Consider the following 72089-nt stretch of genomic DNA (forward strand, 5'->3'; position numbering starts at 1 on the left):
ATTAAAAAAAAAAAATTAACTGGTTTTCATCAGTGTGCTGGATTTATCCATTTTTGTTTTTTGACCATTTTTACCATCGGTGTGGTCTCTGTATTTCAGTTTTTCAAAGTTTCTTATTTCCAAAGTTATACTACCCATTAAGCAGTAACAAAAAGGGACAGTACTCGTATGACACACAGATGGACTCCATGTTCTGTCCATTTCTATTAGAATGGTTTTGGTGGCTTGGATTAAAAATGGACACGTCTCGATTTTACTTTCATGTCAGATGCCTGTTCCGCAAAACAATACAGACATGTATAGACTTTAACAGATAAATGTTCCATCCATTGCATCATGTATAAAAACATGGACATTTGAATGAGGCCTAACACAGAGTACACCATGTTCCAAATTATTATGCAAATTGGATTTAAAGGGTGCTTTACACGTTGCGACATCGCTAGCGATCTCGTTAGCGATGTGACACGCCAGATCGCAGATAAGTTTTGCTAAGATCGCACATAGGTCATTTTTTTTTTAATAGCACCGGTCACATGTGCGATCTCGGCAAATCGTATGTGCGATCTGGCGTGTTACATCGCTAACGAGATTGCTAGCGATGTCGCAGCGTGTAAAGCACCCTTAAGCGTCATAGCGATTGGGTTTTTTTTTCCCAATTAAACTCATTGATGGTATTGTGTCTCACAGTTCTTTGGATCACTGAAATCAATCTCAGATACCTGTGATAATTAGTTTGCCAGGTAAGCCCAATAAAATGAAAACTGGATGTTCCATAATATTATGCAGGCCACAGTTTTCAAGTAACATAGAAAAGAAAAAGGGTCTCTCTGCTGCCGAAAAGCATCAAATAGTGCAATGCCTTGGACAAAGGATGAAAACATTAGATATTTCACGAAAACGTAAGCGTGATCATGGTACTGTGAAGAGATTTGTGGCTGATTCAGAGCACATACGTGTTCGTGCTGATAAAGGCAGAATGAGGAAGGTTTCTGCCAGGCAAGTTCATCGGATTAAGAGAGCAGCTGATCAAAAACAATTACAAACCAGCAAACAGATATTTGAAGCTGCTGGTGTCTCTGGAGTCCCTCAAACCTCAAGGTGTAGGATCCTTCAAAGGCTTGCTGTGGTGCATAAACCTACTATTCGGACACCCCTAACCAGTGCTCATAAGCAGAAACAGTTGCAGTGGGCCCAGACATACCTGAAGACTAATTTTCAAACAGTCTTGTTTACTGATGAGTGTCAAGCAACCCTGGATGGTCCAGATGGATGGAGTAGTGGATGGTTCGTAGATGACCACCATGTCCCAACAAGGCTACGACGTCAGCAAGGAGGTGGAGGAGTCATTGTTTTGGGCCGGAATCATGGGGAGACATCTGATAGGCCCCTTTAGGGTTCCTGAAGATGTGAAAATGACCACTACAACTTTCTTCCATGGTACAAAAAGCAGAAACGTGCCTTCAGGAGCAAAATCATCTTCATGCATGACAATGCACCATCTCATGCTGCAAAGAATACCTCTGTGTCATTGGCTGCTATTGGCATAAAAGAAAATAAACTCATGGTGTGGCCACCATCTTCCCCTGACCTCAACCCTATAGAGAACCTTTGGAGTATCATCAAGCAAAAGATCTATGAGGGGGGAGGCAGTTCACATCAAAATAGCAGCTCAACTATCGTGGGTATTTTAGTGTTGGAATGTTCATTTGGGCCAAAGGGGTCTTTTTTCCCAGTAGGCCTCAGAGTGTGGGAACCACTGCAGCCTCAGCACCCACTATAGTTACACCCCTAGTCTCGTGAATAAAATTATAAGTAGGACTATATCATGAGATATGCTAATACAACACTGCTCCAAGTTAAGCACTTGGGCATCCTTCCGAAAGCTACGCGGACCTCAGTACAGCCCCATATACAAGAGAGCAGATCAGAAAGCTCACCTCACCAAGTATCCTCAGTAGAGATGAGCAGACTCGTGGAAGTTCGGTTCGGCAGGTTTAGCCAGACTTTAGATAAAGTTCAGTTTGGGACCTGGACTTGACCTGAACCTCATTTGAAGTCGCTAATTCGGCAGTTCAGGTATCCGCCATTAAGAGAGCACTTTTTGGGGTGCGTGGGAGAGGTTTTTCCATTTTGTTTGTTTGGTACACACTAAATCCGATCACGCTGTTGTTACACCCAGTGCAAGCCAATCAAACACTGCAAGCGGCTTGCACTCGGCTGAGCACCGAGTGTACCCGAGGACAGCGATGCTCACGCGAGTGGTTTGCATACACAAGGCTAAGTTCACACTTCCGTTGTTTTGCATCAGTCACAATCCGTCGCCTAGAGGAATTACGGTATCCTGCAAAATATTTTGCAGGAATCCTGTTTTTCCCCATAGACTTCTATTAGTGACGGATTGTGACTGATGCTGCTGCGTTGTATCCGCTGCGTCGCGGTCAGTCATTTTTTAACTGACCGCCGGGCGGGAGCAACGCAGCCTGTAACGTTTTTTGAGCAGCGCAATCCGTAGGATTTTGCTGTGCATGCGCTCTCGGGCTCCCTGCCCCCGTAACTAGGATAAACATCGGGTAACCAAGCAATGCGCTTTGGTTAGTTACCCGATATTTACAGTGGTTACGGGTGCAGGGAGCCCGCGCTAACCGGTGTACGCTGGTATACAAGATAAATATCGGGTAACCAAGCAAAAAGTGCTTTGCTTTTAGTTACCCGATATTTACCCTGGATACAGTGTGCAAGGAGGCCGACACTTCACCACTCGGCTCCGCCCCCTCCCGCACTCCGCATGTGTACACACACACACACACACACACTCACACACACACACACACACACACACACACTCACTTGTCCCCAGCCCTGCAGTCCCCGCGGCACTGACGTCCTCAGCTCCACGGCCCCGCTCGGCTCCGCCCCCTCCCGCACTACGCATGTACACACGCATGTGGACACACACACACACACACACTCACCTGTCCCCAGCCATGCAGACCGTGGCACTGACGTCCTCAGCTCCGCCCCCCGAACTCCGTCCCCCGAACTCCACCCCCCTCGCACTCCGCCCCCCGCACGCAACGGAGTCCGACAGTGAAATTCTTTTCTTTGTCATCCGTTGTCATCCGTTGTACAACGCATCAGTCACATGCGTCAAGCAACGCATGTGACTGATGCAAAACAACGGAAATGTGAACTTAGCCTAATGCACCCGAACTCCAAATCCAAATGCTATTTGTTTGTTTTTTTGCAAAGTCTGGGTTTGGTACGAACACCAAACCTCGGGTTCGCTCATCTCGAATACTCAGTCCTCAGACGGACAGCATAGGGTGTCCTTGTATGGGTGATGTACATCATTCCAACGTTTCACCTGTACAAGCCCTGAGCCCAAAACCAGATCCCGATCCCAAAATAAATTCCAATTTTTATGTACATTCACATACAGTTTCTCTGTGTGGTTCTTTTCCATACTGTACATGACTTCTATGCATATGTCAGAAGAAAACTCCTCCATATGAAGATAAAACACAAGGTGCCAAAGAGTGGATCGTAGCAAAGTGGTCCAGCACCAATGGAGACCCAACTGATGGTACACGATGATACGTACCTATTGCTTATTTATGTTACTCATTATATAACACCATTAATTATGCAGCTCTTGACAGATATTATCATCTCTGTCCCCATTGGGGCTCACAATCTAGATTCCCTATCAATGTGGTCTTTGTAGTGTGGGAGGAAACCGGAGAACACGGAGGAAACTCATGCAAACATGGGGAGAATATACAAACTCCTTGAAGATATAGCCCTTGGAGGAGTTTGATCCCTGGACCTCAGCACTGCAAAGAAACAGTGCTAACTACTGAGCCACCATACAGTGCTAACCACTGAGCCACCGTGTGCTCTACTGTCACACATCAAGTACTATAATAGTGTAAGTTTTGTTTTTTTATACTTTTGAGCAGCATTTCCATGTGTACCTCTCGACAGGCTGCCAGTTCTCATGTCTTATGGAGGAGCAGATGACTGATCACCAAGAACAGGGCAAGCTCTCTGTGCGCCCAAGGAAAAGGAATAGAAAATTTAGGAGATAAACAACAAGCAATCTAATATTGCAATAAAAACACATTTTTTGCAGTGTTTTTGCACAAAAACATGGCTTGGAGCATGATGTTTCGTAATAGCGGCAGTTTTTACTACATTCCAGTTGATGTAAATTTCAGGAATTGAACTAATAACAAACTGAGAGCAAAAGGGCCTTCAAAGGGAGAAGCTACAGAAAATTAAAGCAAATTACTGACTCTGGTCAGGATTAGTCTTATTAGTCAGACACAGAAGGCTTATTCTGATAATTTACCTGGAATAATAGGCATACTTTAAAGGGAATCAGTCCCGTAAACTGCATATATCAGCATGCAGGTCTTTGAAAACTAAATCCATTGACCTCTTTATATCTTTTATCTGTTGCTGCATTCCTGAGACATTAGCATTTTATTTCATATGTATATGACTTGTTAAGTGCTCTGGGCATAACAGAGCACTTAAAGAGCCTGTATCTCCTAAGGTTGTTCCCTCACCTAGCATCAGCCTCTTTAACTTGATTAATAGTTCACAGTCTCATTTCTGTGTCTGTCACAGTGATCTATAAATCAAGCTAAAGTAGTTGTTGCTGGATGGGGAAACACCAGGGGGGGGGCGAGGGGTTCTGGAAGTGCTTTGTCATGCCTAGGTTAATCTGCACATGTATTAAAACATTGATTTCTCAGGAAAGCAGCAACAGGTAGAAGATGTAAAGTTGTCAATAGATTTAAATTTCAAAGATCTTAATGCCCATATACACTGTATGCAATTTGGAGGGTTGATTGTAACAGGGTGTGATGAGGTAACTTGGAACAGGGGCGCCTACGCTCACCCTAGGGCTAGGGTGGCCCTACCTGTCCATGTTCCAAAGATACGTCTTATGGTGATGATGTTTGGGCCGCCATCCTAACCCTAGCTCCTGAGTAGCTGTGGTCTATACATCATATATTACACCCCTGGGGAGGAGCAGGACAGGACTGCTTTATCCCACACAAATAGACAGACAGGAAAAAAACAAAACTCAAACTCACAGCGCACACACACACAGTACAATACATGCTCAGGAGGAAATAAAAAATCAGGGAGAAAATAAACAGGCAATGAGGATATTTCCACAACACACCAAATAACGCACAGCAGTTGACCACAGCAAGATCACCACAGCACAAGGACCGGTATCGCAAACGAAGCTATAAGAGGCGTGGAAGAACAGGCTCCACCATCTTTTAAAGGGCGGAGGAGGCTGTGATAGGCCTCCTGTAACCTGTGACCCCAACAGCAATCTACAGGCCAGCGGAAACTAACTCCTGCTAGACTGATCGCTAATTAGCATACAACTGGTTGACGCCTGAGTCTGACTGTGGGATTCCAAAGCACCAGGGAAACCATAGGGTGACATGTCAGACTCTGCAGTGGGAACAGGGTCAGAAGTCGCCATTACATTCGGTGAGTTTAGAGCTGAGCTGTCACGATCCCTCTGTGCAGAGCATTTTGCACACAGGTGATGTTTTGCTGCGCCTTCCTGAACTATAAAGTCGGCAGTGACATGTTTCCTTCGGCGATGCTCTGCTGTGTTTTTTTGATCACTAGCTCACAGGCTGTTTTACAGCACAGGTTTCAATGCAGGATCTGGGAGGTGCTGATTACTCAGGTGTTCCACCTTCTGTTTCATTACTGGGTGTGCTCTCCCAGAACCTTTCCAGTTGTACTCTCTGGTTCTGCAGTTGTGCTCTTGGCTTGTGTTTTTGCTTGTGTTCTGATCTACGTTTCTTGACCCCGGACTGTTGATTGAATCCTTTCTGCTCATTCCCTGTTCTTGTCATTACTGCCTGGCTTCTGACCTCGGACCGTTACCTGACCACGTCTCTGTCTACTCCCTGATTCTAATAAGTACTCTCCAGGAATTCTGACCCTCGGCCTGTGACTTGCCTGCATTTCTGCTTACTCCCTGTGTCCTGTCGTGTCCTCCAGTTTCCTGACTACCCTTCCATCTATACTATCCGTAAGAAGTGACTAGCATGTTGGTATATGCAACAGATGAGGACTTCTTTGTATGTCTGAAGGAGGACTTTATGCTGATCTAACAGTACATGGCAATGTTGTGTAAAGTTTCCTTACTCACTGTATTGTAAAAGGTCTTTTGTTTTTCTTCCGGGTTTTGGTTTCACTTCCTGATGCAATGATGTATGACTGTACTTATCATTATCTCATGTTCTCTGACTAAAGAGCTTGTTATCCTATGTGATCTGCTTTGTGAACTTTCTTCTATACCTGGGAAGCTAGAAGCTGTGCAACATAGCATCACATGAACACAGTATGACATTGATATTACTGTCACTCCTTTTAAGAGCTCAAGAAAATAACTTTATATGTTATCCTTACAAATACTAAATACACAAGTAATACAATTTAATGGAAGAATGAATTTTAACAGATTTTTATGCTGCAATATGCAAAAGTTTCCATTATGTAGAAAAACACACAAAACTCCAAATATCTCTCAGACTATATTCTCTCCTTGAAGACTATTCTCAGATTCCAACATTAAGCAGTTTTGCCATCAACATGATGCGTAGTTTGGGTGGTGTAAAAAGCATATCTTATTTTACAAGAACCTTCCATTTCTACATCTCTGTAAACCTTGATGACACAGTCACCTGGGTTTACCCTTTTGTACTAAATGCCTGAGGTCTTAGAAAGGCCCCCAGGGCTATCCTGTTAGGACATACTTTAATTATTCCCTAACAGATGCCTCTATATTATTATGCAAAGACATAATGTATTGGTTTATTTAACAAAAAAAAAATGTTCAAAGTTGAAAACAAAAAATAAGTTAAAATATAAAAACAAAACACAAAAAAGGTTTGAAAACACAATACAAAACAGTATATATAAAAAAAATGTAAAATGTAAGACAGTGAATATGAGAAAAAATTCTTCCAAATTTGTACTTAAGGGGTTAACAAGTACACAGCTTATATGCTCCTGAAAAGCAACCAGCCCTTAAAGGGGTAGTCCCATGTTACGCCTTGGGTGCAGTTTGTTAAAAACAGCAAACCACATTGCACTCACCTTCCCCAGGTGCATCGGTGACTCTCTACCACTGCTCCCGTTGTCTGACATCTGCAGAAATGATGTCACGTCAACAGCACGGCAGCCAATCAGTGAGCTCAGCGGCTCTGAATGGGTGTTCCACCCACTTGGACAGAGCTGCTGAGCTCACTGATTATCTTCTGTGCTTCCTAAGAAAGGTGAGAACAGTGTGTTTGTTATTTTTTAATAAGCTACAGTTGGGGCTAAGCATTATCTGAAAGGGAACTGCCTGGGAGTACACTAGAGAAGAAGCTAGATAAACAAATACTCACTCTATTTAGCCAACCTAATGCCAGCATTTTTTTTATTGGTCTTTATAACATCTTACATCCCTTGGTCTATACTTAAGCTGGGTTCACACATATGTAATCTGCAATTGGTGTACAGACCCTCATGCATGGAGCAGTCGTGGGCCTCCTCATCCACACTTGACAGCTGTTATGTACATGTGGTAACTCACATCGGAAAATAGGGCCTATCTCTAAACTACTGTACCTGACCCAACCAGGTCCTATACAGACTAAAGTTCCTAGCTGTTTACATCCCTTGAGAAAGATGGCAAGTCAAAACGCGCGTCGGGAGCTGGGACACCCCAGGCTATCTGGTCAATGAACAAACAGGAGAGATTTACGACCAGAGTCCAAGGTACAAAGTGAAAAAACTTTATTGGGTGGATAGGTGCGGAGCGGCACAAACAAGTGTGGACATCGGCAGGTGATCTTATCAGACTGCTAACAAGTCATTAACAATCCATACATATAATGGCAATCACATACAATGTATTTTGGATAATCCAATTCAAAGAGATTGCCTGCGTCCAACCCGACGGCCGTTTCGGCTATGAAGCCTTCGTCACGCCCCCTGACGAGGGCTTCATAGCCGAAACGGCCGTCGGGTTGGACACAGGCTTTGACTGATCCTTACATCTCTCCAGGTAATAGCGGCAATTTTGAATCAATCATTGTCCCCTTGGTGTCTGGGGCGCCTGGGTCCCTCCCCCACTCCTTAACTTAAATATTGTGCAATCTCTTTGAATTGGATTATCCAAAATACATTGTATGTGATTGCCATGATTCTTATAGGAGGTTCTCTAGTTTGGGACCCTTATGTATTGAGGTTAATATCTTATGCGGCTTTCCTGGTGGACTGCTGACTTTGATTGTATACATATGCAAATTGGTTTATATGCAATTACTGCCCATTATATGTATGGATTGTTAATGACTTGCTAGCAGTCTGATAAGATCACCTGCCGATGTCCACACTTGTTTGTGCCGCTCCGCACCTATCCACCCAATAAAGTTTTTTCACTTTGTACCTTGGACTCTGGTCGTAAATCTCTCCTGTTTGTACTTAAGTCTAACGACTTGTCCTAGTCCCCATCCAGGTGTAGTGATCATTATGGTCTTACTATACTGTCACATACTTTCCTGGTAAATCATGGTGTGGCTGTGGCTTTTCTTGAATATCTGGTCAATGAAGTAATAAGCATTTGCTACCTGTTATACTATTCTAGCAGAGCAATCAATATGCAGTGAGGGCGGAGTTGTTGTAATATGAAAGACGGCAAGTCAAAACGCGCGTCGGGAGCTTGGACACCCCAGGCTATCTGGTCAATGAAGTAATGTGCATTTTCTACCTGTTATACTATTCTAACAGAGCGATCAATATGCAGTGAGGGCAGAGTTGTTGTAATATGTATCTTGGTTGTATACTGCATAACTCAATGGAGTGATTTATGTTATTTGGATAGGGTTACTGTCTTGACTCATCAGGACAACATATAAGTTATTGCTTTCTATAGCTACCCAACTTTATATTACATTATTAGATTAGTGTGTAGTATTGCAGCATATCTGGATACAATATTAATTGCGATAAGACAATAGTCCTGCACAAGAGTTGTTTTGCCGCAGTATTATTATTATACATGTACTAGCTGTAGTACCCGGGCGTTACCCGGGATAGTAACTGTCCGTCTGTCTCTTTCCCCGTCTGTCTCTTTCTCTTTCCCTGTCTCTGTCTCTTTCCCTGTCTTTTTCCTTGTCTCTGTCTCTTTTCCTGTTTTCGTTTCTTTCCCTGTGTCTCTTTCTCTGTCTCTTTTCCTAATTGCCTGTCTCTTTCCCTGTCTGTGTCTGTCTACCTCTGTCTCTTTGACTGTTTCTATCTCTCTGTCTCTTTCCCCGTCTGTCTCTTTCCCCATCTGTCTCTTTCTCTTTCCTCATCTGTCTCTTTCCCCGTCTGTCTCTTTCCCTGTGTCTTTCCTTGTCCCTGTCTCTTTCCCTGTGTCTTTCCTTGTCCCTGTCTCTTTCCCTGTCTTTTTCCTTGTCTCTGTCTCTTTTCCTGTTTTTGTCTCTTTTCCTGTTTTTGTCTCTTTCCCTGTCTGTCTCTTTCCCTGTCTGTCTCTTTCCCTGTCTGTCTCTTTCCCTGTCTGTCTCTTTCCCTGTCTGTCTCTTTCCCTGTCTGTCTCTTTCCCTGTCTGTCTCTTTCCCTGTCTGTCTCTTTCCCTGTCTGTCTCTTTCCCTGTCTGTCTCTTTCCCTGTCTGTCTCTTTCCCTGTCTCTGTCTCTTTCCCTGTCTCTGTCTCTTTCCCTGTCTCTGTCTCTTTCCCTGTCTCTGTCTCTTTCCCTGTCTCTGTCTCTTTCCCTGTCTCTTTCCCTGTCTCTGTCTCTTTCCCTGTCTCTGTCTCTTTCACTGTCTCTGTCTCTTTCCCTGTCTCTGTCTCTTTCCCTGTCTCTGTCTCTTTCCCTGTCTCTGTCTCTTTTCCTGTTTTTGTCTCTTTCCCTGTCTGTCTCTTTCCCTGTCTGTCTCTTTCCCTGTCTGTCTCTTTCCCTGTCTGTCTTTTTCCCTCTGTCTCTTTCCCTGTCTGCCTCTTTCCCTGTCTGCCTCTTTCCCTGTCTGCCTCTTTCCCTGTCTGCCTCTTTCCCTGTCTGCCTCTTTCCCTGTCTGCCTCTTTCCCTGTCTGCCTCTTTCCATCTGTGTCTGTCTACCTCTGTCTCTTTGACTGTCTGTCTCTGTCCCCGTCTGTCTCTGTCCGTCTGTCTCTGTCCCGTCTGTCTCTGTCCCGTCTGTCTCTTTCCCCGTCTGTCTTTCCCCATCTGTTTGTTTCCCCGTCTGTCTCTTTCACCGTCTGTCTCTTTCCCCATATGTCTTTTACCCTGTCTGTCCCTGTATGTCTCTGTCTGTCTCTCTATCTGTCTGTCTCTATCTCTGTCTATGCCTGTCTCTTTCCCTGTCTGTGTCTGTCTGCCTGTCTCTTTGTCTGTCTCTGTCTGTCTCTATCCTTCTCCCCATCGATATATTACCTCACACATAAGCTTCTTATACTATAAATGTCCTTCGCTCCTATAGCAACCAATCAGAGGTGCTATTAATAAAATGTGGCTTCCAGCTCCATTGACTTTAATGGAGGCAGGTTTTTTGGAGAGTAACTGTAAAGCGCAGGGTTACATTTTCCCGTCAAAACATAATCTATGACGTTTCCCAAGTCACATGAGGCGTCTGTGCAAAATTTTGTGATTGTAAATGCGACGGTGCGTATATCTTTACCGGACATACATATATACACACACACATACTATACATACATACATTCATTCAGCTTTATATATTAGACTAGCTGTAGTACCCGGGCGTTGCCCTGGATAGTAACTGTCTCTCTGTCTCTCTTCGAGTTTCTGTCTGTCTGTCTCTGTTCATCTGTCTCTGTGTGTCTGTCTCTGTCTGTCTGTATCAGTTTCTCTGTCTGTCTCTTTGACTATCTGCCTGTCTCTCTCTCTCTTTCCCTGTCTGTCTGTCTTTGTCTGTCTGTCTCTTTCCCTGTCTGCCTCTTACTCTGTCTGTGCCTATGTATGTATGTCTGGAGATAAACTGTGGAAAAAGAAGCGCAATAGGGTCTTACCCCGGTAGAAATGGGGGGGATGAAAGAGGTGGTACTACTCACCTATAGGGGTTGTGAAAGTCACAACTCAACTCCTATAACAGCATGTATGTAACTCCAAGCCACGGCAGCGGTCCCTCGATTGGCAGATAACAGGGAGTAGTAGAATAAGGGTTTCCAAGCCGCGCCAATGACTAGCTGATCATGAGAATTGTGGATTAATGTTGCTTTTATTCATACACAGGTCAACGCGTTTCGGAAGACACAGCTCCCTTCTTCAGGACAGACTGGCAAGAAACATCAAATCTGCTGTACAGAAAATCCTTACAGCACTATATACCCCACTGATGACGCCATGATCCACCCACTTTTAGAAAAAATCGGCGGGAATCTTACATTAAAAAAAAATATATACAATGACGTAGTATGTTGTATTCACCAAGTTGCAAGGATAAATCACTTATAATCGTTTTTATCTGTCTCAAGGAAGGGAAGATAAAAAATGAAATTAAAAAATGAAATTATATCGTGCAAATTGTGTGTGAAAAAAGCTTCTTTTTTTATATATTTAAGTCAGGAATTAACAAAATCTATATATAATGAGTGTATGTGAGGAGTCCCAACTTAGCCTAGAACACCTTAGAGTCCCGTGACATTAGATCAAGGTTGTAGGGTAATTCTCCTATAAGCGGCCAGTGCCACTGTTGAGTTGTTATCAACTGTATCAAAATCCGAGAGGATTGTGAGAAAATGAACATTGTGAAATGATTACAGAAAAAAGGAACGTAAGATCAAAGACTAATGATCCGTCCCGAAAAAAATAATAAAAGAAAAAAGGAACACCGAGAAAGGAAAAAAGTTTTACCATAACACAGAAAACCATTCTTTAACAAAATTTTCCCTCAAAGGGACCAGAACCATAATGTGAATGCGATGTACGCAAAGGTGCAATGTTTACCCATATAAGCCCGTAAGGCTATCCCCTCAATGTGAATTAGACCAGGAAAAAATCTCGATTTAAAATACAGAACCCGGTTTGGGTATAATCGTAAAATGTGAAGTGAAAGGGATTCTTTTACTGAAAATATCACCACCCACCACTATATGTACGTGTGAGTGCAAATGAATGACCACACTCTCAGGTATCGTAAAGTTTATACCAGGTCAAGAGCGTGGGAAAAAAACAAAACGCGCATGCTCAGTATCAGGTATGTAGCAAGTTTAGAGATAGAAACACCAAAGGGGTGAAGAAAGTTCAGAAGCGTGGGAAAAAACATTAGTGCGCATGTCTGAGAGCCATTTCCCAGAGGGAAGTCTTAATTCAATATATATTGTGATCTATGTTATGTAAAATGATAAAAATAGTGCCAAAAAACCAAGGCATTAAAAATTAGCAGTATAGTAGAGAATAAAAATCGCGTTATTATGACCCGATAAAAATAAATATGAAGGACTGTAAAAAGTAATACAAAACACATATATACACATTAACTATTAAAAGACTACATATGAAGGTATAAATTATGAAAATAAATAGTATAGACATAAATTTAATATACGCTAAAAGAATTATTATTTTATATAAAAAAAGATGATTATTAAAAAATTAGAAAAATAGTATTAGTCAAATTTATTGTTATACTCCACCGATAGGATGCTAAGTTGCTGATTTGAAGGTTCTCATGAAGGGCAGTGAGAATGTTCAGGGTATGTAGATAACCAATATAAAGACAAAACTACACGATACCCTACAGGATAGCAAACACTTTAGGGATATATAGAGGACCTAATAGAACAAATCTGTCACCTCGTTGAGACCCACGGGTTTCAGCTTGTTGAGTTTATAAATCCAATATGTTTCTTTTCTTTTTAGTGCATCCATACGATTATGAGAAAAAGGAGGTATTTGTTCAATAGGGGTAATTTTGAACTTAGAATTCCCATTATGATTCATCGTAATATGTCTTGACAGGCCATGCAACATAAATCCTATTTTAATATTATGTCTATGGGAATTAACCCTATTATGTAGGGCCTGAATCGTTCTCCCAACATATTGTTTATTGCACTCGCATTCAATCAAATATATAACATAATTGGATTGACAAGTTAGATGTGATCTGATGGGAAACACATCCCCCCCTGCAGTTGAACTGAATTCAAACCTTTTATGCTGAATAGACTTACAACATAAACAATTTTTAGACCAACATTTGAATGATCCCATGGTTTCATTAACAGGATCCGAGGTTTTAGTCTCTCTAAGACGGCTAGGGGCCAATTGATTTTTTAGGGTGGAAGCTCTCCGATAGGTAATACCAGGTACCTCTGGGATGGCACCCTTCAAAAAAGGGTCATTCAGAAGAATTCCCCAATGTTTCTGGATGATGCTTTTGATCAAGGCACTATCATTACTGTATGTAATAAGTAAATTAGAAGCATAATTGAACCCAGAATTATTGACCTGATGGACAGTTGGCTTAATCAGATCAACCTGTGTCAAATTTTTATTTTCATGGTACGCTTTTTTAATTAGTGAAAGGGGATAGTCCTTGTCTAAAAATCTCTCTTTCAAAATGTTGGCCTGTAATTTAAAATCTCCATCCAATGTACAATTCCTTCGAATCCTTTGGAACTGATTTTTAGGGACATTATGTAGCCATTTGTTATAGTGGTTGCTGGAAAAATGGATATAACCATTACTGTCCACCTTTTTGAAGAAAGTTTTTGTGTAGATCACTCCATCAATATGTGTGATAGTAAGATCTGTAAGATTTTTCTTTTTTCCCTGAGGAAGGAGACGGTGCTTGTCTCTGAAACGCGTTGGAATGCTGTAATAAAAAAGAAACTTCTTTATTAATCCTGCATCAGTGGTTTTTAGCGCGGCTAAAACCCGTTTTCCTATTTTCTATTTACAATTTCACCATTTACGGGGCCGCTGCTTTTAACCACGCTGACACTCACATGCGATTTAAGGAGTTGTGACTGGCACAACCATATCAGGTGAGTGTACCTTTTCCTTTCTTACCATTCAAGTTATATCGGGTAAGACCCTATTTGCGCCTTTTGTCTCCCCACCTCTAGCATCAATAACTCAACAGTGGCACTGGCCGCTTATAGGAGAATTACCCTACAACCTTGATCTAATGTCACGGGACTCTAAGGTGTTCTAGGCTAAGTTGGGACTCCTCACATACACTCATTATATATAGATTTTGTTAATTCCTGACTTAAATATATAAAAAAAGAAGCTTTTTTCACACATAATTTGTACGATTTTAATTTCATTTTTTAATTTCATTTTTTATCTTCCCTTCCTTGAGACAGATAAAAACGATTATAAGTGATTTATCCTTGAAACTTGGTGAATACAACATACTACGTCATGCGTCTATGACGCTCCCTGAGTCACATGAGGAGTCTGTGCAAAATGTCGTGATTGTAAATGCGACGGTGCAGATTCCTTTAGCGGACATACATACACACATACACAAACACACATACATACATACATACATACACACATACACTCAGCTTTATATATTAGATTGAGTGACCTTGATTGCTTTATGAGTGCACCCCTAGTGGTTTATCTTATTGTTAATTCTTGCTCACCTTTTTTTCTTGTAAGTCTCTGTTGTCAATAAAAGAATAGTTTTTTTACTCTGGTCGTTGTGCGCCAATTCTTATAGGTTGTATGATTTGAGCATTTCTGACTTTAAGTTCCTAGCTGTACAGTCCCTGGTGGCACCTGCGTGTACTGGAATGACCCTAACCATAATACTAGGAGATGACAACTCGGAGCTGGAAGCTTAAAAGGTCGGCGAGTGTTTCTCGTACCTCCTTAGGAAATGGAGAGACTTGCAGAGCACTATAACCCTGAATTAGGAAGGCGTGCAGAGATAGAAGAAATCTCAACGGAAAAAAAAACACAAATCCAAAGTGGAAATAGTAAAGTACTTACTGCAAGAAAGAATATCCTCTAATTACCTAACTTTTGTCAGGATAAAGAAGTAGGATAGATAGATGTGGCAGCAAAGAATATAAACCTAGCTTGTCTCTATCTAACTGGCATAAATCCTTGGCAGTATGCCAGCAACTCCAACCAGGATCCACATTAGAATATAGCCAGCAGAGAAGACCAGCAAGGACAATGTATAAAAAGCCGCACCCGCGATGTGATAGGGCAGACTAAATGACAATAGAAAACACCTGCTGACCGAAAAGAATGAAACAAAGGTAAAAGATGATCAGCATTTGGATAGACAAAACCTTCTGTGGCTCAGCGGAGAAGGAAGCCAATCACATTGCACGGGGTCGCCAGATTAAATTCTGTGTATCACGGACATCTCTTTGTATTTTGAAACTAGTGACAGGATCAGGACTAGAGTCACTCATTGTCATCTGAGACTCTACATATTAGGCCAGAGTTCCACTTGTGTATGACTCGCGCGAGTCTTGCATTGCTATCACCCAGCACGGCCGCACACTCTCCTGAAAGGAGCAGGTCGGCTGCATGTATTTCCATGCAGCTGCACGCTCGTGTCTGCAGAGCGTCAGGCCATGTCGGGTGATACCAATGCGAGACTCACGCGAGTCATACACAAGTAGAACTCCGGACTTAAACGTCTTTCTTTGGGTGTGGCAATGGTTAATGTCAGTTTTACTTGCCAACTCCTAGTCAGCTGTTTCCAGTTTGAGACCACTCCTAGTCCCTTTATATAACCTCTGCTCCCAGCAGAGGGTGTCGGTTGTTCTCTTTGCCATGTGGATTGTGGGCCTGGAGGTGGAAGGAGCTGCTGGAGTTCTTGCTGTTGGCAGCGATGTAGGCTTCAGTACTGGTGCCTGACTGCAGCCTAGTTGTTGGAGTTCGTCTGTTGATTTTATTCTACCCTGTCTGTCTTACCTTCCCTTGGTGTGTAATTTTAGTGTAGCGGTGGGACTAGTGATCCTTACCTTCCGACTCACTAGCCAGGTTTTATGGCAGTATCTCTTAGGGCTGCAGATTCCTGCTCAACAACAGGTGAGGAACTTGTATAGGGACTGGTTAGGAGTGCAGGGTACAGTGGCATATAAGTGGAGGCGGTGTCCATCTTCCCCACCATTGTTAATGTGTCCCCGATATACCCCTTGTTTGTCTTGGTAAAACCCCTGTCTGTTGTGTGTATTACCTTACTCCGGCCTTTCCCTAAATCCATGCCGTGACACTGTGGCATGACAACAGCCTCATAGATGAATACAAGCCTGTCGAATTGGGGCAAGAAGACTTGTGGCCGGACCATGGCTAAAACTCATATGTGTGAATTCTGCCTTAAGCTGGGTTAACACAAGTGTATTTTAAGATCTGCAATGCCCAGGCTTGTAGCCGGTCTCCTTACCTGAACGTACAGCTTCATATACGTCTATTGGTATTCCAAGCATTGCAGTTCGTATACACTCGCCCTGGGCTAACCCTCAGGTCCCAAATAAAGAAGCCTGCCCTCTTCATACCGAGGCCGCGTGACAAGTAAACTTAAAATAAATGGGTCTTTTTCTTATAGTTTTTTATCATTGTCTTTCGTAGTTTTGTCGGTTGAAACAAATAATATCTTAGGTCTTCTTTTTTGTATAATCAAAATGAAAGATGTATTACTGCATGGATATAGCATATTTTTTTGCAATGATATACTTATCTTAAAATATGTTACACTGAACCTACCCCTGCATTCTCCCCGATTCTGTGCCCGAGGCTATCAGTGCCATCTTGCTTTTCCGTTCTCCAGCTTTCAGGAGCAGAAGGCGGGTTCTCATAGAGTATGCGCCATGCTGGAATTTGAGAAGCGCGAGGGCTGCTGCTGATGACAGGTCACAGAGAACACCACCTGCATGAGCAGACAGTGCACAGAGCGCGCTCTGCACCAGCTGGAGACCACAGATCTAAGCAGATTCTCTGACGTGGTATTTAGACGGAGGGCCAGTCTAGCGCACATAATCTTCAATTAATTCCATTTACAAATCTGTCTCTCAACTACCATAAAATTAAAACTAAGTTTGGCTGATTTGAGCTATGGAAAATGGAACTTACTTTTCTAAGTTGGACACTGAAAGGCTGATACTGGAAGAGCTTACTTTAAAAAAAAAAGGGGATTCCAGCTAAAATCATCTACACCCTCACAAAGCCTAATCTGGTGGAAGGAGCTGCTGGAGTCCTTGCTGTTGGTTGTGGTGTAGGCTGCAGTACTGGTGCCTGACTGCAGCTTAGTTGTTGTTTTCCCCTGGTGTGTTGTTTTAGTTTAGCAGTGGGACTAGTGGTCCTTACCTTTCCACTCACTAGCCATAGTTTACTGCAGGGTTTCTCAGGGCTTCACGTTCCTCCTCGGCAACAGCTAAGGAACCTGTATAGGGACTGGCTAGTAGTGCAGGGTACAGCGACAGGCAAGTGAAGGAGGTGGAGGAGCATCAGGCCGTGTCGGGTGATACAGATGCGAGACTCGCGCGAATCATCCGCAAGTGGAACTCCGGCCTTAAACATGCTTTCTTTCTTTGGGTGTGGCAATGGTTCATGTCAGGTTTCCTTGCCAGCAGCTTCTGACTCCTGGTCAGGTGTTTCCGATATTCGGACCACTCCCAGTCCCTTTATATAGATGCCGGTTATTCTCTTTGCAATTTGGATTGTGGGCCTGGAGGTAGAAGGAGCTGCTGGAGTTCTTGCTGTTGGTAGCGATGTAGGCTGCAGTACTGGTGACTGACTAGTTGTTAGAGTTAAGGTGGCTTTACACGCTAAAGCAATCTCGTTGGGGTCACGGAATTTGTGACGCACATCCGGCCGCGTTAGCGATGTCGTTGCGTGTGACACATATTAGCGATTTTGAATCGTTGCAAAAACGTTCAAAATCGCTAATCGGTGACATTCCCCCTTCTTCCCAATTATCGTTGCTGCTGCAGTAACGATGTTGTTCCTCGTTTCTGCGGCAGCACACATCGCTACGTGTGACACCGCAGGAACGAGGAACCTCACCTTACCTGCGTCCCACCAGCAATGAGGAAGGAAGGAGGTGGGCGGGATGTTCGTCCCACTCATCTCCGCCCCTCCGCTTTGATTGGGCGGCCGCTTAGTGATGTCGCTGTGACGCCGAACGAACTGCCCCCTTAGAAAGGAGGCGGTTCGCCGGTCACAGCGATGTCGCAGAGCAGGTATGTGCGTGGTACGATCACCACATATCGGCCGTACGATGGGGGCAGGTGCTATCACGCTTGACATCGCTAGCATCGGCTAGCGATGTCACAGCGTGTAAAGCGGCCTTTAGTTTGTTGTTGTTATTCCCCCCTGTCTGTCTTTCCTTCCTTTGGTGTGTTTTTTTAGTGTAGCAGTGGGACTAGTGACTTTTGCCTATCCACTCACTAGCCGGGGTTTATGGCAGGATCTCTTATGGCTTCAGGTTCCTGCTCGGCAACAGCTGAGGAACCTGTAAAGGACCAGCTAGGAATGCAGTTTACAGTGGCAAATAGGTAGAGGAGGTGTCCATCTTCCCTCTTGTTATTAATATGTCCGTGGTGTACCCCTTGTTTGTCTTGGTAAAACCACTGTCTGTTGTGTGTTTTACTTCACGCTGGACCTTCCCTTAGAGCGTGCCGTGACACTGTTATTCTCATATTCCTAGGTATTGTTGGCTAGTGCTTAAAAATACAAGCAATTTTGCAATTTACCGCTTATTAAAATATTAATCCATTCTCGAGATATTAACACTTTTGCTTACAGTATGTTGCCTTGGAGACCGACCAAAAAAGAAAGACAGCAAAACATGAGCAGTGATACAAGCTCTTTTTTATTAAGCTTGAAAGCACTGATGTGAAGATAACCAGGATTGCTGGAGTGTGCGGTTATCTCCAAATCCTGACTAGCTTCAGTGCATACAAAATAGACTCCAGCGGTGGTCTGTTTCCGAAGCAACAAGCTGTAAACAAAACATAAATTTGAATATCTTAAGAATGGCTGCAAATATTAATACGCAGTAAATTGCAAACATTTCTGTTTTTCCAAGCTCTATTAGACACTATCCATTTATGAAGATGAGAGTAACCCATTAAATAGGTATGAGTAGCAAGTAAGTTTCACTCTAGGTACAGGGAAGAACCAAGAGAATGGTGAAAGGGAAGGGAGACCCTGTGTCTAGGGAATGGGAAGACGGTGACCCCCTGACCAAGCCTATTGCTGGGCCCTGGGTTCCCTCACCACCCTAGATAGGTTCCACACCTATGCGCCAAGCTGGACCTAAAGGCTGCTTTACACAAGACAATCTATCGTGCGATAGATCGTCGGGGTCACGGTTTTTGTGACGCACATCCGGCATCGCTGGCGATGCCGGCCTGTGTGACACCTCCTAGCGACGCAGTATCGCTCACAAATCGTGAGTCGTGTACTGCTCGCTAGGTTCCATAATATCGTTTAATTTAGTTGTTCATCGTTTCCGGGGTAGCACACGTCGCTCCGTGTGACACCCCGGGAACGATGAACAGCAGCTCACCTGCGTCACGCGGCCGCCGCCGGCTATGTGAAGGAAGGAGGTGGGCGGGATGTTTACGTCCCGCTCATCTCCGCCCCTCCGCTTCCATTGGCCGGCGGCCGTGTGACGTCGCTGTGACGCCGAACGTCCCTCCCACTCCAGGAAGTGTACGTTCGCCGCCCACAGCGAGGTCGCACGAGAGGTAAGTACGTGTGACGGGGGTTACTGACTTTGTGCGACACGGGCAGCATTTGCCCGTGACGCAAAAAGGACGGGGGCGGGTACGATCGATTGTGAAATTGCACAATCGGTCGTACCGTGTAAAGCAGCCTTAACTCTTGTCTTACCCTGATCTAGGCCCTCGGTAGGGAATGGATGGGATGAGCTCTTTGTCAACCCCACTAGGCACTAAAGGACACATAGGGATAACAAAGAAGGGAAACAACAAACAACATCTCTAGTTGACTCAGGGAGAGAAACTGCAAAAACCAACAAGATACTCCAGATGTATGCAAGCTGCCTGTTTGCACTGAATACTTGATAAAGATGTATCAAATATCACCACCACCGAGTAATAGGAAGTGAAGATATATAAAGACAAGAGGAGTACTGATGAACAGCAACTGACAGGCTGAACAACTCCATAAGGTTCCAAAGAGAAGGGGATGAAAACCAAGCAGGAATAAGAGAAGGTCAAGGAGCAGTTTGTGCAGCCAAACGCTGCGACCTTCTATAGCCGGACACCACAGGACTGTGTGTCACATGTGCCACACCCATGACAGTAAAGCTGCTTTTTACCTTGGCTCCAGAGAGAAGTGCACTTTCTGCTGTGATGTTAAGTCCTCCCTTGTTATTCAATTTAGCATCATGGCTGAAGACCAGTTGTGTCAGATGGCTCAGTGGTTGCCATTTGAGTGAATTACTTCGATTGCAAGTCTACTAGTGAGAACTGAGAGAAATAGGTCCATACCAGCCAAAGCTAACCAGACTTCCCTGTCCACTGGTTCCATGCACTGTTTATTAAAGTCTCCCTTCTGATGCCCCCACAACCCTGGTGCTTGTATAATCCAGGCAGTGTTAAGGCCCCGTTACACGCAACGACATATCTAACGATATATACGGATTCCGTGACGCACATCTGGCATCGATAGCGATGCCGTTGCGTGTGACACCAATGAATGGCCGTTAACGATGGAAAATACTCACCTTATCGTTGATCGTTGACACGTCGTTCATTTTCAAAAAATCGCTGATTGTTGAGGATGCAGGTTGTTCGTCATTCCCGAGGCAGCACACATCGCTACGTGTGACACCTCGGGAACGACGAACTACAGCTTACTTGCGGCCGCCGGCAATGAGGAAGGAAGGAGGTGGGCAGGATGTTACGGCCGCTTATCTCCGCCCCTCCGCTTCTATTGGGTGGCCGCTTAGTGACGTCGCACGAACCGCCCCCTTAGAAAGGAGGCGGTTCGCCGGCAACAGCGACGTCGCTAGGCAGGTAAGTCCGTGTGACGGCTCCTAACGATTTTGAGCACCACGGGCAGCGATTTGCCCGTGACGCACAAACAACGGGGCTGGGTGCTTTCACAAGCGATATCGCTGCGTGTAAAGCCCCCTTTAGGCCTTTTTTACCAACTTACTTGCACGACAAAGAGCCACATACTCTCCAAGGGATGGAGCAGGTAGGGATACACCCTAAGGAGTTGTGGGGATACCTTCAATCGATAAGTCCCTAAACTTAACTGCTTGGTCAACTGAGGACGTTCTGTCCAGTAGTTATTTGACCTACTTTTCGAAAGCATTTTTATCTTAGTGGAATGGAGAAGACAGGAGTATTACTCTCTCAGGTCATCCAAGGACAGGTCCTCCCGGCTGAGCACGATGTTGGGCTTTATGAATTCCTTGGTCTCGATTCATCATTGTTATTTCCAAACTTTTCTGGAGTAATTTATTTGCTACTTTTTTGTGGCTTCAGTATTTGCACCTAATTCTTTATTAGATTGGCTCCATTTCTTTACACTTTCTCTCTTGTCATTTTTTATTTTTCCTTGACAACTTTGCTTACCCAAATGCTTTAACCAGATTCATGAAAATGGAAGTTTTTTTGGCACATTTCACTCATGTTGCCGCATGGATTAATGTTTTTGGCTGATATTTATATGGACCAGTCTAAAGCGGGCTTTACACGCTACGATATCGCTAACGTATTATCGTCGGGGTCACGGTGTTTGTGACGCACATCTGGCGCCGTTAGCGACATCGCAGCGTGTGACACCTATTAGCGACCTTAAACAATCGCAAAAGAGGTAAAAATCGTTGACCATGGAGAGATCGTCCTGAAACAAAAAATTGATTAGCGATGTTGTTCCTCGTTCCTGTGGCAGCACACATCGCTATGTGTGACACCGCAGGAGCGAGGAACATCTCCTACCTGCGTCCCGGCTGCAATGCGGAAGGAAGGAGGTGGGCGGGATGTTACCTCCCGCTCATCTCCGCCCCTCCGCTTCTATTGGCCGGCCGCTTAGTGACGCCGCAGTGTCGTCGCTATGACGCCGAACGCACCTCCCCCTTGAAGGAGGGATTGTTCGGCGGTCACAGTGAAGTCGCAGCACAGGTAAGTGCGTGTGACACTGCCATAGCGATAATGTTCGCTACGGCAGCAATCACACAATATCGCACACACAACGTGGGCGGGTGCTATCGTGCTTGACATTGCTAGCAATTGCTGGCGATGTCGTATCGTGTAAAGCCCGCTTAAGCCTATTTAAAAGATTATGCCACAAAGTCGCGAAAACGGTAAAAAACCAAAAACTAAGAGCTTTTTTTTTTCATTTTTTGCAGTATTCATGGACCATGTGCGGCATTTTGAGAAATTTGTTGCAAAACAGTCATCAAATACCAGTAGACAAAAGAATAAAAGTGATTTAACAAAAATAAAACCTTAAGTGATGAATTGTGAGTCGGGAAATTTATTTATTTTATTTTATTAATGGGGGGGGGGGTAACTGGGTTGCTCCTTTTTGCACTCACCTGCATGACAACAGTAAAGAAGGCAAAATGTAAAATTCTTTATTGATATAATTTATATTGGGTTTATGTTTTTATAATGTAAATAAAAAAGGAAATAATAAAAAAAAATACACAATTAGTTGTAACGCTGATGGCTGGCAGTGAGCGGGAGTAATGGACCCACTGGGCCATGGGGGAACCTGGGCTTACCCTTTAGTGGCAGGGGCTTAACTAAGCATCTATCACGAGGCGGACGCCCGGTACCACTCCCAGGGCAGTGACTGGGACTGTGGCAGTTGACCCCCAGGGCAGATACGGACACTGGTACAGTCAGGATTACTAAGAAAGACAGGCAGGTGGGCACAGCAGAGACAAATAGGTATGGTAAGGCAGGTAGGGTACAGGTAATGGGCACAGGGATAAAGGGACAGGAGCACAGGAACCTGACAACTAGCTAGCAGACTGAAGACTGACTAACTAAGGTTGTTCCGCAGGCACCTTCCCTATTGGGAGAGTGCCTTATATTCATAGTGCCTCTCAGCCATTGGCTGAGAGGCATAACTTGAAATAGCACGCCGCCACATGCGCGCATGCCCTGACTACACTCCCGGGAATCCTGATCTGCATGCACAGGCCCCGGGAGGAGGAGGAAGCAGGAGCACAAGTAAACGGCTGCAGGGTAGTGGGGGAAGAAGCAACCTGGCCGGGGCAATTAGCGAGTCAGCATCCCTGCAGGGATGCCGGTGTCTCATTAGTATTGACTCATCTGTACCGACCCTAACTATAAAAATATCACAGTGTTTAATTGTGCACTAAACCTGTAAAACTTAACCCCCTCTGAAGTGCTCCCTTCGGCTCCTGAGCACCTGTGATGTTTTTCACCTCCATGTCCTGCAAAAAAGTCATTCCTAAATCCAGATCTTTCACCTCCTATACTCCAAAGCCTAGTCTGCAAGTAAGAAATAGGTGGTCTCTGTGTAGTCGCATAACGACCTATGCAATAAAATAAAACACAATGGTCACTTAAAGGGAATGTGACCACAGACTTTTGCTATGTAGTCTGAGAGCAGCAAGATGTAGGGACAGAGACCTTGATTCCAGGGATGTATCACTTACTGTGCTACTTGTTGTACTTTGGATAAAATCAATGTTTTCTCTGCTGCAGATCTACCAGTTCTCTGAATGATGAGCTCTGTATAACACCTCCCTCACCACTGATTGGCAGCTTTGAGTGTACACTGTGCATAAACAGAAAGCTTCCAATCAGTGGTGGGGGTGTGATTATAGAAAAGAGGAGGACTACATAGCACGAGGCACCTAGTCCTGTAGTGATAATCTCCTGCTAATAAAATACTAATTTTATTGAAACCACAACAAGCAGTCCAGTAAGTGATACATCACTGTAATCAGGGTCTCTGCTCTCAGATTGAGTAGCAAAAACCTGCTGACAGATTTTGTCTAAAACAAAATTAGAAAATAAATGAAGATCAGTTTTATGCTAATCAAAAAGTTGTTTGTTACCCCAAAATAGTTCCTATAAACACCTGAAAGCGCGAGTCAAAAGATATATATATTGTGCTCTTTTGTTATGTTCCTGTGAACTCGTTATGTATCTGAGCAAAGAAGTAATTTGGGACCAGACAGTTGAATGATACAGGTTAGGTGAACCTAACCAAAAGTTTAGCAAAAAAAATATCAAGATTAAAATTAAAAATCTTTTATAAGTTTGAAAAAGATGAAGATTTTACTTTCGGCCCTATGTAGGCGCCAGAGGTGGGACCTAAATCCATTGGACAATTATAACCTGTGGATATGCCATACTGTCTAAGATGGGAATGTCATTTTAACTCTATGTAGAAAGTTCGGAGTTCAGAAAAATGGAGCTCAAAAGATGGTGCTGTAAAGATCTAAGGCTACTTTCACATATAAATTTTTTGGCATTAGGCACAATCCGGCGTGTGCCTAATGCAATGGATCCGGCGCAGAATATGCAAAAGCGGATGCGCCGGATCCGTTTTTTTGACGGATCCGGATCTGGCGCATCTGTTTTTGCATCCGTTTCGCCCGTTTTTTTACAAAAAATTGGAGCATGCTCAGTTTAAAAAACGGATCCGGCGGCCGCATCCATTTTTTGCCGCATTAGGCTGCTATCACACATCCGGTTTTTCCTGTGCGGCACAATCTGGCGCTTTGCAGAAAAACCGCAACCATTTTCTTTTTGCTGCCGGTTGCGTTTTTTTTGCATAAACTTACATTAGTGCCGTATTGTGCCGCATGGGCTTGCGTTCGTCTGTTTTTTGCCAGATGTGGCAGATTTAGCCGATGCGGCGGCCGGATGGAACGTTGCCTGGCACGTTTTTTTGTCCGGCAAAAAAACCCGCATCGTGACGCATCCGGCCGATGCGGCGCGATTTGCAATGCATGCCTATGGATACCGCTGCGGCATGAACCGCATTCGGCCGCCGCATGCGTTTTTTTCCACAGCACATGTTCAGTAGCCTGCCGCAAGCGGCAAAAACCGGACGGGCCGCATGTTAAAAACTTATGCAAAGGATGCGGTTTTGTCGCCGCATCCGTTGCATAGGTTTTAGAGCCAGATTGGCCGCCTCTGCACCTACCGGATGTGTGAAAGCAGCCTTACTCCAGATCCAGCGTCTATAGGCTTCCATTGTAAATCACGCCATATCGCACCGGATCCGGCAAGATGCGTTTTTTTGTCAGAGACAAAAAACGTTACGAGAGACGTTCCAATCGGCCGCCGCATTAGCCAATTACGCCGGATCCGGCAAAATACGGATGCAGCGCAATGCGATCCAGCACAATCTGGCGCTAATACAAATCATTGGGGATAAAACGGATCTGGCGCCGGATCCGTTTTATCCGTTTTTTTTTCCGGATTGTGCCTGATGGAAACAAACTGATGTGTGAAAATAGCCTAAGCAATTAATCAAGTAATAAATAATTAATAAGCGCTATTTGCAAAAATGCAAATTAGGCAGAAATTCACATAATGTTCTTGTTAGAAGTGTTAGAGATGTATACATTACCAATTTCCACTAATATAAAGGAAAAGACCAGTAATTAGAAACACTGGAGCCATATTACTTACTTAATATTCGTAATGGGAAAATATGGAAGATGAGCAATATGCCCAGCATTATAGATCCCATGGGAGATGTTACTCAATCGCTCCAGGTTCCTTCGAGATACCTAGTTATACAGAGATACATGCTCTATACATCACTCCATAGTTGACCTATTTGCCATTTGGGATCCTTTTATAAAACAAAACAGTTACAAATATAAAGCGGCCTGACCACCACTATGGGAGTTAATATAGGCCATCATGGTTGTCATCCGTTTGCCGCAAAATAGATGCGCAAGTAATAACAGGACTTAAGGATTGATGATCAAAGTGCATCTAATATTATGTTACTGATGCCAGAAATGTCAGATATAATGTGCATAAACTGCATATCTTTTCTCCGAGCCAATAGAAAAGGCTTCTCTCTGTTGCTGTTCCGCCTCATCCTCCCTCTTGTTGTTCTATAAGAATATTGAGTGAGAATCTGCAGCCGCATCGCCCTCCTCCCTCTCCCTCCTGCTGTAAAAGAAAAACATGAAGTGAAAAACTGCAGCCACATCCCCCTCCTCCCTGTCTCTACTGCTGCACCACAAAAATATTGTGTAAGGAACTGCAGCTACATCCCGGTCCTCACTGTCTCTACTGCTTCACAAGAACACTGCATAAGGAACTGCAGCTGCATCTCCCTCCTTGCTATCATTTCTCTTGCTGCTCCACAAGAACATTGTTTAAGGATCTGCAGCCGCATTCTCCTCCTCCCTGTCTCTTGTGGTGCTTGACAAGAACATTGAGTGAGGAACTCCAGCCATGTCCCCCTCCTCCTATCTCTCCTGCTGCTCCACAAGAATATTGAGTGAGGAGATGCAGCTGCATCTCCCTCCTCCCTATCATTTATCTCATTTATCTTGCTGCTCCACAAGTACATTGAGTAAGAAAATGCAGTCACATCCCCTCTTCCCTGTCTCTCCTGCTGCTCCACAAGAACAGTGAGGAAGAAACTGTAGCCATATCCCCCTCCTCCCAATCTCTCCTACTGCTCCACAAGAATATTGAGTGAGGAACTGAAGCTACATCTCCCTCCTCCCTGTTGTTTATCTTGCTGCTCCGCAAGTATATTGAGTCAGAAAATTAGGTCACATCCCCTCTTCCCTGTCTCTCTACAAAAACATTGATGAAGAAACTGCGGCCGCATCCCACCCTCCCATTCTATCCTGCTGTGCCACAAAAACATTGAGAAAGGAGCTGTAGCCACATCTCCTTTCTCCTCTCTCTCCTGCTGCTTCACAAGAACACTGAAGAATGTACCGCCCCGCACTCGGCTGCAGCCAAGCGGCTCGGATCCGGGTATGTGTCGGTGGCTCGAGCGTCTCCGGACCGGGGGGGTCACGTCGCTCTGTGAAGGGGTTGTTTTGGTGATCGGGGCGGGTGCGCGGCCGGGGCCGCTATAAACATTGTTCGTGACGCCACCAACGGGTTGTGGTGATTATTGGCACCCCCGCTGCTGGTGATGGTGGTGGGGTCTCCCGGGTGCGGTGTTGTGGCGCAGCTAGGTGTTGACCCCTCCGTGGGTAGGGGACGTGGGTCCCGGGGCCCGCTGGGGTGATGAAGATGCCCGAGGGGTGCAGGGCAGGGCGGCGTAGCGCGGTGCGGTGCCAGAGGGCACTGGTGTACTCACTCTGAGGAAACACACTGGAGTCACTAATAAACCAAAAACGGGATGGTGGTCGGTGCCCGCAGCCGGCTGCGTTGTTCCCCCTACTCGGGTTGATGGTGTCCGTCTTTCTCCTGCACCTCTAGAAGCTGTGTGACTACTATGCCTGAACAACGGTAGTCCGCTCCCCGACTTGTGAATGCCGGAGGAGCCCTTTTGCCCTTTTGGGATCTTGGTGCCTGGGCGGCAAGAATATTGAGTGGGGAACTGCAGTTACATCTCCCTCCTCCCTGTTGTTTATCTTTCTGCTCCACAAGTATATTGAGTAAGAAAATTAGGTCACATCCCCTCTTCCCTGTCTCTCTACAAAAACATTGATGAAGAAACTGCAGCCGCATCGCCCTCCTCCCTCTCTATCTTGCTGCTCAAAAAGAATATTGAGGAAGAAACTGCAGCCGCATCGCCCTCCTCCCTCTCTATCCTGCTGCTCCACAAGAACATTGAGCAAGAAACTGCAGCCGCATCGCCCTCCTCCCTCTCTATCCTGCTGCTCCACAAGAATATTGAGGAAGAAACTGCAGCCGCATCGCCCTCCTCCCTCTCTATCCTGCTGCTCCACAAGAATATTGAGGAAGAAACTGCAGCCACATCACCCTCCTCCCTCTCTATCCTGCAGCTCCACAAGAACATTGAGGAAGAAACTGCAGCCGCATCGCCCTCCTCCCTCTCTATCCTGCTGCTCCACAAAAACAATGAAGAAGATTGAGTGAGAAACTGCAGCAGCATCCATTTCCTCCCTGTCTCTCTTGATGCTCCACAACACTATTGAGTTAGAAATTGCAGCTGCATCTCCCTCCTCCCTGTCCTCCATTATAGCTTTACACTGGATAAATTCTTTACACTAAGGAAGTTGGTTTGATGTAGTGTCAAATTCTCTGAAAAGCCTTTGGAGATGGCTTATGGTAGAGACATGAACATTCAGTTCATGAGCAACAACTCTGGTGGACATTCCTGCAGTTAGTAAGCCAAGTGCACGCTCTCTCAAAACGTGCGACATCTGTGGCATTTCGCTGTGTGATAAAGCTGCACATTTTAGAATGGCTTCTTATTGTGGCCAGCCAAAGGCACACCTGTGCAATAATCATGCTGGCCAGCCTAAGGCGCACCTGTGCAATAATCCTGCTGGCCAGCCTAAGGCGCACCTGTGTAATAATCATGCTGGCCAGCCTAAGGCGCACCTGTGCAATAATCCTGCTGGCGAGCGTAAGGCGCACCTGTGCAATAATCATGCTGGCCAGCCTAAGCCACACCTGTGCAATAATCATGCTGGCCAGCATAAGGCACACCTGTGCAATAATCATGTTGTCTAATCCCCATCTTGATCTGCCACACATGTGAGGTAGATGGATTATCTTTGAGAGGAAAAGTGCTCACTAACAGATTTAGACAAATTTGTGAACAATAATTAATAGAGAAAAAGGCCTTTTATGTACAAAAAAGTCCTATATATTTGAGTTCAGCTCATGAAATATGGGAGCAAAAACAAAAGTGTTGGGTTTATATTTTTATTCAGTGTATTTACTCCTGGAAAACCCCTTTAAATTTCTATTAGAAGGGTATTTTATGCATGAATGTAGAAAAAATATATATATAGCGCATAAAAATCCCACATCTATAATTGAGCGTATGCAAACATTGCGTGCTCCCCTACAGCTATGAATGAGAAGTTTTACATAATGAAGTAAGAGAATAAATGGTGTTCTATTAGTTTAGTATTAACTACCTAAATAGCTATTATAATAGAGAAAAGCAGAAAATATAATCCCCTGCTGACCTCTTTAGGCCTGATGTTTCTGATTGAACGTTTCTGCTGACCTGACTTGTTTCCACCCCACCTCCGCCTGCCCAGACCTTCTGCCTGGCTTCTATTGGAAAAGAGCTTCTCCTGCCCTGACCCCGAAAAACTAAATATTCCAACTTGATACTACGATTTAGTGTATCCTGCCCTTCTATAATACTCAGCCATTGTTAACAGAAACTACTCAAGGGATAGTGACCTAGGAATTCCTTGTGGGAAGATCTAAGCCACCTTGGGGAGGCAGAAGGGGTTAAGTATGAAGACTTAAATGATATCTTCTGATTTTGGGAGGACCAGACAGCCATTTAATATTAATGAGGGCCTTCCGACTCTCTTTTACAATTGCATATGTCATGGGAATGGACAATTGGGCTCACTATCCTTTTGAAGATAAGCCTCTGCCAGAAGAGTCTGGCAGCAACCTACACCTGTGAGCCGAATTATCATTAGGCTGAACTATCTGTCCTGGCTCCAATACACACATCAATGCGCCAGTCCTCCGACTGTTTCCATTGTTCTCCATGAGAGATGATACCTCCAAACAAAAGAGTATGGCAATTCAATTCCAACTGTCCAATCATTATGTGGACCAACGTATTATGTCTTGGGGGAGTTGGGAGGTCCCTATATACATTAGATGGTTGGGCAGTGCTGCTAAAAATGGTAGCTTTGGCCAATTTCTATCTAAATTGTATGGAAACCTTTAATCTCCTTTATTCTGAGATTGCATGCATGTACAGTGCCTACAAGTAGTATTCAACCCCCTGCAGATTTAACAGGTTTGATAAGATGCAAATAAGTTAGAGCCTGCAAACTTCAAACAAGAGCAGGATTTATTAACAGATGCATAAATCTTACAAACCAACAAGTTATGTTGCTCAGTTAAATTTTAATAAATTTTCAACATAAAAGTGTGGGTCAATTATTATTCAACCCCTAGGTTTAATATTTTGTGGAATAACCCTTGTTGCAATTACAGCTAATAATCGTCTTTTATAAGACCTGATCAGGCCGGCACAGGTCTCTGGAGTTATCTTGACCCACTCCTCCATGCAGATCTTCTCCAAGTTATCTAGGTTCTTTGGGTGTCTCATGTGGACTTTAATCTTGAGCTCCTTCCACAAGTTTTCAATTGGGTTAAGGTCAGGAGACTGACTAGGCCATTGCAACACCTTGATTTTTTCCCTCTTGAACTAGGCCTTGGTTTTCTTGGCTGTGTGCTTTGGGTCGTTGTCTTGTTGGAAGATGAAATGACGACCCATCTTAAGATCCTTGATGGAGGAGCGGAGGTTCTTGGCCAAAATCTCCAGGTAGGCCGTGCTAGCCATCTTCCCATGGATGCGGACCAGATGGCCAGGCCCCTTGGCTGAGAAACAGCCCCACAGCATGATGCTGCCACCACCATGCTTGACTGTAGGGATGGTATTCTTGGGGTCGTATGCAGTGCCATCCAGTCTCCAAACGTCACGTGTGTGGTTGGCACCAAAGATCTCGATCTTGGTCTCATCAGACCAGAGAACCTTGAACCAGTCTGTCTCAGAGTCCTCCAAGTGATCATGAGCAAACTGTAGACGAGCCTTGACATGACGCTTTGAAAGTAAAGGTACCTTACGGGCTCGTCTGGAACGGAGACCATTGCGGTGGAGTACGTTGCTTATGGTATTGACTGAAACCAATGTCCCCACTGCCATGAGATCTTCCCGGAGCTCCTTCCTTGTTGTCCTTGGGTTAGCCTTGACTCTTCGGACAAGCCTGGCCTCCGTACGGGTGGAAACTTTCAAAGGCTGTCCAGGCCATGGAAGGCTAACAGTAGTTCCATAAGCCTTCCACTTCCGGATGATGCTCCCAACAGTGGAGACAGGTAGGCCCAACTCCTTGAAAAGGGTTTTGTACCCCTTTCCAGCCTTGTGACCCTCCACGATCTTGTCTCTGATGGCCTTGGAATGCTCCTTTGTCTTTCCCATGTTGACCAAGTATGAGTGCTGTTCACAAGTTTGGGGAGGGTCTTAATTAGTCAGAAAAGGCTGGAAAAAGAGATAATTAATCCACTCAGGTGAAGCTCATTGTTCTTTGTGCCTGAAATACTTCTTAATACTTTAGGGGAACCAAAACAGAATTCTGGTGGTTTGAGGGGTTGAATAATAAATGACCCTCTGAATAAACTTTTCACAATTTAAAAAAAAAATAAAAAAAGAAATAACATTCTTTTTTGCTGCAGTGCATTTCACACTTCCAGGCTGATCTACAGTCCAAATGTCACAATGCCAAGTTAATTCCGAATGTGTAAACCTGCTAAATCTGCAGGGGGTTGAATACTACTTGTAGGCACTGTATATGGGGGTTATTAGCATGATAGCGTATAATGTGTATGACCACCCTTAGACTCTGACCCAAGTTTAGACCACTGTATGTCAATTCTGTCAGCAATCTCTTGGGCTCCATGCCGCCATATGTGTCAATGACATAATATAGCAATGACTGTCTTCCATTAAAGAATTATTCCCATAACATAAATTGTGTCACGCACGCAGTTGTGGACCCACTGCGCCACAGGCCAGACTACCTCAGAGGGGAGTGGCTAAGTGCCTACCGGGTATTCACCAGTGCTGGTGAGGTTAGAGTTGGGTTTCGGTAGACACCAAGTATAACTCCAGGGGGGTCCCTGTTAGTAGTAGCTGACCCCAGGTATCAGGTGTGAGGACAGGTTCAGAGGTGTCAGGTTGGATAGGATAGGGTTCAGGAACACAGGGAGGTCACAGGCTGGACCCTAACAGGGTTCGAGTTCACATTCTGGACACTGGACAGGTTTGGCTTCACAGACTAGACACTGGACGGGTTTGGGTTCACATGCTGGACACTGGACGGGTTCGGGTTCACATGCTGGACACTGGACGGGTTTGGGTTCACAGGCTGGACACTGGAAGGGTTCAGGTTCACAGGCTGGACACTGGATGGGTTTGGGTTCACAGGCTGGAAACTGGATGGGTTTGGGTTCAAAGGCTGGACAGTGGACGGGTTTGGGTTCACAGGCTGGACACTGGAAGGGTTCAGGTTCACAGGCTGGACACTGGACGGGTTTGGGTTCTCAGGCTGGACACTGGAAGGGTTTGGGTTCACAGGCTGGACACTGGACAGGTTTGGGTTCACAGGCTGGACACTGGACAGGTTTGGGTTCACAGGCTGGACACTGGATGGGTTTGGGTTCACAGGCTGGACACTGGATGGGTTTGGGTTCAAAGGCTGGACAGTGGACGGGTTTGGGTTCACAGGCTGGACACTGGAAGGGTTCAGGTTCACAGGCTGGACACTGGACGGGTTCGGGTTCTCAGGCTGGACACTGGAAGGGTTTGGGTTCACAGGCTGGACACTGGACAGGTTTGGGTTCACAGGCTGGACACTGGACAGGTTTGGGTTCACAGGCTGGACACTGGACAGGTTTGGGTTCACAGGCTGGACACTGGATGGGTTTGGGTTCACAGGTTGGACACTGGAAGGGTTCGGGTTCACATGCTGGACACTGGACAGGTTCGGGTTCACATGCTGGACACTGGAAGGGTTCGGGTTCACATGCTGGTCACTCGAACGGTTTGGGTTCACAGGCTGGACACTGGAAGGGTTCAGGTTCACAGGCTGGACACTGGACGGGTTTGGGTTCACAGGCCAAACATTGGACGAGTACGGGTACAGGTTACTGGTAAGGCTGCAAAAATAAGATATGGGTATTGGATACAGACTGACGTGCAGAGAGAATCTAACACGCCAGCAACCTGGTTGCTCAGGCACCTGCCAAAGTGGGAGGATGCCTTAAGCACCCAGTATCTCATAGGCTGGAGACAACTTCCAAATTAAGCACGCAGCCCTTTTAAGAGGCACGGAACACACATGCCCTAAGCGGGGTTCCAGAAGACCTGGGCAACATGTTCAGGACCTGGTAGCTGAAAGCAATGATGGGGGGAAACAGGAGAGAACCATGCAGAGTGGTGGTGAGAGCGTTGGTGTCCCTTGCCAGAAGGAATAAGGGGAAAAATGCAGGGATGCCGACAGCGTTACAATTGTATATTTTCAGGTAGTGATTGTAATTACAAACAATTTTGCAATTTACTGCCATTCTTGAAATATTAACACTTTTCTTTTGTTTACAGCTTTGGTTTCCGACCACTGCTGCTATACAACAGAACACGCACAATGCTTACAGGCTCTTTTCTATTGAGCTTATAAGAACTGTTTGGAGGCTGGCCAACGTTGTTGGAGCGTACTGCTACCTCCTAATCGTGGCCAGCTTCATGGTAGTGCTTACAAGTTTGACAGCAGCCTTGGTCGGTTTCCTAGGCAACAAGCTGTACACAAATGAAAGGAAATGTGTAAATTTCTCAAGAACGGCTGCAAATTTCAAAGCGCAGTAAATTGCAAAGGTGCCTGTTTTTACAAGCATTATTCAACAATATCCTTCTGTAAAGATGTTCCTCTACCTTTCCTCTGGTATTCACTTTGTTACTATATACAGTGCCTTGCAAAAGTATTCGGCCCCCTTGAATTTTTCAACCTTTGCCCACATTTCAGGCTTCAAACATAAAGATAAAAAATGTTAATGTTCTGGTGAAGAATCAACAACAAGTGGGACACAATTGTGAAGTTGAACGAAATTTATTGCTTATTTTAAACCTTTGTAAAAAATAAAAAACTGAAAATTGGGGCGTGCAATATTATTCATCCCCTTTACTTTCAGTGCAGCAAACTCACTCCAGAAGTTCATTGAGGATCTCTGAATGATCCAATGTTGTCCTAAATGACTGATGATGATAAATATAAGCCCCTGTGTGTAATCAAGTCTCCGTATAAATGCACCTGCTCTGTGATAGTCTCAGTGTTCTGTTTACAGCGCAGATAGCATCATGAAGACCAAGGAACACAACAGGCAGGTCCATGATACTGTTGTGGAGAAGTTTAAAGCCGTATTTGGTTACAAAAAGATTTACAAAACCTTAAACATCCCAAGAAGCACTGTGCAAGCGGTGATATTGAAATGGAAGGAGTATCACACCACTGCAAATATACCAAGACCCGGCCGTACCTCAAAAATGTAATCTCAAACAAGGAGAAGACTGATCAGAGATGCAGCCAAGAGGCCCATGATCACTCTGGATGAACTGCAAAGATCTACAGCTGAGGTGGGAGACTCTGTCCATAGGACAACAATCAGTCGTACACTGCACAAATCTGGCCTTTATGGAAGAGTGGCAAGAAGAAAGCCATTTCCCAAAGATATCCATAAAAAGTGTTGTTTAAAAGTTTGCCACAAGCCACCTGGGAGACACCAAACATGTGGAAGAAGGTGCTCTGGTCAGATGAAACCAGAATCGAACTATTTGGGCACAATGCCAAACGATATGTTTGGCGTAAAAGCAACACAGCTCATCACCCTGAACACACAATCCCTACTGTCAAACATGGTGGTGGCAGCATCATGGTTTGGGCCTGATTTTCTTCAGCAGGGACAGAGAAGATGGTTAAAATTGATGGAAAGATGGATGGAGCCAAATACAGGACCATTCTTAAAGAAAACCTGTTGGAGTCTGCAAAAGACCTGAGACTGGGACGGAGATTTGTCTTCCAACAATACAATGACCCAAAACATAAAGCAAAATCTACAACGGAATGGTTCACAAATAAACGTATCCAGGTGTTAGAATGGCCAAGTCACAGTCCAGACCTGAATCCAATCGAGAATCTGTGGAAAGAGCTGAAAACTGCTGTTCACAAACGCTCTCCATCCAACCTCACTCAGCTCCAGCTGTTTACAAAGGAAGAATGGGCAAGAATTTCAGTCTCTCCATGTGCAAAACCGATAGACACATACCCCAAGCGACTGCAGCTGTGATCGCAGCAAAAGGTGGCGCTACAAAGTATTAACTTAAAGGGGGCGAATAATATTGCACGCCCCAATTTTCAGTTTATTATTTTTTACAAAAGTTTAAAATAAGAAATAAATTTCGTTCATCTTCACAATTGTGTCCCACTTGTTGTTGATTCTTCACCAGAACATTAACATTTTTATCTTTATGTTTGAAGCCTGAAATATGGGAAAAGGTTGAAAAATTCAAGGGGCCGAATACTTTCGCAAGGCACTGTACATGCATTGGGCACTGGCATAGATTGAAAGAGTTGAGAGCTTGATTGAAGCTCTCACCCCAAATCTTTAAAAGGGAACCTGTCACCAGATTTGGTGACTATAAGCTGTGGCCACCACCAGTGAGCTCTTATATACTGCATTCTAGAATACTGTATATAAGAGCCCAGGCCGTTCTGTATAACATAAAAAACACTTTCATTATACTCACCTATGGGGCGGTCCAATCTGATGGGTGTCGCTGCTCGCAAGTAGAGATGAGTGAATATGAGGCTCAAGGTTCGGGTTCGGAAACCAAGCTCTAAAAAGCCAAGGTTTGGTTGAGGTTCGAGCGAATTACGAGTATGAACCACTCAAGCGAGCAGCGCTGTGCCTGGGTATGAGTGATGCACAGCCCTGTGCAAGCCACATAAAGTGTTTGAACAGCTCACATTTGGGATAAAATCTGCGTGATCATATGTAGTGTACACACACAACCCACCCAAAAAATAAAATATAAACCCGGTCCACCCTGCCCCGGAAGTGTTTTGTTTATGGGCCATTAGCAAAACACTTCTGGGGCAGGGTGGGCGGGGTTTATAATTTTTTTGGGAGGGGGATTTTGTGTGTACGCTACATCTGATCACACTGATTTAATCCAAAATGTGTGCAGATCAAACACTGCACTTGGCTCGCACAGGGCTGTGCATCACTCATACCCAAGCACAGCGCTGCTCACTTGAATGGTTCGTACTCATCACTCACTGGAACCTTGAACCTGAACCTTGTTTTTTTTGGAGCTCGGTTTCCAAACCCGAACCTTGAGCCTCAGGTTCACTTATCTCTACTCGTGGGTCCGACACCTTCTCTGTGAAGCAATTGGCGTCCTCCTTCTGAGGCCCGTGTGCATGACGCGTCCTACATCATTCACACTGGCTCGCACAGGGCTGTGCATCCCTCATACCCAAGCATAGTGCTGCTCGCTTGAGTGGTTCGTACTCATCACTCGCTAGAACCTTAACCCGAACCTTGTTTTTTTTTGGAGCTCGGTTTCCGAATTTGAACCTTAAGCCTCAGGTTCACTCATCTCTACTCGTGGGTCCGGCACTTCCTCTCTGCAGTGATCGCCGTCCTCCTTCTGAGGCCCTTGTGCATGACACGTCCTACATCATCCACACTGGCCAGCATTGAGGTCCTGTGTAGGCACACTTTGATCTGACCTGCTCAGGGCAGATCAAAGTATTGTAGTGTGCATGCGCGGGTGGTCTTTACTCTTTCTTCGCGTCTGCGCATTACCGCAGGGCAGATCAAAGTGCTCCTGTGCAGGACCGCAATGCATGCCAGTGTGGATGACGTAGGACACGTCATCCATACTGGACTTGGTAGAAGGAGGACGGAGATCGCAGCAGAAAGGAGGCACCGGGCCGGAGAGAGGAGGCACCGGACTGGAGAGAGGAGGCACCGGATTGGAGAAAGGAGGCACCGTACTGGAGAGAGGAGGCACCGGATTGGAGAGAGGAGGCACCAGTTTGGAGAGAGGAGGTGCCAGACTGGAGAGAGGAGGCACCGGATTGGAGAGAGGAGGCACCGGACTGGAGAGAGGAGGCAATGGATTGGAGAGAGGCGGCGCCGTACTGGAGAGAGGAGGCACCGGATTGGAGAGAGGAGGCACCGTACTGGAAGGAGGAGGCACCGTACTGGAGAGAGGAGGCACCGGACTGGAGAGAGGAGGCACTGGATTGGAAAGAGGAGGCGCCGTAGTGGAGAGAGGAGGCACCGGATTGGAGAGAGGAAGCGCCGGACTGGAGAGAGGAGGCGCTGGACTGGAGAGAGGAGGCACTGGATTGGAGAGAGGAGGCGCCGTACTGGAGAGAGGAGGCGCTGGACTGGAGAGAGGAGGCGCCGGACTGGACAGAGGAGGCACCAGATTGGAGAGAGGAGGTGCCAGACTGGAGAGAGGAGGCACCGGATTGGAGAGAGGAGGCGCCGGACTGGAGAGAGGAGGTGCCGGACTGGAGAGAGGAGACACCGGATTGGAGAGAGGAGGCACCGTACTGGAGAGAGGAGGTGCCGGACTGGAGAGAGGAGGCACCGTACTGGAGAGAGGAGGTGCCGGACTGGAGAGAGGAGGCACTGGATTGGAGAGAGGAGGCACCGGACTGGAGAGAGGAGGTGCCGGACTGGAGAGAGGAGGCACTGGATTGGAGAGAGGAGGCACCGGACTGGAGAGAGGAGGTGCCAGACTGGAGAGAGGAGGCACCGGATTGGAGAGAGTAGGCACCGGACCACAGAGAGGAGGTGCCAGACTGGAGAGAGGAGGTGCCGGACTGGAGAGAGGAGGCACTGGATTGGAGAGAGGAGGCACCGGACTGGAGAGAGGAGGTGCCGGACTGGAGAGAGGAGGCACCGGATTGGAGAGAGGAGGCACCGGATTGGAGAGAGGAGGTGCCAGACTGGACCACCCACTAGGTATTATAAAAGTGTTTTTTATGTTATACAGAGTGGCCTGGGCTTATAGATACAGTATTCTAGAATACTGTATATGAGCTCAGTGGTGGTGGCCAAGGCTTATGGTCGCCAAATCTGGTGACACGTTCCCTTTAAGGTTTGCCACTGGTAAATTAAAATTATAGACACAAATATTCCTATAGCCATATATAACAGCTGCCAAAGTTACTTTCCTGAAAGTTATTCTGCGGCATTTTCCACGGTCTCAGGGGAGTTGGCAGCAGATAATTACATATACAAAGCAAAGATCCTTAAAAAAAAATTTTTGCTGTAAACATTACTATTCTGCATATAAAAGAGGAGCGAAACAAAAAAAGACGGACAGACGGTGTGGCAAATGGGCACTTATCGGCCATCACAATGTTTCAGTGACGTGCGGATAATGCTTTCTCTTTCAAGCCAGAAATTACAAGTGTAATTCTGATCTTCCTACATGCGAAATGCGAGGCTTTGTCTTTGTCAGGCAGGAAATCCTTTTAATAACCGCACACACGCGCTGTCAGTCGCTTTGAAACATATCGCTCACTGACGATCAATGCTTTGTATTATTTGCTAAGACTGAAAGTCAGAAGCATTTTAATCTCGCAGGATTCCAGCTCCCCACATTATAAATTTCATATTATGGTTAATAATTGTCAGCCGAGACTGGAAATATGTGAGCTGATCAATATCGCACTTTGGAATTAATCGTTGGAAAAAAAAAAAGCTGCGCGGCTTCCCGGTGAATGATGGATTTTATTTAAATGGGATTCATTTTGCAAACACCTATTTTTTTGATTAGACTTGGGATCAGCATTTGTTATGAACTTTTTCAAATTACACTTTGTGTTAAAAAGTGAGGCCTATATTTCATCGGGGCTCTTTAAATGTCGCTTTGTGTGTGTTTTGGGAAAATGATCTTCGGAGGCGAGATCGTAATGGAGCACTCAGTGTGCGCGCTCGTTATTAATTGCAGGTTTTTTTAGAGCGGGTAGACAGGAATGATATAGCCTCGTGTGAATCAATTGAAGGGTATGTATCATTAGGAGGAGAGTAATAAGTCAAATGTGAAGCCTTCTATTCCCGAAAAAAAAGAGGTATGCATTGCCGCACAGGATTCTGGGAAGACTGAGACAACGGACTTTCGGGGATGAAGTAGGACGGCGATATTTTAGTAATTGCCAAATAGAAAAAATACATTCAGAGCCCAATTCGTCAATGCAATTTGCCAGAAATCTGGTGTAAATTGCAAAATTTTGGTACAATCAAAAATTTTGCCATTTTGCGTTTTACGCCAGTTTTTTCAAACTACGTGGAGGTAATTAAAGGTGGGTCATGACGAGAGCTCAGCGAGGGAGGTAATGCCACAACTCCCCTAATTCATAGCGAGCTATAACAGTACTTATTCTACTAATGTTACACCAGTTGACATTGGTGACACCGGTGTAAAATTTGTGGAGTAGAGCACAGAGGTGCATGACACTCATCATATGCATTCATGAAGAAGTGGGCACCTCTTCATGAATAAGAAGCGTCTGACTCCATTACTATCTACAACCCCGCACCTGATTGTAAAGTGCTGCAGAATATGTTGGCGCTATATAAACAAACTTTATTATTATTACTACTATCTGTCACGTCTCCACCAGAGTCCGCTCCTGCGACTTCTGCTTCGGTGACCAGGTGCCGCCGTATTCCTGCTGTGGGCAATGCTGGTGATAGGGAAGGAGTCAGTACCAGTGGCTCTGTTGGGCGTAGGCTCTGCCCATGCACTAAGCTGAGTTTCCCTTTGACCTGCAGTACCACTGGCTGACATTGGTGGCGTGTTACCACCTTTTAGCCATAGCCAAAGGGAAGCCACCACACCCTCTTTATTCCTTCTCCTGGCTGCTGGCTGCTGCTAGATATAGTCTTATAGTACTCTGCTGGTTCACACCCGTCGCTTCAGCCACTACACAGGGCTAATTTGCATGCAAAGTGAAGCACCAGCGTATCATCCCGTGGCCCAATGTGCAGCAGCATGATGAGGTGATCACTCTGCAACCTCATCACACTGCCAACAGCAACGCAGAGCCGCGGAGGTGGCAAGGACACGGTGGGGAAAGGTAAGCGCTCCGTAACCTGAAGATCGCTGAGGGTGTTGGGGGGGGCCCACTGATCCCAGTCCCTGCCTTCCTTCAGTTGGATGTACGTCAGAGGGCGCACATACAGCTGAAATGTATCGCGGCTCAGAGAGGATGCTGTGCGACGTGGAAGCCAGGAAGGGTAAGTAAAATGTTTTTGTGTTTCTTTGCTTTTGGCAGCAAACAAATATACCAGGGGGAGCCCAGGATGGTGGAATTATATAAAAGAAGGAGGACATACTGTATATACCAGGAAGGGGACAAAAACCAGGATGGGGTTATATCAGAATATGCCCAGGAGGGGAGATATATGTACACTAGTAGGGTGCAAGGATGGGAACATAAATGCTAGGAAGGGGACAAATAAGTAAGGATGGAAACATATATACCAGGAGGAGGACATATACACCAGGAAGGGGACAGAAACCGAAATGGGGACATATATACCAGAATGTGCCCAAGAGGGAATATGCATATCAGGAGGGGCGAAGGATGGGACATATATACAAGGATGGGGATAAATAAACCAGGATGGGGACATATATACCAGAAAGAGGACATATATGCTAGGAAGGGGACAATAAACCAGAATGGGGACAAAGATACAAGCATCAGATGGGAAATCCGGGTGAAAGAGGCTCTTTCCCTTAGCATCCAGCTTTCCCACACTCTGCTAAACATCTTTCCCTCAACACCCAGCTTTTCCATGCTCTGATATCAAGGGAAAGCTGGGTGGTCATCATGACAATGCTGCATGCTGACGGAAAGATGTACAGCAGAGCATGGGGAAGCTGGGTGTTAAGGGAATGATATACAGTTAGGTCCAGAAATATTTGGACAGTGACACAATTTTCGCGAGTTGGGCTCTGCATGCCACCACATTGGATTTGAAATGAAACCTCTACAACAGAATTCAAGTGCAGATTGTAACGTTTAATTTGAAGGTTTGAACAAAAATATCTGATAGAAATTGTAGGAATTGTACACATTTCTTTACAAACACTCCACATTTTAGGAGGTCAAAAGTAATTGGACAAATAAACCAAACCCAAACAAAATATTTGTATTTTCAATATTTTGTTGCGAATCCTTTGGAGGCAATCACTGCCTTAAGTCTGGAACCCATGGACATCACCAAACGCTGGGTTTCCTCCTTCTTAATGCTTGTTTGTGGGTCTTTCCGTCCTAAGTCTGGATTTGAGCAAGTGAAATGCATGCTCAATTGGGTTAAGATCTGGTGATTGACTTGGCCATTGCAGAATGTTCCACTTTTTTGCACTCATGAACTCCTGGGTAGCTTTGGCTGTATGCTTGGGGTCATTGTCCATCTGTACTATGAAGCGCCGTCCGATCAACTTTGCGGCATTTGGCTGAATCTGGGCTGAAAGTATATCCCGGTACACTTCAGAATTCATCCGGCTACTCTTGTCTGCTGTTATGTCATCAATAAACACAAGTGACCCAGTGCCATTGAAAGCCATGCATGCCCATGCCATCACGTTGCCTCCACCATGTTTTACAGAAGATGTGGTGTGCCTTGGATCATGTGCCGTTCCCTTTCTTCTCCAAACTTTTTTCTTCCCATCATTCTGGTACAGGTTGATCTTTGTCTCATCTGTCCATAGAATACTTTTTCAGAACTGAGCTGGCTTCATGAGGTGTTTTTCAGCAAATGTAACTCTGGCCTGTCTATTTTTGGAATTGATGAATGGTTTGCATCTAGATGTGAACCCTTTGTATTTACTTTCATGGAGTCTTCTCTTTACTGTTGACTTAGAGACAGATACACCTACTTCACTGAGAGTGTTCTGGACTTCAGTTGATGTTGTGAACGGGTTCTTCTTCACCAAAGAAAGTATGCGGCGATCATCCACCACTGTTGTCATCCGTGGCCGCCCAGGCCTTTTTGAGTTCCCAAGCTCACCAGTCAATTCCTTTTTTCTCAGAATGTACCCGACTGTTGATTTTGCTACTCCAAGCATGTCTGCTATCTCTCTGATGGATTTTTTCTTTTTTTTCAGCCTCAGGATGTTCTGCTTCACCTGAATTGAGAGTTCCTTAGACCGCATGTTGTCTGGTCACAGCAACAGCTTCCAAATGCAAAACAACACACCTGTAATCAACCCCAGACCTTTTAACTACTTCATTGATTACAGGTTAACGAGGGGGACGCCTTCAGAGTTAATTGCAGCCCTTAGAGTCCCTTGTCCAATTACTTTTGGTCCCTTGAAAAAGAGGAGGCTATGCATTACAGAGCTATGATTCCTAAACCCTTTCTCCGATTTGGATGTGAAAACTCTCATATTGCAGCTGGGAGTGTGCACTTTCAGCCCATATTATATATATAATTGTATTTCTGAACATGTTTTTGTAAACAGCTAAAATAACAAAACTTGTGTCACTGTCCAAATATTTCTGGACCTAACTGTATAGCAAAGCATGGAAAGCAGGGTGCTGAGGACAAGATAGTTATCAGAACATAGGAAAGCTAGATGCTGATAGAAAGAGGGATTTCCCAGAATCGGAAAGCTAGGTGGGTTGTGTAGTGTTGGTGTACGTTGGGGGCCCAGGTCCAAATTTTGCATTGGGGCCTATCTGCATTATAATTCTGTACTCTGAGTGTTGGTGTAATTATCCCGTATCCCAAGTGTTGGTGTACGGTGGGGGTCCAGGTCCAAATTTTGCATTGGGGCCCATCGGCATCATAATTCCGTACCCAGAGTGTTGGTGTAATTATCCCGTATTCCGAGTGTTGGTGTACGGTGGGGGCCCAGGTCCAAATTTTGCATTGGGGCCCATCGGCATCATAATTGCGTACCCCGAGTGTCGGTGTAATTATCCCGTATCCCGAGTGTTGGTGTTCGGTAGGGGCCCAGGTCCAAATTTTGCATTGGGGCCCATCGGCATCATAATTCCTTACCCTGAGTGTCGGTGTAATTATCCCATATCCTGAGTGTTGGTGTATGGTGGGGGCCTAGGTCCATGTTTTGAATTGGGGCCCATCGGCATCATAATTCCTTACCCCGAGTGTCGGTGTAATTATCCCGTATCCCAAGTGTTGGTGTACGATGGGGGCCCAGGTACAAATTCTGCATTGGGGCCCATAAACTCTAGTTACGCCACTGTGTTGTGCTCATATAATTTTTTAGTTATATTTTATTGTGAACTGCAACGCGTTTCGGCCCTTAAAGAGCCTTCATCAGGTACAGCTATAAAACATATTTTTGGCATAATACCTGTTCCCATTTCTCCATTTGGAAGGGGAAACTAACTATATAAAAAAGCTAATGTGCCATAGCTATTTGGTAAATTACAATAAGAAGTCAAAACTTGTGCTGCTTCTTTTTGTCCACATGTATACAAATCAGTAAACCCATACCCAGTCAAGATGTATTTGTAACTCTTCTATATCACCGAATGGTTGAAGTCCTGTAGGGTCACTTCCGTGGCTGCCTTACTCAATGTGAAGGCATTTCACAGACGGGAATAAAGCAGCAGATGCTTAACCCTCCAGGCTGTCTGTTGACCTGTTTCATACCCACATACTTGCAACAGCTGGCTACCAGAGAGACGTATTCACAGATCTGCAGGGAGCAAGGCACCTGCTCGCTTCTCCGCTCTCGTTACTTACCTATGTTTCAAGCCCTAGACCTTCGCTGCCTACATCACAATTGGAAAAATCAGACAAAAGACCAAGGATGGGAGCAGAACATGTATGGATGGCTTAACTTTCTGCAAAATAATTACAACTCAGAAAAACAGAGAAATGGAGAATCCAGGCTGCTTGCACATCTTTAGAAAACCTACACTAAACTTCATAAATAGCATTCCCTATTACATTTTATTATAGAACTACAGTTGCAAATATAATTATTCAACCGACGTTGCAAATTAGGTTTATTAGCAAAATTTACAAACTTTCTGCTATTTCCAATAAACCAATAAAACAAGAACAATTTAAGCAGCTTAGAACAACTAATATAAGAAACTCAACGCAAAATGTCACTTTTAAAATCTACAAATATAAAAAAAAGGACTAGCACCTCCAAGAATGAGAAAAGTGTGAACAGGTGCAAGCTGAGACAACTAGTTCATGTAACAGAAAAAAATACAGCTGCATTCTGAAATGTAAAACTTGAATATATGAAATTGGAATTACATTACTGGTATAGAAACTATGTTAAAAAATGAGGTACGTAGAGCACAAATTGGCAAATTTATGAAAGCCCAACAACCAGCGACAAGGCGTAGCCCTTTGTTGGGACACTGACCTTATATGCCTCTTTTCAGGCTGAAACACTACAATTTTAAGGGCAGGAAGGATCTGTCTCCAATTAAAATGCCCTAGGCTGATGGATGGAGTGGTTATTCAGAAGGAAATATATATATAAAATGACTAGCGATACCAAGAATGAGACAATTGTGAAAAGGTGCCAGCTGAGACAACTAGTCAATATAACCAAAGAAAATACAGCTGCACTATAAGACATGATCATGTGAAAAAATTGAATTTATGAAATTGGAATTGCATTACTGCTATGGAAACTATCTTAAAAAGTGAGGTACTTAGCACACAAATTGTCTAATTCATGAGAGCCAAATAGCCTGCGAGTAGGTGTATCCCTTGTTTGGACACTGACCTTATATGCCTCTGAAACCCTACAATTTTAAAGGGCAGAAGGGCAGGAAAGATACCGCTCTAATTAAAATGTGCTAGCCTGATGGGCGGAGTGCTCATTCAGAAGGAAGTATACCATATATATATATATATATATATATATATATATATATATATACACATATACATATATATCTGACTACCAATGCTAAGCATGAGACAAGTGTGAAAAGGTGAAAGCTGAGAAAACTAGTCAATATAACTAAGGTAGCAAAGTGCAGCTGTATTCTGAAAGGCTATGTAAAACTTGAATATATGACATTAAAATTCCATTACTGCTATACAAACTATGTTAAAAAATGAGGTACTCAGAGCAAAAATTGGCTAATTCATGAGAGCCCAATAGCCAGCGACAAGGTGTATTCCTTTGTTGGGTCACTGACCTTATATGCCTCTAGCCTGGCTGAAACCCTAGAGTTTTAAGGGCAGGAAAGATCCAGCTCTAATTAAAATGCCCTAAGCTGATGGACAGAGTGCTCATTCAGAAGGAAATGTATTACATATGTATATATATATGTAATACACTTCCTATATATGTATGTATATGTATAAAAATAAAAAAACTGGCTAGCAATGTCAAGAATGAGTGACGTGTGAACAGGTGAAAGTGGAGACAACTAGTCAATATAACCAAAGAAAATGCAGCTGCACTCTGAAAGGTAATCATTTGTAAAACTTGAATATATGAAATTAGAATTGCATTACTGTTGTACAAACTACGTTAAAAAAATGAGGTACTTAAGCCACAAATTGGCCACTTCACCTTATATGGGACCCTAACCTTATAAGATCTTGCCTGACGTTAAAACTGTAGGCTTAGAGCCTAGGTAGATTCATATAAGGTTAAAGTTAGACAACTATCACTGGCTGCCTATGGCTACCTATCATGTCTGGTAATCAGTAGCCCTTGAAGGGGCTCCCTGAAAAAGTGATAAAATGATGACCCTGGTGTAATTCAAACTACAGCTTGTCCCAGTGATGTGTTAGTACGGGCTGCAGACTGAAGATATTCAGCTTCCCAAACCTGTTTCAACTCATATGAGCAGTGTCACACATACCCCAGTCAGTGGCCAGCTGTGATATTGAGAAGAAATATTTTAACCCGTGTTGTGCTTGACAAGGAGTTCCCCTTACTCCATCTGTCTCACAGCTTTCTTGCACACGGAGACTGACTGCGCCCAAATGGAAAACAAATAATCATTGAGGAGAATGACTCTGGAGATAACACAGGTTCTGATCCTGGCCACTGACTGAGGTATGTTTGATACAGCTCTTGTCAGTTGACACCCAGGTCTTCAGAGCAATATATTTTTAGTCAGTATGGGCTGCAGACATGTGACTACGGTGGGCTGTAGTAGTTTGAACTATACCAGGGATGCCATTTTAACTAAGTTTTCTCAATAAAGAACATACTTAAAGATGAAGATCTCCAAGGCCAGATTCGAAGATGTCATCTCTAGTGACCCAATAGTACAAGCTCAAAGAAATATAAATAAGTCACAGACTTTTTAGGCTTCCTTTCCATGGAGTGCCTAAGAAAACCTGGAACTTCTCAGGTCTATGAATCAGCAATATGTCAGAAGAAAGACGCATATGATGCTTTGGGACTAGCCTTCTTCTTCTGGCACTGGAAACCTACAGCATGTGGATGACAAGGTGGATCCAATCAGGAAATCCTAGGAGAAAATGTCACTCTTTCTAGGAGGAACTGAAATCTGGACGTCATTGGTCCTTATAACAAGACAATGATCCAAAGCATATGCCCAAGTCCAAAAAGGATTTGTACCAAAAGATGTCTAGGAAACGTCAGGAGTCGATGTCAAAGTCGCCTAACTTGAGCCCAATAGAAAATGTTTTGTGGGTTTTGAAGAAGGTGGTTACAACATGGAATGCTGGGAGATTTCAGCTCTGAAGCCTATTATGAGCTGTAATTGGCTGATTTCAAGAAATATAAGCCCAAATTCATTACAAAGTGTCAGTCTTAATGAAAGGTGCACTGAAGTAAGATCCACCAAAATAATTTAATATAAATATAAATTTTTATATATAACTAGAAGGTGGCCCGATTCTAACGCATCGGGTATTCTAGAATGTACGTATTGTGTAGTTAATGTATGATTTTTGTTATATATATATATATATATATATATATATAGATGTTGTTGTGTGTAGTTGCCAGTGTTTGTGGGGTGTGTGAGAGCGGTGTTGTATGTGTGTTGCGTTGTGTGTGTTGCGTTGTTTGTGGAGCGCTGTGTGTCTGCAGCGTTCTGTCTGTGTGGTGCTGTGTGTGTTGCGCAGTTTGTGTGGGTGTGGAATGCGTGTGTGTGTTTTGGGGGGAGGTATGTTTTGTGCAGTGTGTGTGTTGCTCGGTATGTGCATATATTTATGTATGCCGCGGTGTTTGTGTGTTGGGTGTTGTGTGAGTGCGGCGTTGTCTGTGTGTGTGTGGGTGTCTGTGTAGGGCGGTGTTTGTGGTTCCCAGTGTGTGTGTGGTGTGTTGTGCGGTGCGCGTGTTTCGGTGTGTGTGTGTTTGTTTTGGGGGGAGGTGTGCACCCCCATCGTGCTCCATCCTCCATGCTGCACACCCCCATCGTGCTCCATCCCCCATGCTGCGCACCCCCCATCGTGCTCCATCCCCCATGCTGCGCCCCCCTCATTGTGCTCCATCCCCCATGCTGCGCACCCCTCATCGTGTTCCATCCCCCATGCTGCGCACCTCCCATCGTGTTCCATCCCCCATGCTGCGCACCCCCCATCGTGCTCCATCCCCCATGCTGCGCACCCCCCATTGTGCTTCATCCCCCATGCTGCGCACCCCCCATCGTGCTCCATCCCCCATGCTGCGCACCCCCTATTGTACTCCATCCCCCATGCTGCGCACCCCCCATCGTGCTCCATCCCCCATGCTGCGCACCTTCCATCGTGCTCCATCCGACATGCTGCGCAACCCCCATTGTGCTCCATCCCCCATGCTGCACACCCCCCATCGTGCTCCATCCTCCATGCTGCACACCCCCCATCGTGCTCCATCTTCCATGCTGCGCACCCCCCATCGTGCTCCCTCCCCCATGCTGCGCACCCCTCATCGTGCTCCATCCCCCAAGCTGTGCACCCCTCATCATGCTCCATCCCCCATGCTGCGCACCTCCCATCGTGTTCCATCCCCCATGCTGCGCACCCCTCATCGTGCTCCATCCCCCATGCTGCGCACCCCTCATCGTGCTCCATCCCCCATGCTGCGCACCTCCCATCGTGTTCCATCCCCCATGCTGCGCACCCCCCATTGTGCTCCATCCCCCATGCTGCGCACCCCCATCGTGCTTCATCCCCCATGCTGCGCACCCCCCATCGTGCTCCATCCCCCATGTTGCACACCCCCTATCGTACTCCAACCCCCATGCTGCGCAATCCCCATCGTGCTCCATCCGACATGGTGCGCACCCCCCATCGTCCTCCGACATGCTGCGCACCCCCCATCGTGCTCCATCCCCCATGCTGCGCATCCCCCATCGTGCTCCATCCCCCATGCTGCGCACCCCCCATCGTGCTCCATCTCCCATGCTGCACACCCCCATCGTGCTCCATCCCCCATGCTGCGCACCCCCCTTCGTGCTACAACTCCCATGCTGCGTACCCCTGATCGTGCTCCATCCTCCATGCTGCATACCCCCCATCGTGCTCCATCCCCCATGCTGGGGCCGCCAGGAGCGGGTCCGAGCGTGGCAACGTGTGCCGGGGGCGGGGTTGAGCGGGCGAGGCGTCAGCGTAAGCCGGCTCCCTGCACATGTGCACCGGGAGCCGGTGTACGCTGGTAACCATGATACACATCGGGTAACTAAGGGAAGCGGTTCCTATAGTTACGCGATGTGTATCATGGTTACCAGCATACACAAGCTCCGTCACGATCCCAGCATCGCAAGGTTATGTCCGCCGGGGGCGGGGCCGAGTATGCCAACGTCTGGCGGGGGCGAGCGGGCGAGGCGTCAGCGTATGCCGGCTCCCTGCACATGTGTACCGGGAGCCGGTGTACGCTGGAGCGGGCGATGCGTGCGGAGGGCCAGGGCGAGCGGCCAATCCGTGGGGGGGGGGGGCATGGCCAGGCCGAGCCCAGCGGCCAATCCGACAGTTGTCACTGAAATTACACTGTCACGGTGACACAATTTTGGAGCAAGACAGACAGACAGACAGAATAAGGCAATTAAATATATAGATACATAAATAAGTGAATTTGGTACCCCTTAAAAGTAGCGTGTGCTACCGGCAAAAATGTATTCTCCAGCCACATTTATGGCAAAACTTACAGCACTTTTGTGGTGCACTTTATAAATTTAATGGGCATCCTTCATCACGTCCTGTTTCGCCCTAGTCTTATCTGGTGTAAAAACACAGCCAAATTTTTGCACAGCTTTGAAATCTTGATGAATTGGAGCCAGAATGCATACCCAATAACCAAGCCTCTTAAAGAGGATGTCCACTACTTGGATAACCCCTACTCATTCCCCTTCTTCGCTCCCTTAAAAATAAAAAAGTCTATACTCACCTCCGGTGCGGTCGCGGTTCCAGCGATGTCTGAAGTCACATTCCTAGGTCCCACGTGACATTTTTATAACGACCAATCAGCGCCCGGGGTCTGTCTCCCCTCCTTCGAACAATTGAGCCGAATGTGAGCGTTGCGCTGACTTCCTGCTTGACCATCTGAAGGCGGGGTGAAGGAAGAGGGCACTAGTTGCGGGGCTCACGTGTCATAACAATGTAACGCGGGCCCTGGGAACGCAACTTCAGACATCGCTGGAACCAAGGCCGCAATGGAGGCGAGTATAGGCTTATATTTTTTTACGGGGATTGCGGGGATTGTTATAATGACCAATCAGCACCCGGGGTCTGTCTCCCCTCCTTCGAACAATTGAGCCGAATGTGAGCATTGCGCTGACTTCCTGCTTGACCATCTGAAGGCGGGGTGAAGGAAGAGGGCACTAGTTGCGGGGCTCACGTGTCATAACAATGTAACGCGGGCCCTGGGAACGCAACTTCAGACATTGCTGGAACCAAGGCCGCAACGGAGGTGAGTATAGGCTTATATATTTTTACGGGGAATGAGTAGGGTTGTCCAAATGAACAATCCCTTAAATTGCCTATACAAATCACAAAATGGCATGAAGACATGAAGAAGAAGGGTCATCCTGTTATAACAGCTTGTGTTTGTGTGGAGAGGACTATGAAGGCGCTCGCAAATAATATTTTGGAAATGTAAATATTTTTTGATTTTTAGAGCAAATAATCAAATGTTTTAAACGATTGTCAATGCAACTTCTTCAAACACATCTTATACAGTATCTACGCTTTATCCTTTACTTTTTATGGTTAACCCAATGTCTTTACGTGTTGCCCCTTTGCAAAAAAAAAAAGAAGCAAGAATTATGTATTATAACATCCCGAGTCAGTCTAATAGGTAATAAGTTGTAGAATGATCTAGAACCTTTTATTTTAGAAATATGGTCCCGGAAAGTGCAATATTCAGCACATACATCGTTTGCTGCTGTAACGCTCCATTGCTGCCTGTGTAGTGTTGTCTCTACCATAGCTGTGCTGAGTTAACAATTTCTGATTCAGCAGAACAGCTAAAACTACAAATATATCATGCTATTTCTGTGTTTTATAAATGCTATAGCATTTTGTTGCTTGTTTCTCAATATAACTGCACTATTTTGTTGTACATTTCTTTCTACTGGCTGTATCGTCTCTATAAAAAGCAATGGTAGCTCTGAACACATAGGTGAGAGGGAATTCACTTATTCTATGTTATTCTACAACCCTAAAAAGTTAATCCAGTCTTCATCATCACTTTTTTATATTGCTGATCACCTGCCCTGGCTCAGGCATTTTGTTCCTTCCCTTGGGGCCAATTCCCTTTGGGCAAGTCTATGCCGGGTTACTGTATTGACCCGGCAATCTCCTTTGACATCATAACCCAAGACCTTTTATGCTGATCACCATCTGATCAGCGAACACCTACTTAGTTATCAACTATCTGAATTTATGTCCTAGCTCACACCTGCAGTTATCCATTTATCTGCTGTAAGCAAAACAAACTTTTCTCTGCTAACACTGCTGCTGTTCACACAACTCTGCTGCTGTTCACACAACTCTGCTGCTGTTCACACAACTCTGCTGCTGTTCACACAACTCTGCTGCAACAGTTTGTAATCTTATGCCGGCGTCACACGCTACGATATATCGTGCGATATGTCGTCAGAGTCACGGAATTCGTGACGCACATCCGGCATCGTTAGAAATATCGTACCGTGTGACACCTCTGAACCACTGTGAACGAGCAAAAATACTCACCTTATCGTTGCTCGTTGAAACGTCGTTCATTTTCAAAATGTCGTTCCTCCTTCTGTGCTCCGGTTGTTCATCGTTTCCGGGGCAGCACACATCGCTCCGTGTGACACCCCGAGAACGATGAACACAGCTTACCTGCGTCCCGCCGGCAATGCAGAAGGAAGAAGGGGGGCGGGATGTTACGTCCCGCTCATCTCCGCCCCTCCGCTTCTATTGGACAGCCGCTGTGTGACTTCGCTGTGACGTCGAACGTCCCTCCCCCTTCAGGAAGTGGATGTTCGCCGCCCACAGCGACGTCGTCCAGGAGGTAAGTACGTGTGACGGGGGTTTAACGACTTTGTGCGACATGGGCAATGAATTGCCCGTGACGCACAAACGACAGAGGCGGGTGCGATCCCTGATGCGATTGCACGATAAATCGTCCCGTGTGAAGCCGGCATTAGCCGCAATTACATTTTTACGGTTCATCTTTGCTATCTTTCTGACTACTTGTGTGCTGATTGAATACATTTCTGCAATGGAGCAACGGTCTACTAATAGCATATAACACTGCTATTAACCATTTATCTGCTGAAAGTCCTGGATTGAGTATACATCTTTACTAATTCAAGAGTAGATACAAACTCCTGGTTCTGTGTCTTCTGACATTTTCTGTTCTCTCTCTTGCATACTGCTTGTCATACCTACTGTCTTGTTCTTCACTGATTCATGTGCTATCTGGCAAATCCTGGTCTATGTAAGATTCTCAATTTTCATGTCATGAAGTAGTGTATTGAAAATGTCAATGATGCCCAGGGGGCGTGATCAGGAGATCGGAGCAAAGACTAGTCTGGGCGAGTGACAGACCTCACCGGACTAGTCCTAACTTATTTACATATAATAAGCTGCAGGATAAAATAGGTTTAAAGGGAACCTGTCATCAGATTTGGCCCCTGTAAGTGCGGCCACTACCAATGAGCTCTTATATATAGCATTCTAGAATACCGTATACAAGAGCCCAGGCCACTCTGTATAACATAAAAATCCCTTTTATTATACTTACCTAGGGGGCGGTGCAATCCGATTGGATGTCAGTGCTCTCCGGTCCAGTGCCTCCTCTCTACTATGACTGTGGTCTTCCTTCTACCCAACCTAGTATGGTTGACATCTCTTACATCATCCATACAGGCCGGCATTGCGGTCCTGCACAGGCGCACTTTGATCTGCCCTTATGAGGGCAGATGAAAGTATTGTAGTGTGCATGCGCGGGAGGACTTTAACTTTTGCTCGCACCTGTGCATCACAGTACTTTGATTTGCCCTCAGCATGGCAGATCAAAGTGCTACTGTGCAGGACCGCAATGCTGGCCTGTGTGGATGATGTAGACTCTTCATCCACACTGGTAATAACCAGCCAAGAAAGAAGTGAAAACTCACCAATTAACTATGAAATCTTCAATATTTTAAAAAGCGCGTGGCGAAACGTACGTCAGGGGTGGCGGGACGCTTGACCAGACAGCTTATTGTTAAAGTAAGTAATTTTCCATCCAGGTGATTGTATACAACTGTAGTACCGTTATAGTTGGTACAGGTATATCTATGGCTGTTTAAACATCGTAATCAGTCTATTTACATGTGATTTTAGAGACAAATTAGGAAGAGGGATATATACCCTAAGGTGCACATATACCTGTGGTCATGGGAATTATATGTGATTAATTTTTATGTCTGATGACTTCTATTTTATACCGCTCAGTTCCACAGGTGTATATGTCCACCTTATTAATTATAGATTAATACAAACTTGTTATTTATGTGTATTAATATTAGACTAATTTGATGTAAGGCCATTGTGTGTTATTTGGTTATTTTGTTATATACAGTGATAAAACTGCCGAGAATGGATAGGATAATTATAATAATGTATCTGGAATCATGCGTGCCCCAGGTGGCTTTCTTGTGTCTTTTGTAGTTGAATGAATTTTGAAAATAAAATATTGAAGATTTCATAGTTAATTGGTGAGGTTTCACTTCTTTCTTGGCTGGTTATTACCAACTAGAAGGTGGCCCGATTCTACGCATCGGGTATTCTAGAATTTACGTATTGTGTAGTTCATGTATGATTTTTGTTATTTATATATATATATATATATATATATATATATATATATATATATATAATTGCCTTATTCTGTCTGTCTGTCTGTCTTGCTCCAAAATTGTGTCCTTACGGTGACACAAAGCGGATTGGCCGCTGGCCTCGCCATGGCCCCGCCCCCCCGCACGGATTGGTCGCTCGCCCTGGCTCCCCCCCACATGGATTGGCCGGTCGCTCGCACAGGCTCCGCCCCCCACATGGATTGGCCTCTCGCCCCGGCACCCTGCACGTATTGGCAACTCGGCCACGCCCCGCCCCCCTCACGCAATGCACGCTCGCTCTGGCCCCGCCCCCCGCACGCATCCCCCGAACTGACACGGAGACACGACTCCCAGGTGAGTACTGTACCCCCGGGAGCCCACACCAGCATACGCCACCAACCCAGCCGACACAAACCCTCGCATTGCTGGGGTTTGCCGCCGTATGCTGGTGTGGGCTCCCGTGCAAGTGGGGGACGGGATGCGCTGGTAACCATGGTAGCATAGTTACCAGCGCATCAAGGTCCTGCAGCGGCGGAACATACACACGCACACACATAACAACAGACACACACACACACACATCAGATCACACTCACTCTCACACACACATCAGATCGCATCCACACACTCACAGCATCCGGAGATATCGCTTGCTTCTCGGCGGCGATACTGTGCTGTGAGCTTCCAGGACCTGCCGGAGGATCACATGGCCAGAAGCATGTGGTATCTCCGGATGTTGTGAGTGTGAGCGTGTATGTGCAATATCGTCAGTGTGTGTGTGTGTGAGTGTATGCGATCGGATGTGTGTGAGTGTATGCGATCGGATGTGTGTGAGTGTATGCGATCGGGTGTGTGTGAGTGTATGCGATCGGGTGTGTGTGAGTGTATGCGATCGGGTGTGTGTGAGTATGCGATCGGGTGGGTGTTTGTATATGCGATCGGGTGGGTGTGAGTGTATGCGATCGGGTGGGTGTGTGTGTGTGAGTGTATGCGATCGGATCTGTGAGTGTCGGCAGAGGAGCACGGCGTGCTGGAGGAGGCTGGGAGGAGAGAGGCTGATCCTGGGGAAGGCTGGGAGGGGGAGGCTGATGCTGGGGGAGGCTGATGTTGGGGGAGGCTGGGAGGGTGTAGGCTGATGCTGGGGGAGGCTGGGAGGAGAGAGGCTGATGCTGGGGGAGGCTGATGCTGGGGGTGGCTGGGATGAGAGAGGCTGATGCTGGGGGAGGCTGATGCTGGGGGAGGCTGATGTTGGGGGAGGCTGGGAGGGTGTAGGCTGATGCTGGGGGAGGCTGATGCTGGGGGAGGCTGGGAGGAGAGAGGCTGATGCTGGGGGAGGCTGATGCTGGGGGTGGCTGGGATGAGAGAGGCTGATGCTGGGGGAGGCTGATGCTGGGGGAGGCTGGGAGGAGAGAGGCTGATGCTGGGGGAGGCTGATGTTGGGGGAGGCTGGGAGGGTGTAGGCTGATGCTGGGGGAGGCTGATGCTGGGGGAGGCTGGGAGGAGAGAGGCTGATGCTGGGGGTGGCTGGGAGGGGGAGGCTGATGCTGGGGGAGGCTGGGAGGAGAGAGGCTGATGCTGGGGGAGGCTGGGAGGGGGAGGCTGATGCTGGGGGAGGCTGGGAGGAGAGAGGCTGATGCTGGGGGAGGCTGATGCTGGGGGAGGCTGGAAGGAGAGAGGCTGATGCTGGGGGAGGCTGATGCTGGGGGAGGCTGGGAGGGGGAGGCTGATGCTAGGGAAGGCTGGGAGGAGAGAGGCTGATGCTGGAGGAGGCTGGGAGGAGAGAGACTGATGCTGGGGGAGGCTGGGAGGAGAGAGGCTGATGCTGGGGGAGGCTGGGAGGCGGAGGCTGATGCTGGGGGAGGCTGGGAGGCGGAGGCTGATGCTGGGGGAGGCTGATGCTGGGGGAGGCTGATGCTGGGGGAGGCTGATGCTGGGGGAGGCTGGGAGGAGGGAGGCTGGGAGGAGAAAGGCTGATGCTGGGGGAGGCTGATGCTGGAAGGAGAGAGGTTGATGCTGGGGGAGGCTGATGCTGGGGGAGGCTGGAAGGAGAGAGGCTGATGCTGGGGGAGGCTGATGCTGAGGGAGGCTGGGAGGTGGAGGCTGATGCTGGGGAAGGCTGGGAGGAGGGAGGCTGGGAGGAGAGAGGCTGATGCTGGGGGAGGCTGGAAGGAGAGAGGCTGATGCTGGGGGAGGCTGATGCTGGGGGAGGCTGGGAGGGGGAGGCTTGGAGGAGAGAGGCTGATGCTGGGGGAGGCTGGGAGGGGGAGGCTGAGAGAAGAGAGGCTGATGCTGGGGGAGGATGAGGCTGGGAGGAGAGAGGCTGATGCTGGGGACAGAGAGGCTGATGCTGGGAGGAGAGAGGCTGATGCTGGGAGGAGAGAGGCTGATGCTGGGAGGAGAGAGGCTGATGCTGGGAGGAGAGAGGCTGATGCTGGGAGGAGAGAGGCTGATGCTGCGGGTAGAACGGCTGATGCTGGTGCAGCATGGGGGATGGAGCACGATGGGGGGTGCGCAGCATGGGGGATGGAGCACATTTGGGAGTGCGCAGCATGGCGGATGGAGCACGTTTGGGACTGCGCAGCATGGCGGATGGAGCACGTTTGGGAGTGCGCAGCATGGCGGATGGAGCACGTTTGGGAGTGCGCAGCATGGCGGATGGAGCACGTTTGGGAGTGCGCAGCATGGCGGATGGAGCACGTTTGGGAGTGCGCAGCATGGCGGATGGACCACGTTTGGGAGTGCGCAGCATGGCGGATGGAGCACGTTTTGGGAGTGCGCAGCATGGCGGATGGAGCACGTTTGGGAGTGCGCAGCATGGCGGATGGAGCACGTTTGGGAGTGCGCAGCATGGCGCATGGAGCACGATGGGGGGTGCGCAGCATGGGGATGGAGCACGATGGGAGGTGCACACCTCCCCCCAACACACACACACAACACACCACACACACTGGGAACCACAAACACCGCCCTACACAGACATCCACACACACAGACAACGCTGCACACACACAACACCCAACACACAAACACCGCGGCATACATAAATATACGCACATACCGCACAACACACACATTGCACAAAACATACCTCCCCCCAAAACACACCACACCCACAACACACACACACACAACGCTACAGACACACAGCGCTCCACAAACAACGCAACACACGCAACACACAAACAACACCGCTCTCACCCCCCGCCACACCCAGACAACACCCAGAACATGTACAGCGCCCTACACAAACACTTGGTAACTACACACAACAACATCTATATATATATATATATATATATATATATATATAACAAAAATCATACATGAACTACACAATACGTAAATTCTAGAATACCCGATGCGTAGAATCGGGCCACCTTCTAGTATACATATATAGATGTTGTTGTGTGTAGTTACCAAGTGTTTGTGTAGGGCGCTGTACATGTTCTGGTGTGTTGTCTGGGTGTGGCGGGGGGTGAGAGCGGTGTTGTATGTGTGTTGCGTGTGTTGCGTTGTTTATGGAGCGCTGTGTGTCTGTAGCGTTGTGTGTTGCGCGGTTTGTGTGGGTGTGGTGTGTTTTGGGGGGAGGTATGTTTTGTGCAATGTGTGTGTTGTGCGGTATGTGCGTATATTTATGTATGCCGCGGTGTTTGTGTGTTGGGTGTTGTGTGTGTGCGGCGTTGTCTGTGTGTGTGGGTGTCTGTGTATGGCGGTGTTTGTGGTTCCCAGTGTGTGTGTGGTGTGTTGTGTGTGTGTGTTGGGGGGAGGTGTGCACCTCCCATCGTGCTCCATCCCCCATGCTGCGCACCCCCCATCGTGCCCCATCCCCCATGCTGCGCACCCCCCATCGTGCTCCATCCCCCATGCTGCCCACCCCCCATCGTGCTCCATCCCCTATGCTGCGCATTCCCCATCGTGCTCCATCCCCGATGCTGCTCACCCCCATCGTGCTCCATCCCCCATGCTGCGCACTCCCTATCGTGCTCCATCCCCCATGCTGCGCACTCCCCATCGTGCTCCATCCTCCATGCTGCGCACTCCCCATCGTGCTCCATCCCCCATGCTGCGCACCCCCCATCGTGCTACATCCCCCATGCTGCGCACCCCATCGTGCTCCATCCCCCATGCTATAATAGTTCTCCTATTATACTCAGAGAGGAGTATAATAGGAGGACTATAATAGGAGGAGTAGTCCTGGGGGGGAGAGGAGTATAATGCCGGCTCCCTGCACATGTGTACCGGGAGCCGGTGTACGCTGGTAACTATGATACACATCGGGTAACTAAGGGACCTTAGTTACCCGATGTGTATAATGGTTACCAGCGTTCACCGGCTCCGTCAAGATCCCAGCATCGCAAGGTTATGTCTGGCGATGTGTGCGGAGGGCCGGGGCGAGTGGCCAATCCATGCGGAGGGCGGGGCCAGGCCGAGGCTGGCGACCAATCCGTGGGGGGGCGGAGCCAAGGCGAGGCGAGCGGCCAATCAGTGTGGGGGGCGGGGCCATGGCGAGCCCAGCGGCCAATCAGCTTTGTGTCACCGTAAGGACACAATTTTGGAGCAAGACAGACAGACAGACAGACAGACAGAATAAGGCAATTATATATATAGATGCCAAGCTGTGGTCGTAAAAGTTGAATTGAAGTGTACATATAAGTGGACATTTGTAATTTATCTTCATCCACACTGGGCTGGGTAGAAGGAGGTCGCAGAGAGGAGGTACCGGACCAGCGACACCCATCGGCCCAGACCGTCCCCTCGGTGAGTATAACAAAAGTGTATTTTAAAATATACAGAGCGGCCTGGGCTCTTATATACAGTATTCTGGAATACTGTATATAAGAGCCCACTGGTGGTGGCCGCAGCTTATAGGGGACAAATCTGGTGACAGCTTCCCTTTAAAAACAAATCTCAGGAGTGTTAATTTGTAACTTAAAAAAGCAATACTCCTTGAAGGGCTTCCTATTTATTTTATTGGGGAGCCTGTCACTTGTATGTTTTATTGATTATCTAGCTATGTAAACTTGAATTGTTACATTTTAGATGGTGTTAGATTTAATTGCTTGGGCTGGAATATAAGTATCCAAATGAATAACGCCAAATCCTTCAAAATATTGTAATATTGGTGAAAAGGTGGCTTTGTGCACCCCTCAATCACCAGATTATGGCGGTGACTGCTACTTCTGCACCTCTGATACTGTTTTGTTTTCTTTTACAAAAATAAGCCCTGCCCCAAAATAAGCCCTAGCAGGAATTTTCAGCATTTTCAGAGTAAGGCTTAAATATAAGTCTACCCCGAAAATAATCCCTAGTCGCGGTTTAATAATGAAGTGTCCATGCAGCTAAAAAACATAAAGATACTGCAGGAAACTTCATTATAGAAAGCAGACACCCCCAAAAGAGAGTAGAAAGAAAACCCCGTGATCATACTCACCAGACGCCGAATGGGAGGATCTGCGGTGGAACGCACACACATACTCATGAGATCCCACCGACACATCAGATCACACACCCACACACATCAGATTGCACACTTACACTCACAGATCGCACACCCACACACATCAGATTGCACACCCACACCCATCAGATTGCACACTCACACACATCAGATCACACACCCACACCCATCAGATCACACACCCACACACATCAGATCACACACCCACACCCATCAGATCGCACACCCACACCCATCAGATCACACACCCACACCCATCAGGTCACACACCCACACTCATCAGATCACACACCCACACTCATCAGATCACACACCCACACCCATCAGATCACACACCCACACCCATCAGATCACACACCCACACTCATCAGATCACACACTCACACTCATCAGATCACACACCCACACCCATCAGATCACACACCCACACCCATCAGATCACACACCCACACACATCAGATTGCGCACCCACACTCATCAGATCACACACTCACACTCATCAGATCACATACCCACACTCATCAGATCACACACCCACACCCACTAGATCACACACCCACACCCATCAGATCACACACCCACACACATCAGATTGCGCACCCACACTCATCAGATCACACACCCACACACATCAGATCGCACACCCACACCCATCAGATCACACACCCACACTCATCAGATCACACACCCACACTCATCAGATCACACCCACACCCATCAGATCACACACCCACACACATCAGATCACACACCCACATACATCAGATTGCGCACCCACACTCATCAGATCACACACCCACACACATCAGATCGCACACCCACACCCATCAGATCACACACCCACACTCATCAGATCACACACCCACACCCATCAGATCACACACCCACACTCATCAGATCACACACCCACACCCATCAGATCACACACCCACACAAATGATATCACACACCCACACCCATCAGATCACACACCCACACACATCAGATTGCGCACTTACACTCACGGATCGCACATCCACACTCATCAGATCACACACCCACACTCATCAGATCACACACCCACACACATCAGATCACACCCACACCCATCAGATCACACACCCACACCCATCAGATCGCACACCCACACCCATCAGATCACACACCCACACTCATCAGATCACACACCCACACTCATCAGATCACACCCACACCCATCAGATCACACACCCACACACATCAGATCACACACCCACACACATCAGATTGCGCACCCACACTCATCAGATCACACACCCATCAGATCACACACCCACACCCATGAGATCACACACCCACACACATCAGATCACACAACCACACACATCAGATTGCACACCCACACGTCAGATTGCGCACACAATCAGATTGTACACCCACACACATAAGATTGTACACACATCAGATCACACATACAATTACAAATCAGATTGCACACACTCAATCACCTCATACTGATTGCTTCTGGCCGGCTGAGAATCATGGGACGCGGTGCAGTGGAACACATAGAGGATCTGCAGTGGAACGCATCGATGCGTTTCACAGCCGAGTCCCCCATGCGCTCCACCTCAGGTCCTCACGCTCCAATGCACTGCATCCCCATCTTCCCCTGCTGGCTAGAAGCAATATGTATTGCTGGATGTGGTGAGTGAGTGTGTGTGTGCGATCTGATGTGTGGTTGCATATGCGATCTCATGTGTATGAGTATGAGTGTGTGTATGAGTGTGTGCGACCTGATGTGTGTTTGTATGAGTATGCGTGTATGTGTGCAATCTGATGTATGCGAGTGTTGGCCAGAAGCAGGGGAGGACTGCATGCAGCATACCTGCTAAGAGCGCAGGCCGAAGATCGCAGGATCTCTGGGATCTGGCGAATATGATTCTCCTGGGAAGCGGGTTCTGCTTTTTTTTTTGGAGGGTAAACTTTCCCCCAACCATGTTTCCCTAAGAATAAGACCTACCCAAAAATAAGCCCTGGTGCTTTTTTTCGGAGCCAAAAAAAGTATAAGACAATGTCTTATTTTTTGGAAAAAGACGGTAGCTATTACCCAGCAAGTAAATATTAAATTTAGAAGAAAAGTTTGGGTTTTAGAAATACTTTCAATTATATATTCTAATGACTTCATGGGTAAAACAAGGATAAAGTCTAATCACCAGTGGAATTATGGATTTTGGATGGAGTTGTCTTTTTACTGTAAACGGGTGGCCCAAAAGCACATTTGTCAGAAAAAAAATATTCTTGCAATTCTTTTTCTGCTTACATCGAAAATATAATATAATGGATATCCAAAAAAAAAAAGACCATTAAAGGAATGGACTGGGTTAACGTAATGCAATCCATTGGCTTTTTCCAGTACGGCCCTGATATTATTTTAGGGGTCAAATATCTTTTTTCTTTGTAATTGCTCCATGCGGTCTTCTTAGACCTTTTGCAAAACTTCTTCCCATCCTGATTCGACCTTTTTCACTATAGCTGACAAGCATGAATTAAAGGCGACCCTTTAAAATTACAGGCAGTCACTTTGGGGGGGAAAAAAAAAAAAAAAGGGTTTCACCTTTCTGGACAGTAAGCCATTTTCTCACATTACCGGAGACTTTGTTTTTCAATTTACAGCTCTCAGACAATTCCTTTCCCATCTAACACGCGGCAAAATGAATCCGTTAAAACACCCCGGCTGTCTGAGAAATACTGAAAATTTAATGTATGTTAAAAGGGTATTAAATTTCCAAGCAAAATTTACATGGGAATATGACATTAAAATATTTTTAGCTTGCAGAAACCCGGGGGCTTAAACATTATAATATAGACAAATTTTATCATTTTAAAATGAATTAGCATTGCAATATTTCTTATGTATTCATGTTGAGTTAATGCATAAAGATGTAAAAATAGCTTCAGGCAGTTACTCTAGTGACATTGAAATCACACGCTGGAAATCCGCATCACTTAGGAATGCGTGAACTCTGCGAGCGAACGGCCGGCCTTAATGCAAGGACCTAAATGGCTTTTAAACAAAATATATAGTAAGTTGGTGTGTATTAAAATACCCCTGGCTGGCGGCTTCTAGGCGGCTCAGTTGCTGAGTGGCGAAATATAATAGTCCTAACAGCAGAATTTAAGTATAGAAATTATGTTATTTGCAAATCTTGCCGCAGTGACTTATATACGGGGCTTTCAGTAAGTCTCCGTTCGTAATATATTTGGTTCCATAATATAACACGATTTTAAAAATGCTGATAAATACACCAAATCAGTTATAATATTTTAAAGGGGCTGGGATCTATAAATCCTCATAGCACAATGCCCACTGTCAGGATTCTCCAGTGGTCATATCATCTCAAGTATGTGATTTGAATACTTCCGGCTACATTCTGACTAGATATATCTGGCGTTGCTTCATTTGCTTAGTTGGCATGTGATGGCATATATGCAGTTTTTCAATTATTTCACAGTGCACACTGTCAGGATTCTCCAGTGGTGTCATATCATCGCAAGTCTGTGATTTGAATACTTCCAGCCACATTTTGACTAGATGTATCTGGCGGTGCTTAATTTGCTTTGTTGGCATGTGACGGCATATGTGCAGTTTTTCATTTATTTCACACTGCACACTGTCAGGATTCTCCAGTGGTGTCATATCATCGCAAGTCTGTGATTTGAATACTTCCAGCCACATTTTGACTAGATGTATCTGGCGGTGCTTAATTTGCTTTGTTGGCATGTGACAGCATATGTGCAGTTTTTCATTTATTTCACAGTGCACACTGTCAGGATTCTCCAGTGTGGTCATATCATCTCAAGTCTGTGATTTGAATACTTCCGGCTACATTCTGAATAGACATGTCTGGTCTTGCTCAATTTGCTTGTCTTTTTGGAATGTGACGGCATGTATGCATATTTTCATTTATTTCACAGTGCACACTGTCAGGATTCTCCAGTGGGGTCTTATCATCTCAAGTATGTGATTTAAATACTTCTGGCTACATTCTGACTAGACATGTCTGGTCTTGCTCAATTTGCTTGTCTTGTTGGCATGTGACGGCATATTTGCATTTTTTCATTTATTTCACAGTGCATACTGTCAGGATTCTCCAGTGGCATCATATCATCGCAAGTCTGTGATTTGAATAATTCCGGCCACATTCTGACTAGATGTGTCTGGCGTTGCTCAATTTGCTTAGTTGGCATGTGACGGCATGTATACATTGTTGCATTTATTTCACAGTGCACACTGTCAGGATTCTCCAGTGGGGTGATACCATCTCAAGTCTGTGATATGAATACTTCCAGCTACGTTCTGACTAGACGTGTCTGGTCTTGCTCAATTTGCTTTTCTAGTTGGCATGTGACGGCATGTATGCATTTTTTCATTTATTTCACAGTGCACACTATCAAGATTCTGCAGTGGTTATATCATCGCAAGTCTGTGATTTGAATACTTCCGGCCACATTCTTACTAGAAGTGTCTAGCCTTGCCCAATTTGCTTGGATAGTTGGCACGTGATGGCATGTATGCAAATCGCATGTTTGCGGTCAAGCCAGTCATTTTTTCAATTATTTCACAGTGCACAATGTCAAGATTCTCCAGTGGTCATATCATCGTAAGTCTATGATTTGAATACTTTATTTCATACAAATACAATGTGATAAGCTAGTCATATCTGTATTGTGTTATCTACTGTACAGTATTTATGTGTATATATGGGCTTTCTTGTGCATCATCTTTAGAAGAGGCTTCCTTCTGGGATGACAGCCATGCAGACCAATGGGATTCAGTCTGCAGTGTATGGTCTTAGCACTGACAGGCTGACCCCCACCCCTGTAACCTCTACAGCAATGCTGGTAGCAGTCATTCGTCTACTTTCAAAAAACAACCTCTGGATATGACGCTGAGCACGTGCACTCAACTTCTTTGCTTGACCATGGCGAGGCCTGTGCTGAGTGGATCTTGTCTTGTTATACCGCTGTATGGTCTTGGCCACCGTGCTGCAGCTCAGGTTCAGGGTGGTGACAATTTTCTTATAGCCTCGGCCATCTTTATGTTGAGCAACAATTCTTGTTTTTCAGATCCTCAGAGAATTCTTTGATATGAGGAGCCATGCTGATCTTCCAGTGACCAGTATGAGAGAGTGTGTGAGCGATAACACCAAATGTAACACCCCTGCCCCCCATTCACACCTGATACCTTGTAACACTAGTGAATCACATGACACCGGGGAGGAAAAATAGCTAATTGGGCAAAAGTTGGCCATTTTCACTAAAGGGTGTACTCACTTTTATTGCCAGCAGTTTAGACTTTAACGAGTGTGGGTTGTTATTTAGAGGGCACACCAAATTTACACTGTTATGCAAGCTGTACACTGACTACGAAAGTATCATATCTTCATTGTTGTCCCATGAAAAGAGCATAATATTTTTTGACAAAAATGTGATGGGTGTACTCACTTTTGTGATATACTGCAATGTTAAAGGGGTTTTCAAATTTCGAGAACAATTGTTTTTTTTCTTACATGCATATATTTGTGGGTATAAATGAAGGTTGCTATTGGGTTCCATTACAAATTTGGCATTGTTGCCTTCTATAGCCTCTGTGTTGTACTCTCTATTGCTGGCTGCAAAATGAGTCAACATTTCAGTTCTTTTATCTGTCTTTTTCTGAGCTCCTCTTAGCTTATTTAGGACCACATGGGTTGTGTAGGACTTTATACATTGATGGCCTGACCTTAGGATAGGTCAACGATATCTGATCGGTGGTGGTGCTATTGTCAACGGTGTATCACAGGTGACAGACAGTCCTGTGGTGTCCGGCTATAGAAGGTCACAGCGTTTGGCTGTCAAACTGTTACCTGACCTTCTATCATTCCTGCTTGGCTTCCATTCCTTTCTCTCTAGCACCGTGGGGCGTTGTTCAACCTATCAGCTGCTGTTCATCAGTACCCCCTTGTCTTTATATACCTTCACTTCCTATCACTCGGGGCTGGTGATATTTGATACATCTTTATCAAGTCTTCAGTGCAAGCAGGCGGCTTGCATACATCTGGAGAATCTTGGTGGTTGTTGCAGTGCCTGTCTCTGAGACAATTAGAGATAAGTTGTTTGTTGTTTTCCCTTGTTTGTTATCCCTGTGTGCCCTAGTGGGGTTGACGAAGGGTTCATCCTATCCACTCCCTACCTAGGGCCCAGATCAGGGTCAGGTATCCAGCTCGGCGCATAGATGCGGAACCTATCTAGGGTGAAGAGGGAAAACAGGGTCCAGCGGTAGGCTTGGTCAAGAATTACCATCTCCCCCTTCCCTAGACATAGGGTTTCCCTTCCTTTACCTTTCGCCGTTCACTTGGTACTTCCCCGTACCTAGTGTGACAGCTACACCCAGCACCAATTGGAACAGCTTTCCCTTGTGCCAGGGGCAGCTAGAAGTGCTCATAAGCGGAGCTACTTAACACAGCTCCATCAACTGTATAGTGGTAGCGACCGGGTACTGCATTTCTGCCCCTACTCTAATCAATAGGGTTTGGATGCGCAATATTCGGATGAGGACACTACACAGATTATGGAGCTCCGCATTTGAACACTTCCAGCTGCTACCAGCATCAAGAAGAGCTGATCGGCGGGGGTGCCGGGTGTCGCACCCCCATTGATCAGATATTGATGATCTATTCTAAAGATAGGCCATCCCATTATTGAGAATGCCTAATGTCTAGAATATGAACATCAATCAATGGAGACATGTGATTGTTAAATTGGAATGTTTTTGCTGGGATTTATTCCTTTATTGCTAATGTATCTTGCTGATATCATTTATTATATGAATAACTCAATAAAAACCGTTGAAACTAAAGATAGGCCATCAATGAACAAGTCCCGGACAGAGAAATAAACAGACTGTAAAAGTCAAACAGTGCCAAATTTTAACTGAAGCCCAATTGTAAAAATCATCTTTTATCCCCAAATACAGTTAGGTCCAGAAATATTTGGACAGTGACACAAGTTTTGTTATTTTAGCTGTTTACAAAAACATGTTCAGAAATACAATTATATATATAATATGGGCTGAAAGTGCACACTCCCAGCTGCAATATGAGAGTTTTCACATCCAAATCGGAGAAAGGGTTTAGGAATCATAGCTCTGTAATGCATAGCCTCCTCTTTTTCAAGGGACCAAAAGTAATTGGACAAGGGACTCTAAGGGCTGCAATTAACTCTGAAGGCGTCTCCCTCGTTAACCTGTAATCAATGAAGTAGTTAAAAGGTCTGGGGTTGATTACAGGTGTGTGGTTTTGCATTTGGAAGCTGTTGCTGTGACCAGACAACATGCGGTCTAAGGAACTCTCAATTGAGGTGAAGCAGAACATCCTGAGGCTGAAAAAAAAGAAAAAATCCATCAGAGAGATAGCAGACATGCTTGGCGTAGCAAAATCAACAGTCGGGTACATTCTGAGAAAAAAGGAATTGACTGGTGAGCTTGGGAACTCAAAAAGGCCTGGGCGTCCACGGATGACAACAGTGGTGGATGATCGCCGCATACTTTCTTTGGTGAAGAAGAACCCGTTCACAACATCAACTGAAGTCCAGAACACTCTCAGTGAAGTAGGTGTATCTGTCTCTAAGTCAACAGTAAAGAGAAGACTCCATGAAAGTAAATACAAAGGGTTCACATCTAGATGCAAACCATTCATCAATTCCAAAAATAGACAGGCCAGAGTTAAATTTGCTGAAAAACACCTCATGAAGCCAGCTCAGTTCTGGAAAAGTATTCTATGGACAGATGAGACAAAGATCAACCTGTACCAGAATGATAGGAAGAAAAAAGTTTGGAGAAGAAAGGGAAACGGCACATGATCCAAGGCACACCACATCCTCTGTAAAACATGGTGGAGGCAACGTGATGGCATGGGCATGCATGGCTTCCCAATGGCACTGGGTCACTTGTGTTTATTGATGATATAACAGCAGACAAGAGTAGCTGGATGAATCCTGAAGTGTACCGGGATATACTTTCAGCCCAGATTCAGCTAAATGCCGCAAAGTTGATCGGACGGCGCTTCATAGTACAGATGGACAATGACCCCAAGCATACAGCCAAAGCTACCCAGGAGTTCATGAGTGCAAAAAAGTGGAACATTCTGCAATGGCCAAGTCAATCACCAGATCTTAACCCAATTGAGCATGCATTTCACTTGCTCAAATCCAGACTTAAGACGGAAAGACCAACAAACAAGCAAGACCTGAAGGCTGCAGCTGTAAAGGCCTGGCAAAGCATTAAGAAGGAGGAAACCCAGCTTTTGGTGATGTCCATGGGTTCCAGACTTAAGGCAGTGATTGCCTCCAAAGGATTCGCAACAAAATATTGAAAATAAAAATATTATGTTTGGGTTTGGTTTATTTGTCCAATTACTTTTGACCTCCTAAAATGTGGAGTGTTTGTAAAGAAATGTGTACAATTCCTACAATTTCTATCAGATATTTTTGTTCAAACCTTCAAATTAAACGTTACAATCTGCACTTGAATTCTGTTGTAGAGGTTTCATTTCAAATCCAATGTGGTGGCATGCAGAGCCCAACTCGCGAAAATTGTGTCACTGTCCAAATATTTCTGGACCTAACTGTACATGTATTTAAATAAAAAAAAAGAAAAACAAATCCCTAATGGTGGTATCACTCTGTACAAAGGGCTAGTAAGACGTACTACAGTGTATTCCCCACTAGGTGGCAGCAGAGCAGTGAAGGAGAGTCAAAGTCAAACAGTAACGGAAAGGCAGCTGAAGTACAGCAGAGTAACATCAGCAGGCAGTTAACAGGTGAACCACCAGGGGGCAATAGAGTAGTCAAACAGTCAGGGTCTAGCCAGGAAAGTCAAGTCACTGCAAGAGGAGTATCAAAATCAAGTCAGAAAACAGAACCGAGTCGGAAGCCGGGAGATCAGGTATGCAGAGGGAAACACAAACAACAGACAGGAGGGGAAGTCAGGGACCGGGACAGGCAGACGAACGGAGTAGGTTACAAGTCAGGACACAGTAGCAGGGAGGCAGGACAGATCAGGAACACTCACCAGAGCCAGTATACACGCTGCAAGGCAGAAATATCATTGGCACTGAGCCAAAGGAGGGAGGTAATATATAGCATTCTGGGATCCAGAAAGAGGCAAGGGACGTTAACCCCTGACATAACCAGGCCAGAGCTGGGTGTAACCACAGCAAGGAAAAGGCGGCTTGGATCATGACAGGTGGCCATTTAACGATGCAAAAAATTAGTTGGCATTAAACATGCTTTTTCACGCAGGTTACAGTACATTTACCACTTAGTGACTGTTGTCTACATGACATATTTTCCTACTAGAGCAAATACAGTACCGACCAAAAGTTTGGACACACCTTCTCATCTCTAGAACAACTGTTAAGAGGAGACTTTGTGCAGCATGGTCATGGTAAAATAGCTGCTAGGAAACCACTGCTAAGGACAGGCAACAAGCAGAAGAGACTTGTTTGGGCTAAAGAACACAAGGAATGGACATTAGACCAGTGGAAATCTGTGCTTTGGTCTGATAAGTCCAAATTTGAGATCTTTGGATCCAACCACCGTGTCTTTGTAGAAAAGGTGAACGGATGGACTCTACATGCCTGGTTCCCACGTGAAGCATGGAGGAGGAGGTGTGATGGTGTGGGGGGGCTTTGCTGGTGACACTGTTGGGGATTTATTCAAAATTGAAGGCATACAGAACCAGCATGGCTACCACAGCATCTTGCAGCGGCGAGCTATTCCATCCGGTTTGCGTTTAGTTGGACCATCATTTATTTTTCAAGAGGACATTGACCCCAAACACACCTCCAGGCTGTGTAAGGGCTATTTGACTAAGAAGGAGAGTGATGGGGTGCAACGCCAGATGACCTGGCCTCCACAGTCACCAGACCTGAACCCAATCAAGATGGTTTGGGGTGAGCTGGACCGCAGAGTGAAGGCAAAAGGGCCAACAAGTGCTAAGCATCTCTGGGAACTCCTTCAAAACTGTTGGAAAAACCATTTCCGGTGACTACCTCTTGAAGCTCATCAAGAGAATGCCAAGAGTGTGCAAAGCAGTAATGAAAGCAAAAGATGGCTACTTTGAAGAACCTAGAATATAAGACATATTTTCAGTTATTTCAAACTTTTTTAAGTATTTCATTTCCACATGTTTTAATTCATAGTTTTGATGCCTTCAATGTGAATCTACAATTTTCCTGAATTTCCTGAGTCCTGAAAATAAAGAAAACTCTTTCAATGAGAAGGTGTGTCCAAACTTTTGGTCTGTATTGTATATCTGATTCCAATGGGTTAAATTACCCCCTCCCCCCCCCCCAAAAAAAAGATAACATTTCAAATGATGCATTAAGAAAATAAAAAGTAAATTGTTGGCACGATTTTTATGCTGATCATTACCTATCACTATAATTTAGGTTGATTGAGGGTTTTTTTCTTCTTTTTTCTTGCTTTTCCCATTTCCTAAGTCTACAAATTAAAGAAATTAATTGTGATTAAGAAACCTCCAATACAGCAAATTACTACTAATTAATTAGTATATTTTATAGTTGCCTCTTGCTGCATCTAATCAGCGAGCTAAAAATATTTTACTATCTTCTATATATCTCTTGATGCAGAACTGGAGCGATTTCGCGTGCAATAACTTTTAAAGAAGATTGCGGGATTACGTCGAGAGAGGAAGCAAAATGGAGATTTCACGGATAAAAAAAAAAGAACAAAAAAATAAACAAAAATAAATAAAAAATAACTAGTTTTGCTCACGTTGCGGGGGAAATAACTACTTTGCCGAGCGAGGAGTCTGGCAATTTCTTGTATTACTTATTGGTGTTATATTACCCCATTTGTTAACATTGTCTTGAAAAAGAAGACTCTGCTATTCTTACAATCTCTATGTGCAATCCTGGTTTATTCTAGCAAGAAGGTAATTATTTATAAAATGACTATAACAAGTCATTAGCAATAAGCAAGAAATTCTACATTCCCTCGGAAAAAAAAAACCCCCAACAACAACAAAAAAAACCCAAAACACAATAAATGTTTCATAATTAGATATATGCGGTCGAATAATTTCTCTTCTCCAGTACAAGCAGTACCTTAGTAGATGATCAGCGGGAAATGAGCCTTTAATCTTGTAACAAAAATTAGCCGTAAATTAGAGGCAGAGGTAATTTCTTATAGAAATTTACGGTGCTCAAAACACACGGAATATTTACAGGCGAAGCGAAGAGAGAAAGTCCCAGGGTTTATTTAATGCTGCGGAATTACCGAAGAATGCAGAAAGAACGACAAATGTAAAAAGAGAGATAGCGAGACAGATAAAGAGTGTGATAAAAAAAGAGAGTGACAGATATATAGAGAGGTACTAAAGCAGTAGATCTTCACCTGATGGAGAGCGATGGATATATATAGGGTAACGGGGAGACGCAGACATGACTGACGCAAGGATAAAACAAAGAAGACTGAACTAGATGGATAGATATAAGATAGATAGAGAGATAGATAGATAGATAGATAGATAGATAGAGGGATAGATAGATAGATAGATAGATAGAGGGATAGATAGATAGATAGATAGATGGATAGAGGGATAGATAGATAGATAGATAGATAGATAGAGGGATAGAGGGATAGATAGATAGATAGATAGATAGAGGGATAGAGGGATAGATAGATAGATAGATAGATAGATAGATAGATAGATAGAGGGATAGATAGATAGATAGATAGATAGATAGATGGATAGAGGGATAGATAGATAGATAGATAGATAGATAGATAGATAGATAGATAGATAGATAGATAGATAGAGGGATAGATAGATAGATAGATAGATGGATAGAGGGATGGATAGATAGATAGATAGATAGATAGAGGGATAGATAGATAGAGGGATAGATAGATAGATAGAGGGATAGATAGATATGAGATAGAGAGATAGATAGATAGATATAGGGATAGAGAGATAGATAGATAGATAGATAGAGGGATAGATAGATAGATAGAGGGATAGATAGATAGATAGATAGAGGGATAGATAGAGGGATAGATAGATAGATAGATAGAGGGATAGATAGATATGAGATAGAGAGATAGATAGATATAGGGATAGAGAGATAGATAGAGGGATAGATAGAGGGATAGATAGAGGGATAGATAGAGGGATAGATAGAGGGATAGATAGATAGATACAGAGATAGATACAGAGATAGATAGAGGGGTAGATAGAGGGATAGATAGATAGATAGAGGGATAGATAGATAGATAGATAGATAGATAGATAGATAGATAGATACAGAGATAGATAGAGGGGTAGATAGAGGGATAGATAGATAGATACAGAGATAGATAGATAGATAGATAGATAGATAGAGGGATAGATAGATAGATAGATAGATAGATAGATACAGAGATAGATATATAGATAGATAGAGGGATAGATAGATAGATAGATAGATAGATACAGAGATAGATAGATAGATAGATAGAGGGATAGATAGATAGAGGGATAGATAGATATATAGATAGATAGATAGATAGATAGATAGATACAGAGATAGATAGATAGATAGATAGATAGATAGATAGATAGATAGAGGGATAGATAGATATATAGATAGATAGATACAGAGATAGATAGATATATAGATAGAGGGATAGATAGATAGATAGAGGGATAGATAGATAGATAGATAGATACAGAGATAGGTAGATAGATAGATAGATAGATAGAGGGATAGATAGATATATAGATAGATAGATACAGAGATAGATAGATAGATAGAGGGATAGATAGATAGAGGGATAGATAGAGGGATAGATAGATAGATAGATAGATAGATAGATAGATAGATAGATAGAGGGATAGATGGAGGGATAGATGGAAAGATGGAGGGATAGATAGATGGATAGAGGGATAGATAGATGGATAGATAGATGGATAGATATATAGATGGATAGATAGATGGAGGGATAGAGGGATAGATAGATAGATAGATAGATAGATGGATAGAGGGATAGATAGATAGATAGATAGATAGATAGATAGATAGATAGATAGATAGATAGATAGATAGATAGAGGGATAGATAGATAGATAGATAGATAGATAGATGGATAGAGGGATGGATAGATAGAGGGATAGATAGATAGAGGGATAGATAGATAGATAGAGGGATAGATAGATATGAGATAGAGAGATAGATAGATAGATAGATATAGGGATAGAGAGATAGATAGATAGATAGAGGGATAGATAGATAGAGGGATAGATAGATAGATAGATAGAGGGATAGATAGATAGATAGATAGAGGGATAGATAGATATGAGATAGAGAGATAGATAGATAGATATAGGGATAGAGAGATAGATAGAGGGATAGATAGAGGGATAGATAGAGGGATAGATAGAGGGATAGATAGAGGGATAGATAGATAGATACAGAGATAGATACAGAGATAGATAGAGGGGTAGATAGAGGGATAGATAGATAGATAGATAGATAGAGGGATAGATAGATAGATAGATAGATAGATACAGAGATAGATAGAGGGGTAGATAGAGGGATAGATAGATAGATACAGAGATAGATAGATAGATAGATAGATAGATA

The sequence above is a fragment of the Anomaloglossus baeobatrachus genome, chromosome 9 (assembly GCF_048569485.1).
Source record: "Anomaloglossus baeobatrachus isolate aAnoBae1 chromosome 9, aAnoBae1.hap1, whole genome shotgun sequence".
NCBI lineage: Eukaryota > Metazoa > Chordata > Amphibia > Anura > Aromobatidae > Anomaloglossus > Anomaloglossus baeobatrachus.